Source organism: Sander lucioperca, chromosome 8 (assembly GCF_008315115.2).
Source record: "Sander lucioperca isolate FBNREF2018 chromosome 8, SLUC_FBN_1.2, whole genome shotgun sequence".
Classification (NCBI taxonomy): domain Eukaryota; kingdom Metazoa; phylum Chordata; class Actinopteri; order Perciformes; family Percidae; genus Sander; species Sander lucioperca.
The window spans coordinates 5,537,318-5,607,811 of NC_050180.1; the positions used below are offsets into that span (position 1 = coordinate 5,537,318).

Genomic DNA, 70,494 nt, shown 5'->3' on the forward strand with positions numbered 1-70,494 from the left:
GAAACTAAATAAAACTAAAAGCCTTCTTGGTAAGTCTCTCCACTGTTTCAACAATCACCACCCTGGTTTGGTGGAAATAAACCCTTAATTCACCAATTTACATCTACAAAAAGAAAAAAATACTGGCTCTAAAAGTATTGTTTATTAAAATGGAGTCTGGTGAGTTTGGCGATGGTGATTTCTGAGATGTTTCATGTTAAACAAAAAGGATCTTACTCTTTAACAAAAAGGTCTATTTCTGTAGGCATCCTTTCCATAATATAGTCAGACACTTAGAATAATAATAATAATAATAATCAGAGCCTGTCAGTGGTAAAAACAGCATTTCTAGTGGACGCAAACTGGTGGTGCACAAATGGCCCAAGTGGTAAGATTGCAGCCTTTATCGCTGTTTTGCTCAATACTGGACTCATTTAAAAACATTTTGTTCCCATCAGTCACTTCTATACGTGACAAAACTACATCCTGCCGTCATCACATACGTGAGCAGCGTCTCCAGATACTTCTAATTGATTGGTTTGTAGACAGGCTTCCCCGTCCTCTCGTCTCTTCTCTCTGTGTCGGAGTTTTTTCAACTGCCTGCTGCTCTCCCCTACTGCCGCGGCTCTTTTTGTTTTGTTGTGATGTTGAGAAGCAAGACACTGGAACTTTCTGGAGAATTTATTCAGAGACAAACGGTAAACTACACTGTACATTTACTACCACTTAACAAATAAACTGCTGATGTATTCTCTGCTCTGATAGCCGACAGCTGTCTGCTCTGAGCGCTGACACCGTTACCGTCTCTCACGTACACATAAGCACCGAGCTATTCCTTAAAGGAGCTATTCCCCGGTCTTGTAACACAAGGAGACCCTGCCAGAGCTTCTTGTATTTGGTCCGAAAGTCCGAACCATCCAAAAAATGCTTTCACACTATAAACGAACCGGACCACGGTTCAGTTTGGTCCGGACCGAGACCACCTCTTTTTATCGGACCAAAATAGTCTTTTGATCCGGACCATGGTCCGGGGGAGGTTTCACACCTGTAATTTTGGTTCGGATCAAACTGAAAAGTCCGAAAGTCCGGACCAAATGAGGTATGTGAAAACGCCCTTAGACACAAAAGCATGTAAATTGCGTACTGTTGGTTTCATATGAAGGTTTCGGACATACTAAAAAAAGCTCACTGTTTTAGCTACTAAATACTATGTTAGTATGGAATTTCGGACGCAGCCAAAGATTCATGGGACTTCTAGACTTCTAGAACCAGTGGCTCCTGGAATAGCTCCTCCCACTTCCCAACTGTATTTCTTTTGTTTCAAGACAGCGACCCCTGTCTGTGCCTTTATGCCTTTTACCAGCGAGAATTATGTTTTTTGTCCATGTAGAGAGAAAATATCTTTACATATGACCATCAAATAATTTCATTTGTAACTGTTTCTATAGTCCATCCATCCATCCATCTTCGTCCGCTTATCCGGTAACGGGTCGCGGGGGTAGCAGCTCCAGCAGGGGACCCCAAACTTCCCTTTCCCGAGCCACATTAACCAACTCCGACTGGGGGATCCCGAGGCGTTCCCAGGCCAGGTTGGAGATATAATCCCTCCACCTAGTCCTGGGTCTTCCCCGAGGCCTCCTCCCAGCTGGACGTGCCTGGAACACCTCCCTAGGGAGGCGCCCAGGGGGCATCCTTACCAGATGCCCGAACCACCTCAACTGGCTCCTTTCGACGCGAAGGAGCAGCGGCTCTACTCCGAGCTCCTCACGGATGACTGAGCTTCTCACCCTATCTCTAAGGGAGACGCCAGCCACCCTCCTGAGGAAACCCATTTCGGCCGCTTGTACCCTGGATCTCGTTCTTTCGGTCATGACCCAGCTTTCATGACCATAGGTGAGGGTAGGAACGAAAACTGACCGGTAGATCGAGAGCTTTGCCTTCTGGCTCAGCTCTCTTTTCGTCACAACGGTGCGATAAATTGAATGTAATACCGCACCCGCTGCGCCGATTCTCCGACCAATCTCCTGCTCCATTGTCCCCTCACTCGCAAACAAGACCCCAAGGTACTTGAACTCCTTCACTTGGGGTAAGGACTCATTCCCTACCTGGAGAAAGCACTCCATCGGTTTCCTGCTGAGAACCATGGCCTCCGATTTAGAGGTGCTGATCCTCATCCCAGCCGCTTCACACTCGGCTGCGAACCGATCCAGTGAGTGCTGAAGGTCACAGGCCGATGATGCCATCAGGACCACATCATCCGCAAAAAGCAGCGATGAGATCCCCAGCTCACCGAACTGCAACCCCTCTCCACCCCGACTACGCCTTGATATCCTGTCCATAAATACTACAAACAGGATTGGTGACAAAGCGCAGCCCTGGCGGAGGCCAACCCTCACCTGAAACGAGTCCGACTTACTGCCGAGAACCCGGACACAGCTCTCGCTTTGGTCGTACAGAGATTGGATGGCCCTGAGAAGGGACCCCCTCACCCCATACTCCCGCAGCACCTCCCACAGTATCTCCCGGGGGACCCGGTCATACGCCTTCTCCAGATCCACAAAACACATGTAGACCGGTTGGGCATACTCCCAGGCTCCCTCCAGGATCCTTGCAAGAGTAAAGACCTGGTCCGTTGTTCCACGACCAGGACGGAATCCGCATTGTTCCTCTTCAACCTGAGGTTCGACTATCGACCGAACCCTCCTTTCCAGCACCTTGGAGTAGACTTTACCGGGGAGGCTGAGAAGTGTAATACCCCTGTAATTGGCACACACCCTCTGGTCCCCCTTTTTGAAAAGGGGAACCACCACCCCGGTCTGCCACTCCTTAGGCACCGTCCCCGACTTCCACGCAATGTTGAAGAGGCGTGTCAACCAAGACAACCCCTCCACACCCAGAGCTTTAAGCATTTCTGGACGGATCTCATCAATCCCTGGGGCTTTGCCACTGTGGAGTTGTTTAACTACCTCAGCAACTTCCACCAGGGAAATTGACGACAATCCCCCATCATCCTCCAGCTCTGCCTCTACCATAGAGGGCGTATTAGTCGGATTTAGGAGTTCCTCAAAGTGCTCCTTCCACCGCCCTATTACCTCCTCAGTTGAGGTCAACAGCGTTCCATCCTTACTGTACACAGCTTGGATGTTTCCCCGCTTCCCCCTCCTGAGGTGGCGAACGGTTTTCCAGAAGCACCTTGGTGCCGACCGAAAGTCCTTCTCCATGTCTTCTCCGAACTTCTCCCACACCCGCTGCTTTGCCTCTTTCACGGCAGAGGCTGCAGCCCTTCGGGCCCTTCGGGCCCTTCGGTACCTTGCAACTGCCTCCGGAGTCCCCTGGGATAACATATCCCAGAAAGACTCCTTCTTCAGTCGGACGGCTTCCCTGACCACCGGTGTCCACCACGGTGTTCGTGGGTTGCCGCCCCTTGAGGCACCTAAGACCCTAAGACCACAGCTCCCCGCCGCAGCTTCAGCAATGGAAACTTTGAACATTGTCCACTCGGGTTCAATGCCCCCAGCCTCCACAGGGATGCACGAAAAGCTCCGCCGGAGGTGTGAGTTGAAAGTCTGTCGGACAGGGGCCTCCTCCAGACGTTCCCAGTTCACCCGCACTACCCGTTTGGGTTTACCAGGTCTGTCCAGAGTCTTCCCCCACCCTCTGACCCAACTCACCACCAGATGGTGATCAGTTGACAGCTCTGCCCCTCTCTTCACCCGAGTGTCCAAAACATACGGCCTCAGATCAGATGAAACGATTATAAAATCGATCATTGACCTTTGGCCTAGGGTGCTCTGGTACCAAGTACACTTATGAGCATCCCTATGTTCGAACATGGTGTTCGTTATAGACAATCCATGACTAGCACAGAAGTCCAACAACAAACAACCACTCTGGTTTAGATCAGGGAGGCCGTTCCTCCCAATCACGCCTCTCCATGTGTCTCCATCATTGCCCACGTGCGCGTTGAAGTCCCCCAGCAGAACTATGGAGTCCCCCACTGGAGCCCCATGCAGGACTCCATTCAAGGTCTCCAAGAAGGCCGAATACTCCGAGCTCTTGTTTGGTGCATACGCACAAACAATAGTCAGAGTTTTCCCCCCCACAACCCGCAGGCGTAGGGAGGCGACCCTCTCGTCCACCGGGGTAAACTCCAACGTAGCGGCGCTCAGCCGGGGGCTTGTGAGTATCCCCACACCCGCCCGGCGCCTCACACCCTGGGCAACTCCGGAGAAGAAAAGAGTCCAACCCCTATCCAGGAGTATGGTTCCAGAACCGAGACTGTGCGTAGAGGTAAGCCCCACCAGATCCAACTGGTAGCGCTCCACCTCCCGCACAAGTTCCGGTTCCTTCCCCCACTATATACTCTATAGTCCTCCCATTTATTTCAATGAGACTACTGCGTTGGCACGGCAAAGAAGTTGAACCAGGCTCAGCTTTTGTTACAACACAATGCACTGCACTGGCCAGTCACACCCATGTTTGTCCTCCTTTCAATATAGTACAAACATTTTGAAAATCTAAAAACCACTTTGACATGATTGTTAAGTACAAAATCACTAATGGGTATTTAAGTTAAACTTTAGATAATGAAACTGTGTAAAACAGAGTTGCAATTAATAAAGTATGTTCATTTGTATGAAAATGAATAGACATGAGGTTTATCAGCAGAATTGTCGAAAATCAGGAATTCTATGAGCTGGCTTTTCCCCATTATTCCACAGTAGATATGGACATGTTTGGCATCCCTAGAAACATGAGGAGCTGTAGTATGCGAGTCAGGTTTCAAATTCAACGGGAACCCATATTTGGCCGTTTGGGGGCAGCGCAAAGTCAGGAGGTTTAGCAACAGAATTGTCGAAAATCGAGAATTGTATGAACTGGCTTTTCTTTTTTTTCTCCATAATTCCACAGTAGATATGGACATGTTGGGCATCCCTAGAAATGTGAGTACCTGTAGTATGCAAATCAGGTTTCAAATTCAATGGGAACCCATATTTGGCTGTTTAGGGGCAGCGCAAAGTCAGAAGGTTTAGCAACAGAAATGTCAAAAATATAGATTTGTCTGAGCTGACATTTTTGGCTTTTCTCCATAATTCCACAGTACATATGGACATGTTGGGCATCGCTAGAAAGGTGAGGAGCTGTACTATGTGGATCAGATTTCAAATTCAACAGGAACCCATATTTTGCCGTTTGGGGTCAGCGCAAATTCAGGAGGTTTAGCAACAGAACTGTCAATAATTTGGATTTGTTTGAGCTGGCTTTTCTGGATTTTCTCCATAATTCCACAGTAGATATGGACATGTTGGGCATCACTAGAAAGGTGAGGAGCTGTAGTCTGCAGATCAGGTTTCAAAATCAACGGGAACCCATTTTGGCTGTTTAGGGGCAGTGCAAAGTCAGGAGGTTTATCAACAGAATTGTTGAAAATGTGGAATTTGAGAACAATTACACTGTTGAATACTGACTAAGTTACTCTCTGGAGTTGTTGCTACTAGGCTAAAGGGAGGTATGTCGACCATAATTGGTGAGACACAATCAGGGTTTCTGAAAGGAAGGTCAATTCAAAACAACATTAGACTTGTTTTAGATTTACTTGAGTACAGCGATATCATTCATGATAGGGGGTTAATTCTATTCTTAGATTTTTACAAAGTGTTTGATTCTGTTGAACATCCCTTTATCTCGAAAACTTTGCATCATTTTGGATTTGGGGAGAAATGTATGAATATAATTAGGATGCTATATAATGGAATCAATAGTTCTGTAGCTCTAGGGCATGGCACCAGTCCCCGATTTGAGATTATGAAGGGAATTCGTCAGGGTTGCAGCAGCTCTCCACTTTTATTTATAATGGTAGCAGAAATGTTGTCCATTTTGATTCAGAATAGTTAGTTGTAAGTGAGAGACAAATTATCATAAGTCAGTTGGCTGACACTACAAATTTGTTTCTAAAAAACGAAAATCAAATTCCCTTAGCCTTACAAATTATCGACCAGTTTTCTAAAGCTTCAGGCTTACAACTGAATTTAGATAAATGTGAAATTTTAACATTACATGATTATCCCTTGCAACCTCTGTATAACATAAAGGTCAAGTCAGAAGTTAAATATACGGGGATTGTTATTTCCAAGGATAAGACAATGTCAGACAAAATGAATGTATGGAACAATATAGACAAATGTAAATTAATCTTAAATAGGTGGCTGCAGAGAGATATCACAATTTAGAGTCTTATTATCCAAAATGGACAGCCTTCTCTTTACCCATCTCTACAAATATGATCAAAGCCATAAACAAGGTCAATTTTAATTTCATATGGAGAAACAAATGTCAGTACATAAGGAAAATTGACATGGTTAAAAACTATGAAGATGGAGGTGTGAATGCGATTGATTTTAATATAATGAATGGTGTCTTGAAATTGAAATGGTTAAAATCTTTTATTAATAATTTAATCATTATAATATATAAATATAATCATTTTGGTTTATTGTCCCCAATTTAATATTTTTCAAAAATGGGGGGTATAGACTTTCTTCCGCGATGTGATTTTGAATGCAATTCATTACCAGTCAAACTTTCTGCTTTCCATCAGCTATCTTCTCTATTGGAAGTTAATCTACAAACATAATTTTACACCTCATAATACTCCAGTGTGGAATAAAAGATACATACTGATGAGCAGAAAATCTGTGTACATGGGTGAATGGAAATCCAAGGGAATCTGGGCAATCGCTCATTTTATGGAATCTTGTTTCAGCACGAGGAGTTTTGTGAGAAATATCAACTTCAATGCAATGTTAAGTGTTACGATAGATGGTTGAAAGCTATACCAATGTCTCTGAAAGCAATGGTGAGAGAAGACATTAGGTACTCCAAAGTTTCTCCTGGTCTGAGGCACTCTGTATCGATTATAAATGTATCAAATAAAGTTATTAGAAATATTATATTAAAGGAATATTATCCTAATCCAGTAAGAAGAAAATATGTTGAAGGAATTTGGTGATGGAGAGGTTAAGAAAATAAGGAAAAGTTATATCTCATTTCCTCTTCTTCCGAAGGTTAAAGAGGTCAACTTTAAAATTTTAAATGAAATCTACCCAACAAACGCATTTTTAAGACTGAGATAACTGTGTTTTTTGTGAAAAGGAAATTGAGAATCTAGAACATGTATTTTTTCTGTGTGAGTTTCAGTGCAATCCTTCTGGAGAGATCTACAGGTTACAGACCAGGGAAATTGAGATACCACCTCTGACAGTGAATAATATAAAGTTTGGTGTTTTTGTTGAAGATAAGAAGGTAGATTTAGTTCTCAACAATTTGGTGTTTTTAGGAAAACATTTTATACATAAATGCAGATATGTTAAGACCAAACCCTCCCTGATCCATTGAAAGAGAGTTACATATTTTGTGTAAGTCATTGAAACGGGTTAAGGATAAAAAAAAAAAAAAAACATGATATCCTTATGAGTCACGTTGTAGCTGGTTAGCCTACCGGCATGGTCTAAAACTCTTTTTCTTTATATGGATTTTTCCCATAGACAGTGGATTTTTCCAGACGTCAATGGGAGAAATGAATGGGAAATTTACTTCCGGAGCTTAAGGTCTCTTGGAGGAGGGGCGGGACCAAGGGGCTAAGCTTCTCCTCGGTCCGCGAACCTCCTATGGCGCCATTTTGATGCTACAAAGCCATCACCTCCCGTTAGCATTCCATTGACTGCCATTCATTTTGGCGCCACTTTGACAGCAAATAACTTTACATCTGAAGAGTTTAAAGACTCTATTTGTCCGTTGTTTATTTCTAAAGAAACACGACAATGTATAAAAGGCTCCATTACCTTGTACCTCACGTTATGGCTCCGTAGCAGACGTTTTTATAAAAATAGACTAACGATTGTATCATAACCACGCGACTTACTGTCGCACAGTAGAGGAATTACCATATAGTACAGGAGAAGTGTGCAGGCAGTTTCGTCTCACATTAGCTGTTTAAGTGTAATTACTAATGTTAACTAGCATTTTAGTTAGCAATAATTAGCCTGTGTCTATGTTATCTCCTTACATATACCTACGCTCTCCGTCTCTGCTAGATTGGGAATGATTGAGATTTCTCTTGGCACAGCTACCAGAAGACTTACAACTTTCAGACACGTTGCTCACGTCACATCTACGTCGTCTCTCTCAGTTGGAGGCTGCGCAGTAACGCTCAGCCATCACCGGAAAAGTGCTTCTAACGGCCTTCACTGGTCTCCGTCCGGAGCAACGGGATCTGTTGGTCCATTCTTATATACTGTCTATGGGCGGGACGCGAGTTTTTTTTTTTTTTTTTGCAGGATGGTAGGGGAAGAGTCATGAATATTCATTAGGGAACTCATTCCTGATTGGCTAACCGTGACATTCTCTAACCATAACCAATCCCACTCCTCTTGCCTAAACATAACCAATCCCACCAGAGCAGGCAACGAGTACTAGCCATTCAGAGGGAGAGTAGGGCGGGTTCTTCCCCTACCATCCTGCAAAAAAAAAAATTTCGCGGGCGGGACTGTTGAGGTCATACAATTTCAGCTCTCCACGTCCTCCGGTGTGTCCAAACGTCAGAAGTTGCCACGAATGCACAGCAGCATGATGTGGAGGTTTGTGAGCTGCACACTGTGGCTCTTTGTCTCTTCACAGCTCAGTTTCTGGTGTGTTTGGGCGACAGCAGCTGAGCTGGACGGCGACGTCAGGATTGAAGTTTTGTTCAAGCCCGAGCAGTGCACTCCAAAGAGTAAAAGAGGAGATCTGATGAACGTCCATTACGATGGGTTCCTCGCCAAAGATGGTTCTCAGTTCTACTGCAGGTCGGTGGCTCGAGAAAAAACTTAGCTGCAGTTAATCGACGTCATCTTTGCAAATTGTGCAGGCTTTATTACTGTATTATTATGCTTTGTATTGTCTAAATGAAGATTGATCACTACAGAGGTTTCACATTGCACTCTACGGTCTCCTTTATGTGTGTTGTAAAATTGTATACCCTTTATTTCAATGTGACATAATTGACATAAACACACTAAATACTGGGAATCGTAGTTAATCCTGCTTTCAGATAGTTTCACATGGTTCAATGGAGTGTTTAGGGACAGCACGAAAATGAATTGGGTAGGAACCCCCTACTGTAATGGTACAGTCCCTGACCAAAATGAAGATATGTCCATATGTGCGCAGATGTGCTCTGCAAATTCTGTTGATGTGAATTCTGATTGACCTTTTTGTACTGTTTCTGTTAAGTCGATCAGACAAAGCTGGGCACCCTCAGTGGTTTGTGCTGGGCGTCGGACAAGTCATTAAGGGCCTTGATATTGGGATGGAAGATATGTGTCCTGGAGAGAAGCGAAAAATAACTGTTCCCCCTGGCCTGGCCTTTGGAGAAAAAGGCAAAGGTAAGTAATTGTAACAATGATTTTTTTTATCAGGAAAAGCTTTATATTGCCCACTGCGAAATCATAGATTTACACAATCTTACATTACTTTAAAGGGTTTTTAGTCCCTAGTATGGTTCAGACTCACTTAGGCCTGTCACGATAACACGACGATAAATTGCCCCAGGAAATTATTGCGATAAACGATAATATTGTCGTTCTGAGACCATTTTCATCTAATATAATGATAATGGCATAATAATGCAGGTACACCTTTTTCAAAGATCAATAGACTTTTATTTCTAAAGAATATTTAACACTGGAACTGGAAGACATTTTAAATATCCACAATAAATACCAAAACCAAACACAATAAATAAAATGGACTCTCAGTCTCTGTTAACAAAGAAATGCACTGGAATAAAAACCAAACGCAATCAAAAACAATAAATAAAATGGAAATGTTTCCGGCCGTGATAATTTCCATTTCAAAATTATCAAGCTCATTATTTTATTTATATTAGGGCTGTCAATCGATTAAAAAAATTAATCTAATTAATTACATACTCTGTAATGAATTAATCGAAATTAATCGCATACATAATTAACGGTGCCTGAACCGTTACTTTTTAAGAAAGTAAAAAAAGAAAAGAAAAAAAAGGGTACTAAACAACAGTTGGTGACATTAAAGAACAGCTTGTTTATTGCTAAGGCCATATGGTCAAAATTAAATGATTTAATAATAATGTATAACAATAACAATAACTTATTTCATTAGTAAATTGCTGTTGAACGACAAAAACAACCACCAGATGGGAAAAGGACATTTACAATAACTTAAAATGCACCACGAGTATGTAGTTTACCAGTTTCATTGAACGCACCATCTGTGTTGTTTTTCCGATGGCAGCTGCAGATTGTTACATACCGTGTTGAATCCTCTACAGTAAAACACAGTCAAACTTTACACCGTTTAGCGTTAGCTGTCAGCATTTTAACCGTTTTTAATCCAGTTACTAGCTAGCGGTAGGCTAATGTTAGCTGCTGTCGAGTATAGTGTTAACTAGCTAGCGGTAGGCTAACGTTAGCTGCTGTCGAGTATAGTGTTAACTAGCTAGCGGTAGGCTAATGTTAGCTGCTGTCGAGTATAGTGTTAACTAGCTAGCGGTAGGCTAACGTTAGCTGCTGTCGAGTATAGTGTTAACTAGCTAGCGGTAGGCTAACGTTAGCTGCTGTCGAGTATAGTGTTAACTAGCTAGTGGTAGGCTAACGTTAGCTGCTGTCGAGTATAGTGTTAACTAGCTAGCGGTAGGCTAACGTTAGCTGCTGTTGTGTATAGTGTTTGTTAACTAGCGTCACGTGCAGCGGTGTTTGTGTTTCCGGTATTGTCTGTTTCAGAGCATCAGAGAGAAGAGCAGACATATCAGTGGCACCAGATTTCGGTAGCCAGGGTTGGCAGGAAGAAGATTTTTACAAGTAAATGTTCCAATCTATGATACAGGCAGCACATTCTCGTCTCCCTCCTTCATTTTACAGTCCAATGGTGGCTAGAACGGCTCCAGGTCAAACGTCAATATGGAATGGATTAATCTGCGTTATTTTTTTTAACGCGTTATTTTTTCTCAGATTAGAGACGCGTTATTTTGACAGCCCTAATTTATATATAAATTTATTTTTATATATGATTAATTGATTTATTGCATATTGCGACAGGCCTAGACTCACTTCCCATAATGCAACTTGGTAGCATCATTTCATTCAACACATACACGTCTTCTAAACTACACAGCCCCCGTTTGTAACGTAAGGCTTTGTTATAAATTTGTAGTCTCCAACCCTGAGCTGACCTGAGCCAACCCTGATGACATCACTACGAAATCACCAGGGTTATTTACTCAGACTTGAGAAAGCTCCTCCAGAGCCACAGAGGACATTATACAACTGTTTCCACATGCTGAGTAGCATTATTATGAATCCCACGGCTTTCCTTGGCATAACCCGCCCTGTTTTGGGGTCATGATTCATCTCTTAGCTGATTGGCTTGGTTCCAGGCTTAAAACTCTTTATATAAGCATTTGATTAAAAGTGTCAATGGACATATTAAATGGGCAAAAATCACTTCTGAATCCAGAGCCGTTTAAAAAGTGGGCGCTCGCTGTTGAGCTCTATTAACCGAGTAAGCACGAGCATGGACCCCTGGCCAATCTTATTGCTTAAATTCTATGCAAAGCGTGTCTTGCCAAGGAAAGCAGTGGGATGAGTAAACTGATCATCATGTGTTAAAATCGGTTGAGTGCTTCTTTTATTATTTACCAAAAATGTAGATTACCACGCAATTTTTAAAAATGTTACAAACAATGTTCTTGTCCACATGTTCTCTGATCACTTGTTTCAAGCAAGTTTTATGTTTGCAAGTTGATGCCTTAGTGAAATGAATGTTTGTGAGTGGCGGAAGGGAACATAGGAAATGAAATGACAATGTGCAGGAGTAGTATTGATATGTTGTATGATTGAGTTTGTCACGGCATAACCACAACCCTGGGACAACTTGCTAATATCGTCTAGGATTTTCTAAGTTTGGCCACCTGTACATATGAAACTGCTACAGGATGGATACCCGAACCGAGCCCGTCGGGGCCCGTTGGGGCCCGTTGGGGCCCGAAGGTACCCGATGGGCCGGGCCGGGGTTTGGACAGATATTTAGAAATGATGTCCGGGTTCGGGTCGGGCTCGGTCACATCAGCGCGATAAGGCTGAACATTTTAAATAAATAAAAAGAAGCTTTTATAGGTGTGCGCCTGTGTTAACGTGCGCTTGTTAAACCGTGTGCGCTGATGCGCTCATCTGTTGACATTTCCGAATGCCTTCCTACAGTTGCTTAATAAAAGCTTTCCACACAAACAAACGTACATGTGTCATTAGTATGAGAAACAAATGAGATTTTAACTGTGTCGGGTCGGGCTTGGACATAAATATCTTAATAATAGTCGGGCTCGGGTTGGGTTCGGTTACTACTCTGTCGGACGCGGGCCGGGCTCGGACAGAAAAATGCGGCCTGATCCACACTCTAGAAACTACGCTGCCCCAGCAGCACTTTGTTCCGTCATTCGACTAGCTCACTGCGTTGTCCGGCTCAGGTTAGCGTCAGCGCTCTTTTGAAAGTTCATTTGTAGACATTTAAGAAGCAGACAATAATATTAACACAACCTGAATGGGGGAAGAAGATTCTCCTCCGCAACACTCAAACACTTGTCTTTCGTCCTGAACTCTGACTCCAGCTTCTTCTTCTTCTTCTTCTTCTTCCCTTTTTGTAAACTCCCCCAGTGTCTGCGACTAGGTAAGCCCCTCCTACCTCAGCCTGGCAACCAATAGGAAGATTGTGCTGTGACAAGTTAAAAACAATAAATCCTATTTATACAGGCTTTAAAACTGATTATTGTGTAGTATTGTTTCTGTGCTGGAAGAGCTACCTTCATGCTGTCTTGTCTTCTTTTACAGCACTTTAGTTGAAAGGGCATCACATCCCTCGCAGTGTTTGCTACTCATCCCCCCATGGCATGTACTGTAAGCATGCACAAAAGGTTTAAAGGTCTTTACTTCATCTCACTCTTTCTGCATGCATTGGAGCACTGTCCGAAAACTAACAGCTGATTATTAGCGTTTTATCTTTAACTACTGTTTCTTACTAACCTCTTCATGTTGGTGTTCATAAATGCACTTTGGTGTGATGTTCTGATGGTGGTGTTGCCCAGCCTGGGAGTCTGCATTTCATGTTTCATCACTTGATTTCACTATTTGGCTGTGGAGGAAATGGTTTTGCTGAGTGTACATGCTTTTGCTGTCTCTGCAACAGTTTGCATTGCAATTACGTGCATGTAAAGTTTAAACCTATCCTAGGCTGAGAGCTGCTGAGTGAAAACCCAGTGTTGTACAGCTGTAACGGAGGCTCCATGTTCTTGTTTTTCTCTCAGTAAAAAACTATCAACAACTTCAATTGCATGTTGCTCTCTTGAGTATATTTAGAATATTTTCTTTTCTTGCTGGATTAATGCCATGTCCTTATGGGCCTTTACGTTTTGTAGACGTTATCCATTCATTTACGTAGTTAGTAGCTGTTTTGTTCAGTTCATCACAAAGTCAGAACATGTAGCAGAACCACCAACCAGATAAACTCAGTAAAATGCAACTCCCCCTCCTTCCTGAAATGTCGTCACACCAACTTCACAACTCCACCCTGTACGGTAGTGCATGATAAAAAAAATGATCAGTAATTATGAGCTACGACTATAGCATTATAATTGCTTGTGGTGTTTTAAACTGGTCATGCGCTGCTGTTATTTCCCCCCTGATGAAATAGATCCAGTGCCACCCAATGCTACGGTGGTGTTTGAGGTGGAGGTCTACTCTGTGTCCAGGGGACCGCGCAGCATGGAGGCTTTCGGACAGATGGACCTTGATAGAGACAGAAGTCTCACAAAGGCTGAGGTAACTATCAGGCCCGTATATCAATTTGGGTTCACAATAAATTTTGGCCCTCCTAGTTGTGCGCCAAACCAAAAACACAGGAAAGTATTTTTTAAACTGCAATTACCTGACATTCAAAGCAGACATATGGCAGATTTGCTGACTCTGAGACTCAGAAATTCCCCCAGAAGCAGAGAGTTTTCATATTTAGGCTGTGAAACGGGTTGTTGTTAAAAAAAAAAAAAAAAAAGTATAATTGTTTTGCTTGATTTGCTAAATCCTATGGCTAAGGAACTCTTTTGATGACTTGTGTAGGGCTTCATGTCAACAAAAAGCGTACAAGAATGTCGGAAAAAGCAACAAATTTACAAAAAAGGTGACAAATGTCTGAGAAAGCCACAAAAACAAAACAACAATCGGAACAAAAACAAAAAAAAAAGAGGAAAAAAGCTACCAAAATGTTAAATAAAAAAGGTCACCTGCAATACCAAAAGCACGTCAATAAACTCTACATGTCTGGCCCTTGGTGTGATTCTCTTTTTCCAGTGTGGCCCTTAGTGAAAATGAGTTTGACACCCCTGATCTACAGGCTGGTAATTATCACAAAAGTAGCTCAGACAGAAAAGGTAATAATCATGGCTCGGAGGGGGGGCAAAAATGAGCTGCTAGCCCCTTTTTAAACACTGGTTACTCTTCCTGTGCAGTGTGTAAAGTCTTTCCATTCTGGATGATATCTGGTCACAGATGGTAATCTGATTTAACACATTAAATCAGGAATATGCATCATACAGGCACAAGTCAAGACATAATGAAGCTCTTAAAACAAGAGTTTGGTCTTTTAGTGGCATGCCGAGCTGGCTCAGCTCTCTTTTCGTCACAACGGTGCGATAAATTGAATGTAATACCGCACCCGCTGCGCCGATTCCCCGACCAATCTCCCGCTCCATTGTCCCCTCACTCGCGAACAAGACCCCAAGGTACTTGAACTCCTTCACTTGGGGTAAGGACTCATTCCCTACCTGGAGTAGGCACTCCATCGGTTTCCTGCTGAGAACCATGGCCTCCGATTTAGAGGTGCCGATCCTCATCCCAGCCGCTTCACACTCGAACCGATCCAGTGAGTGCTGAAGGTCACAGGCCGATGATGCCATCAGGACCACATCATCTGCAAAGAGCAGCGATGAGATCCCCAGCCCACCGAACTGGAAGCTCTCATTATCTCACATCATAAACATCCATTGATTGTACTAAAAAGTTGTCAGGCTATATATCACTTTACCTTTCATTTATATACTGCATTTGCTCGACGACTCTTTACAGCAGTGTCAAAACAAAATAAAGGGACTACAAACCACCAGGGAAACAAACCCATTTTAAAGAGATCAAAAATATTGGCTCGACCCCAGAATACCTGCATCCAAGAATTAAAGTTATTAACGTTATAATAAACAAATGTAAGGATTTGTTATCCCCTTGCCAGCAGGCTTATAGTCATAACGTTATCGGGATTGTTGATAGCTCTTTAAAGAAGAAGAAGTGAATGACCTGCTATTAATACCATTTATCTTGATTTAATACCAATGTGATATGTTGCCTGAAGAGACCAACAGGGGCCTATTATGTAATAGCAGTGTTGTAAAAGATATATAGAAAGAAATATGTCTGTTATGGATTCTGAAGTGTGAACAATGAAGTGTTCCTTTCATTTTCAGGTGAAAGAATACTTGAAACTGGAGTATGAAAAGGGCGGGAAGGCACGCGACGACCCTTTCTACGAGAAGATTATGGCTGATATATTCCGCAAGAGTGACCACGACAGAGACGGGCTGATCAGTGCCAAGGAGTATAATATTTATGAACACGATGAGCTCTAGTGTTGGAAGAAGTGGATCTCGGTAATTGTTTATGTAGTTTATGTACATTGATTAATTTGAGAGAAAACATAAATGGGGAAGGGAAAACTCCACCCTCAGATGTTCGTATATTGCCGATGTTCTTTTTGCTATAAATATGTTATGGCAGTGAATATTACAAGGTTTTGACCAGTTCTGCCCTAGCTGTTAAAAAAAGATTTGAACAGTTTCGGGCTGGATTTTTCCTTTTTAGAAGGAAGTAACTTCATTAAGGTATTTGGAGTCCCCAAGACATCTTTCCAAGCCAGCAAACTAGGCACTCAATTTGCATAGTTTAAAAGTATTAAACTATGCAAACTCGTCTCCAACACCTGTGAAAACCTTTGTGCAAATACCACTAAATGTAAGCATTTAAACTGTTTTTTTTTTCTGTCTTTAAGTTTTGTCTTTTGGTAAACATTGATTCAATTTGCGGCACAAAAAAAAGAAACCACAGGATTGCAATATGTTGTGGAATCCTTGTCTTTGAAACTGTAACCTGACTGCCCTGTCAAATGAGATTTGAGAGGAACCAGACACAAGAGAGAGAAAGACACAAGAGAGAGGAGCTTCAGTTGTCCCAACTTCCTGTGAGTTTTCTGCCCTCTAATCTGCAATATCCCACCAGTGTACATATTGAGAAGGTGACTGCAAAGACTTCTTTCCTTCCAGGAAAGGATGTCCAATTACAAGCAAGGTTAAAATAAATGACAGCACATGTGGATGTGATTGACAAGTTTGAATAACATTGATGATAAAATGCACGTTTTACAAGTTTTGTGTACATCTTTACGTGGTAAAAATCAGGATTTTCATTGTATCCAGTTGAACAATTGTATTTAGGAACAATCAATGAATAAACCATAGTGTATGTGGAAAACTACAGTATGTCATTAGTAATTCAGATTAATCTCAGTTGTGGAAACAATGGATTCATGTGATTTTTTTTTTTTGATTTTTTTTTTTACCAAGATAAGAAAAAGTTTAAAAGAGATGAATTTGCATTTCATGTCCAGCGTAGGTGGATGATCTACACTCACCTTGAAGATTATTAGGAACACCCTACTAATAGCGTGTTTGACCCCCTTTTTGCCTTCAGAACTGCCTTAATTCTTCGTGGCATTGATTCAACAAGGTGCTGGAAGCATTCTCTAGAAATGTTGGCCCATATTGAGAGGATAGCATCTTGCAGTTGATGGAGATTTGTGGGATGCACATCCAGGGCACGAAGCTCCCGTTCCACCACATCCCAAAGATGTTCTATTGGGTTGATATCTGGTGACTGTGGGGGCCATTTTAGTACGGTGAACTCATTGTCATGTTCAAGAAACCAATTTGAAATGATTTGAGCTTTGTGATATGGTGCATTATCCTGCTGGAAGTAGCCATCAAAGGATGGGTACATGGTGGTCATAAAGGGATGGACATGGTCAGAAACAATGCTCAGGTAGGCTGTGGCATTTAAACGATGCCCAATTGGTACTAAGAAGCCTAAAATGTGCCAAGAAAACATCCCCCACACCATTACACCACCACCGCCCAGTGGTAACGAGGCATGACGGATCCATGTTCTCATTCTGTTTACGCCAAATTCTGACTCTACCATCTGAATGTCTCAACAGAAACCGAGACTCATCAAACCAGGCAACATTTTTCCAGTCTTGAAAGGTCCAATTTTGGTGAGCTTGTGCCAATTGTGGCCTTATTTTCCTATTTTTAGTGGAGATGAGTGGTACCCAGTGGGGTCTTCTGCTGGTGTAGCCCATCCGCCTCAAGGTTGTTCGTGTTGCGGCTTCACAAATGCTTTGCTGCATACCTCGGTTGTAACGTGTGGTTATTTGAGTCAAAGTTGATCGTCTATCAGCTGGAATTAGTCGGCCAATTCTCCTCTGACCTCTAGCATCAACAAGGCGTTTTCGCCCCTCAGGACTGCAGCATACTGGATGTTTTTCCTTTTTCAGACCATTCTTTGTAAACCCTAGAAATGGTTGTGCATGAAAATCCCAGTAACTGAGCAGATTGGAAAATACTCAGACCAGCCCGTCTGACACCAACAACCATGCCTCGCTCAAGGTTGCTTAGATCACCTTTCTGTCCCATTCTGACATTCAGTTTGGAGTTCAGGAGATTGTCTAGACCTGGACAACACCCCTAAATGCATTGAAGCAGCTTCCAAGTGATTGGTTGATTAGATAATTGCATTAACGAAAAATTGAACAGGTGTTCCTAATAATCTTCAAGGTGAGTGTATGAGAGGACAGACGTGAGTTAGTGTGAAGTGTTCTTCTGAACCGGAAATGATCAGTTACTGAATAGTTGGCAAACTCTTGCACATTATGTTAGTGTTTTTTTTCTGTATGTTCTTGAATAAAAAACATTTTATTTTATCATCAGCAACTCCACTCTGTGTGTTGAGGTGCACATACATAAAGTAACCATTAGAGGGTGACGCTTAACCAATAACAAACAAGTCTGCACCTCAATGACACTTACATCTCCTGTACGGGGGTTAGACAGGATTTAATGGGGTACTGTATCATCAACAGCTGTATAACCTGTATATATAATAAGCTTTTATCTTAGCTTTCAGGTGGCAAACCCAGCTTTCAGTGTAACATACAATCAAATGGAAGTGCATGCATGTTCGGGAAAAAGGAGCCAACAAAGCTTAAGGTAAATCTTTTTATGCTGTACGTTTTAAAAGTTTTAACACTTCCATGCTGTTTATGGCCCTCAGATTGTTGCCTCAAGAGGCCTCAAGATAATAATAAACTTTATTTGTATAGCACCTTTCGTACACAGCACGCAGCTTAAAGTGCTTAATATTTAAAAGAGAATAAAAACGGGAAACATTTAAAAATAATACAGGGGTGGCTGAGAGAGCAAACCATTTAAAAGATATGCGGGCCAGATCAAAATGTGCGAGGGGCCGGATTTGGTCTGCGGGCCTTGAGTTGGACTCCTGTGACTAAGGAGTCGGGAAGGAACATAGGACAGGAAATCTGTGATGCAGGCCGGTCCTAAGCCTCTGAGAGCTTTGTAGACAAGGACTTTAAAATACATTCTAGAGGCTACAGGGAGCCAGAGCAGAGCAGCTTAGACTGGAGTGATGTGTTCTCTCTTCTTTGTTTTAGTCAGCAGTCTAACAGCAGAGTTCTGGATAAGTTTCAGCCTCTCGAGATGTTCAAATACTCTACTTGTTGTCCCACATAAATGTGATATGTATTTATTTATTTTTTTATAATTATTTTTATTATTTCCGTCAAAAAGTAATACATATATCAGCATACTGTGTAATTTCATACTCCAATCCGAGTACATCTCCTACTAGTAACAGTATTCCTCTACTCCACTTTTACACACAAACCCACCCGCACATACACACACACACACACACACACACACGGTTTCCAGCTCTCAGTCAACATACCTAGTCCTTATTTCTTAGCCATTTAATTTACAACGCTTCATATATGTCCTGCCACACTTTGTTGAATTGTTGCCTTTTGTTCCGGTCTTCAAACATTGATTTTTCTATACATAAAAAATATTTCATTAGTCCGTTCCATTGCTGTAGCGATGGGGCCTCTGTATCCTTCCAATACTGTAAAATTATTTTTTTATATACCAAAGAGGAGAAAAGGACCATCCATCCAATGGGGTACTTTAGCTGGTCTGTGTTTTGAAATATACTGCTCAAGACTGTGAATTCAATTTTGATTTTACAAGTGTTGGTCATCCATTTTTGGATCTCTAACCAACCCTTACGAACCTTCTCACATTCCCAGAAAGCGTGTATTATTGTCTCCTTGTGTATACCACATTTTACACAAACGGGAGGAAGAGGCATCAAATTAATTTGATTTAGTGTAGTATATTCTTGTCATGAGCTTGTGTGATATGTCTTATTCAAAAATGACTTGCTTGTCACAACACAAGGAAGTTATCATGCGGTGAAGACTAATCAATCACCCCCAGTTTATTGTTCGGACGGAAACTTATAATAAGCTAAACTAATTCTTTGTAATGATGGCTGTATTATTTAAAAAATCCAGTCATAGAAAAACTAAAAAGATTTCACTTTGATGACTTTTTAAGTATGAGTATTTTAATTAAATCAAGATGTATAAAAACACGTTTATTAATAAATAGATGTTTAATGTGCTTATATATACAGTATATACACAGTATATAGAGGAGTGACAAAATACTTTCTTCTGCGCAGAACAAAACCAACAGTGTGTCAGTTGGGGATCTTCATCCGGACTGAGGGCAACCTGATCGCTGCTGCCTTCACCTCTGCTGTCATGTCAACACCCAGCCGGGCCCTGGAATACACCATTAATGTCAGCTCATGGTAAAAAATTGGTATCTTGCACTGAAATAAGAAATGAAATCTTTGGTTTAGTGTGGACCTACTTTGGCTCATAGCTGACATCCACATTTGGAGGCAGTATCCCTTTCCCTTCTCTCAGGCGTTCAACACCGTTCCTGGTTTAAAAAAAAAAAAGAAGAAATAAGAAAGTTTGTCTCAGATGGATCCAATCAGATTCACTGTCAACGCTTTACTAAAGGTCAATATACACACCATGCAATCATCACTCCATTGTCAGTGCAGAATTTGGCTGGGGGACAGAGCAGGCGTAGTCCCGTCGTGTCAGTGATGAGAGTTAAAGCCTTGCGGATATACTGATTGCTTGCGACTCCTCCAGACAGCACCTGTCAAAAGAAGAGTTCATGATGAAATCTTCAAATCTATTATTATCACAGTCTTCTCTGATTCAAAGGATGGGGCTGGTGTTACTCTATAGTTGTCTTCTTCAAATCCCATGAAAAAAAGTTGGTTGGTGACACCTCTACCCTGTCTGTGGCTCTCAACTCCAAAAATCAAATTCAAAATAAGGGATATTTAATTTCCTAAAACAGCTGGGCAGTGCACTGTAGTTTTTAGCAAACAAACTACGAGTAAATATTAGTTGGAGACTATTTTCAGCTGTGAATTTACACATTTTTGAGTATTTATAAGATAAATATAGAATATTGATACCCTTATCGTTTTAGGTACAATTTTGATGTACATTTTATTTTTGTATTATTGTACACAGAATATGTTAATATAAGTACAGCATGCTGGGAGCGCAAATGAAATAAGATCAGTATAACGTCAGTAACAGTGTCAATATTCCTGTAAGCAACCTTCTAATTAAAGGCGTACTATGTAACTTTTCCCTCTTCGGTCTACAGCAGGGGTGTCAAACTCAATTTCACTAAGGGCCACACTAGAAAAAGAGAATCACATCAAGGGCCAGACATGTAGAGTTTATTGACATGCTTTTATTTCATCGAAAAAGTCAAATATCTTTGACTCAATTATACGTAATTTACACTTACAGTTTGGTCCACATAAAGCCCTGAAAAAGTGAGCAAAAAAGTTCCAAAGCCATCCTAGAATTTAGCAAATCGAGCAAAACAATGATTACATTTTCTAAGAGGGCTACTACACAGCTGACTCACAACAAGCTCTTTCACAGCCTGAATATGCAAACTCTCTGGTTCTGGGGGAATTTCTGAGTCTCAAAGTCGGCAAATTTGCGTGTCGTGTAATTGCAAGTTGAAAAACACTTTCCCATGTTTTTGCTTTGGCGCACAACTAGGTGGGCCAAAATGTATTGTGAACCTAAATTGATATGTGGGCCGGATCAGAATGTGCAAGGGGCCGGATTTGGCCCGCGGGCCTTGAGTTTGACACGTGCCCTACAGGTTGTCTCATTGGAACTACAGCCGCGCGAGCTGTAGTTCCAATGAGACAACCTGTAGGGGGACAGAAGAGGGAAAAGTTAAATAGTACGCCTTTAAGGAAGAAGAAATGTAAATGGATAACATGTAATTTACAATCACCTTTTCTCCAATGAGCACCCAGTAACTGCAATTCTAGACGTTGGCATTGTTGTTACATTGTTCTAAAAGGTCAACGCATGCATTCAATGAAAATACAAAGTGAAGTAACGCACTCACCAAGGTGGGACTGCTCGATGGCAGCAGGCCGATGGACTTGCAGAACAAGATGGCTCGATGTGTGCGCTTTGCAAGATGAGAGGCCACTGTGTGCTGTGTGGCAGCTGCAATGTCATTCACGCATGATAACAGTGTCCCCTGTTCGATACCTACACAGGGAGACAAAAAGTTACAATTCAATACAATTCATTTGCCGCGTGAAATCATATAAAAATACAATTTCAGGGAGATGTAATCTGCCAGTTCCTTCAATGTATTCATTAAAACAGTGGTAAGAACAACTACATGTGTGTATGTATGATTGGGGGGGGGGGGGATATCCTAGTGGCCTGAGGGTAAAAGCTTCCCCTGAGCCTCTCAGTGCTGGCCTGGTGTATCCGGTACCTTCTTCCCGACCTCAACAGGAAGAAAAGGCTGTTACCCGGGTGGTTTGGATCATTAATGATTCTCCTAGCCTTTTTCTCTTGCCGCGCCTGGTGTAAATATCCTCTAGGCAGGGTAGGGCCCCGTATGTTCAGCCAAACAAACAACTCTCTGCAGGGCTTAGCAGTGCTGTCCTGTGCGGTTTCTGTACCAGGGGGCGATGTTCCCCGTCAGGACACTCTCAATGATGCAGAAGCAGGAACTGCTCAGGATTTGAGTGCAAACCCAGAATTTCCTCAGGCGTCTGAAGTGAAACGGTCTCTGCCTTGCCTTTCTCACCACTGAGTCAGTATGCAGCGGCCAGGTCAGACCCTCTGCAATGTGGACACCACAGTACTTGAAGCTGTCCACCCTCTCCCCCGAGGACTCGTTGATTTGAACGAGGGCGTAGTTCCTTCCCTGCTTCTTCTCACCCAAAGTCCACTATCGTCTCTTTAGTCTTGCTGACATTCATGAGTATGTTGTTGTCCTGACACCAGCAGGTCAGGTCCTCTACCTCTTTCAGGTAGGCCTTTCCATTGTTGTCTGTGATCAATGATTTGTGATTTCATTTATTTAGATGTGAAGGTTGTGTCAACCTGTGACAATACTGGGGAACTAGTGACAAAAGCAAGTACAATTTTATTGAATAAAATTGATCAAGATTGTGTTTCTTTTTATGCATATTTCTCAATTGTTTCTGGTGTGCAAATGGAAATTTTTAATTTTCCCAAACTGACAGTTTTACACATAAACCTACCAAACCTCTATTCATCGTGTAATTTGTTCATCTGTGTACTTGATGAACACAGATGAACAATTTCCAAAATGATAATTTTTTTGTATGTGTTTTAAAAGCAGACATTTTGACTTACCAAAGCAGGAAGAGCACGGGTTAAACTAATGATCAATGATCCCGTGCATTGCTGCAATGCAGTATTTCATACGTTTTGAGTTACACACGTGTTGGACAAGTCAAACTGTCCAAAAATAAAAGGTCTATGCCTCTGATCACTTGGGTTATGGTTGTCATTTGCGAGACCCTGTGTGTGTCTTACCTTCCTCTGCTTCTTTTTTCATTATCAACATGTTAACTTGATTCCGTAGCCCAGCGAAAGAAAAGCAGCAGTCATATGTTTGTCCCATAGGTGTCCTGAAAGGGAACCTCATCCTGTCGCCATCCTTCGCTAGAAGCTCTATAGCTTGTCCTCCACTTAGCGTGGTACACTGTGGGTGTTTTATGAGGGACAAACGTCTTGCCACCTGAGAATCCACAAAAGACAATATTTGATTTGTTTGTAATCACAAATTGAACATCATGACCACTAACAACACTCATATTTTAGTGTTAACGTAAGACCTTACTTTATCCAGTGTATCCCCTGGAGCTTCATCCAAAGTGTGACCCAAAAGCAGAAAGTCGTCGACTCCTCGAGCCACAGCAAGAAGTGAGTGACCACCAGAAACGAGCAGGACCAGGAAGGGGAAGGCGACAGGTTGAAGCATCCTGACGGTCAGGGCGTGGGCTTCCATGTGGTGAATGGGGATGAAGGGCAAGTTGTGCTGCCTCACAAACCTCTGACTGAACTCAAGACCGATGCCCAAGCTCAGGCCCAAGCCGGGCTTCACAGTGGTGGCCACAGCTGAGAGCCGGCTCGGGTCCGTGTCGCTCCTCTCCAAAGCCTCCTGGACCACACGCTCTATGTTTTCGCTGTGGAGCTGTCGTGCCACTGTGGGGATGATGCCACCAGTCCTGCAGCAATCAAGAGGGAAGGACATATGCAAAAGCCCTAAAGCAATGACCCTGTTAACTGAACACAGCTTTGACACCCACTGTGGTGGCTTAAAATCCTTCCAGAGTCACTTACCAACATAGGGGTATGATTTCAACCCTCAAAAGACCGAAGGGAAAACCCATTTTAAGTCCATTTATTTCCATTTCAGGTACAGCGATAGAGGTGCAACGATGAATCGATTAATCGATTAGTTGTCAACTATTAAATTAATCGCCAACTATTTTGATAATCGATTAATCGTTTGAGTCATTTTTTTATTAAAAGAAATAAGATTTCTCTGATTCCAGCTTGTTAAATGTGAATATCTTCTAGTTTCTTCTCTCCTCTGTGACAGTAAACTGAATATCTTTGAGTTTTGGACAAAACAAGACATTTGAGGATGTTCTCTTAGGCTTTGGGAAACACTGATCCACATTTTTCACCATGTTTTGACATTTTTATATAAATAAATAAATAATCGACAGATTAATCGACTATGAAAATAATCGTTAGTTGCAGCCCTATACAGCGATGCAAAAAAAATGTGTACGTGTGAGTCTGAACTGGTATAGCTACCCCCGTCTCAAGCCAACTAACCTACTAGCAGACATGATAAATAGAAAATAAGAAACTAGGGTAAATGTAAATACAATACAAATGATAAACTCAGTAAATGGCTCCTACACCCACCTCAGGTGAACTTCTTTCTGTGAATGTAGAGACTCTCCCAGTATTTCACCTGTCTCGTCCAGCACAGCAGCTCCAGTGTCATCACAGCTTGTCTCAATGCCCAGAACCAGTCTGGAGCAAGGTGCTCTTCCAAGTGAAGGAGAGGACCAAAATGTATGTCTAAACTGTAGCAGCCTGTGCAGAATTTTTGCTTTTGTAGGGAACATGGCCATGACTCTAATCCTAGCCAACTGTGAGTTAAAATAGTCTAGGAACTGGTGGTGACCTCACCTCCTTTCCCATTGGATTCTAAACTCTTACATTAAGATGCTGAGACGAATATGGGAACGGCATCACATTAGTTCCCAGGGCAACGAACCAAAAACAGAAAATACACGAAGCCCATGGAGTTACGAGTAGAAAGTGTACTCAGAAGCATTAGTATTCTCTCTTTCGTTCTAGCCGTGTGGCTGCGTCACATGTAAATAATTCCGTGCACCGGCAAGTTTGTGACCTTTGATTAAGTACAGACATGAAGGCATTAACAAAAATATGAGCAACATATTCATATACACATATACAAATTCATATCTGTTAAACTAAACAAATAATAATAAAAAAAATAGGTTGGAAAATAAAGCATGGTTCTAAAAAGTAGATGCTTTTTGTAGGGGACATTTTAGTCAGTTGCACAAGCATGTGCATGAGTCGAGTGGGTGACTGGGCTTTCTGACCAAACGGTATTTTCATCAACGTTTTGATGTCGAAAGAGGTAAAGTTGATTTGGTTACACTTACAATGTCAAATGTGTCCGTTTTTAGGTTCCTGTAGGTAGCGGCGCGGTGCTGTGTGTTACAAACATGGCGCTTTTTCAGTATTTGAAATTGGAAATTACCCTTTTCCGTGTAACGTTATTGAGCTGTGCTGCCTTCACGGGTAACGTTACCAGGTCCAGAAATGCGGTGCTTCTGATAAAAACCGTCCAATAACTCAGGAACAAGAAAGTAGTGGTAGTAGTTGGGAGAGTTGGCAGATTGTTAATGCATTTCCTGAAACAGTCAGTGTTGTATGAAGGCATCTTATTAATATAATATGTGGTATAGCTGAATTAACACGATGAGTGTAAAACTCGTTTTACCAGTAGAAAGTTCCTAAGTACCACAACAATAAAGGCACCAATTACGTTCATTTGTACGGGATTTTTCTGTCGCAGACTGGCTAACTGCAGAAGAACAAACCAGTAACGTTACCCATTTCATGTCAGTGAACTTGTAATTTATCATACAATCTGTTTGACGCTCTGTCTGTAGTTTAGTTCTTGTGTTGTAGGCACAGAGTGTGTATGTAGCCAAAGGTTTGGAGGGAGATAACCGTTGCTAATGCTATCAACATAACTTAAACGGAAATGCCTCGGATCCCTAGACTGTATAAATCCCATCTACTGAGGTTGATGAGGGGCGTCCTGCTGCTAGCAGATATATGATATGTTATTATAAACTCGTTAATTAGATAACCTCTATGTTTCAATACACATTTTAGACGTTTCTGGTAGATTTCCAGTCAGTTTTTCTAGTAGTATACCTTAGTAGTTACTATTAAACATGGCTGTGGTACACTTTGTTACTCCCTGTTAGCCACCACCAGGAAGGTTAGCTTTAACAGCGTTAGCATTTTTTTGACTTAGGTTTTTTTTTAACAAGCATTTCATGTCAACTTTTCTAAAGGAGGTATGGAACACCCAGCTTGTATTTTGGAGGAATTGAAGCAGTTTGTCTTAAAGGATGCCCCACCAACAGTGTATTACATCCCAGATTTCATATCGGAAGATGAGGAGTCCTACCTTCAACAGCAGGTGTATAAATCTCCCAAAACTAAATGGACTCAGCTGTCAGGCAGACGGCTTCAGAACTGGGGAGGGTTACCACATCCCAAAGGCATGCTGGCAGAAAAGATTCCCGACTGGCTCCAGACGTACTGTGAGAAGATTTCCTCTCTAGGTGCATTCAGTGGAAAAACAGCCAACCATGTGTTGGTGAATGAGTATAAACAAGGGGAAGGGATTATGCCTCATGAAGACGGCCCTCTGTACCACCCAACTGTCACCACCATCAGTCTGGGCTCTCACACCTTCCTTGACTTCTACACACCCATCAGCAGCCAGGAGGCCGATGCACCGCAGACTGAGGAGAGCCGCTTCCTCTTCTCCCTGCTGGTGAGGCCGCGCAGTCTTCTCATCCTGCAGGATGAAATGTACCAGCGTCTCCTCCATGGCATCCGGCCCCGCGCCCAGGACACGCTGACAGACAAGGTGGTGAACCGGTCTGCTGCCGGGGCTGTGCCAGGAGAGACACTGACCCGAGGAACCAGGGTGTCACTGACCATACGACATGTGCCCAAAGTGATGAAGACAAAGCTTGTACTGGGGAGGAAATGAAGAAAGACTGCATGTTGACATGATAAGTTGTTATACTACTACATGCTGTGTTTGCCACTGACCCCATCAAGCATACGATCAATGGGACTGTGTCCTCCAGGCTGCTTTATTCACGTGTGTTTATAATGGATCACTTCTAGCTTTGCTAAATATCTGTGCTGCCTCAAGTGATCCCACTGCTGTGGTAACTTTCCTGGACATTATCAAAGGCAACAATACAAAGAGGCACAACTAGAAATTGTTTAAACTATGGATTCATCTCTTAAATATTTTAAGGGAATATGGGATCTGAGTAGCAAATATATGGAAGAAGAATGGTATCTTAAATTTGGTATTTTATTTGGTTTTGCTTTTTGTTGATTCATCATTCAACTGTTTCAGCATTACAGACATAAAATGGATATAAATCATTATTGGTTGTGCTTTGTGTATGCATTGTTTACTTTATGTATTTATTTAACAGCTACAAATAAGAGTCCAACCGATAAACAAGCATGGCCAATACAAGTGGTTGAAAATGTTCCGCTCCACTCCATATGTTGGTCACATCAGCAGAACAGCACCTTAAGGGTTGTTTATCAAAAAATGAATAATGGCCAATATGTTCAGAGATACATGTTGACACAGATAAAAAAATTTTTTGCGTTTTACTCTAATAAATTAAGAATGAGAATCAAAAAACTTCTCACTTATTAACCAGAGTTATATTTTTGAAGTTACAACTGCCTCGTTCATGTTTTGAGTTGGCAAACCTGCCTAATCTTGTTGGGACACAACAGCTGATCCCTGGAAATATAATGGCGCAAAGCTCTTTTGGGCTAAAGGTGTTGTATTATATACTGTAGAGTGGGCTTAGTTTCTGTCCAGCACAACTGAAAGACTCTGTCATCATGTGCTCTGTCCTGAAAAATGCACTGACTTTGGTGTGAAATCATATTTCACAGGAGGAAACCCAAACAATGGAGCCACAGACGAAACGCTGGAAAGGGTCCGTGTGCGACTCCGACACCTGGGTTGCTTATCCTGTCCTGTCAGATGAGCAGTCGCAAGACGTCGAGCTGATAAAGGCGTTTGCGGCACCCATTGTCAACAAGAAAGAGACATCTCGGCTTCTCCGGGAGCTGAGCAGCCTGTACCCGTTGAATGGCCTTCAGCACATCAAGAGGGTGCGGGCGGTCAGGGAGAAGGGCAGCCCTCATCCTCTGGAAGTCCTCGTGTGCCTCGTCAGCGACGCGCCAGACATTAAGGTGATAAACATTGACTCTCTGCTCCCCGCAGATGGAGTCAGACATGACGGATTAGGTGAGCCTTTTGTGGTAAAGGTCCCTGCACGCCCCCCTTTGACCCGGCCCCAGTTTGAGCTGGCGAGCAAACACTGGCCCACCTCCTTTCATGAGGACAAACAGGTGACCGTGGCCTTGAGAGGAGAGCTCTTCAGTCCGCCACAGAAAGCCAGGATGCACATGTACATGACGTCTGCTTTAACAGCTGCCAAAGCAGGAAATGAGCTGGGAATGGAGGCGGTGGGGGCTGTGGTGGTCGACCCAGCAACGGAGAGAATCATTGCAGTAGGCCATGACTGCCGAGGTGACCATCCTCTCCATCACGCAGCCATGGTCTGTATTGACCTGGTGGCTCAGAGCCAGGGCGGCGGACGTTATTCTTTTGACAGATACCCTGCATGCGGGTTTACCTCACCAACCTCAGACCCCTTTCAGAGCGTTCCTGGTGCAGAGGCGAGCTCACTGCCATACATATGCACCGGGTATGATCTTTATGTGACCCGAGAACCTTGTGTCATGTGCGCCATGGCGCTGGTACACTCCCGGATAGGTCGGGTCTTCTACGGGACTGCCTCTGCTGACGGGGCTGTAGGGACCAGATATAAAATCCACTCGCAGAAAGATTTGAACCATCACTTTGAGGTTTACAAAGGAGTGTTGGGCAAGCAGTGTGAGGATCTTAACGGTCTGGGCAACCACATCCAAAGAGAGAGTGTACAGCAAAGTAGATAATGTATCAACTTCAAAATATCAAACATGAATGGGCCTGGAGCTGGAATTTTAGTTTTTACATAGATTATATTATGTTACACAAGCATTTCTTTTAAATAAACTTTTTAATCATTTGGCCATTGTTGTATTAAGAGCATGTGTGTAGATGAAAACTAATAAGGCTCCTTCCCACCATAGTGCAGACTTTCCTTTAGGCTCGTTAGGATTAAAGAGCGAGTTGGTGACACTAAAGCCTGACTTTGGGTAAGCTGTTGGCACAATAAAAATGTTAATTCAGCGGGGACTTAGTCATTTTCTTTTGTAAGAGTCTCAGTGCATAGGTCCAGATGAGGGAGCACTTGTTTTGTTTTATAAACTCAGATGAAAAACAACTTAAACTGAATGTTAAATTCAGTATTTAGCTAGTGTTTTTGTGCTTATCTTTGAGGTATTCACATTTACAGCGGTTACAACCTACAGTGCTAACTAAAATAACATACCATTGTTTTGTCGCAATTCAGCTTGTGGCTGTAAAACAATAAATGCTAATTTGTGAAGATTTCGTAAAGTTTGTTTCAAGATTGGAGAGGCTTTTTTCCCCCATGTGGACTCTTGACGGTATGATCAACTTGAAATTAGTTTTCAAACTACGTTGTATACATATGATTAATTTCTCAGATGTGCATTTTGATGATTGCTTCCAAACTTCTTTGTTATTCCTGTGCAATCTGTTGTAATACTCTATCATGCATCTATTATATTGTGGATGTGTTATCACACTTCCCTGATAAGCCTAGGATTGTCTGTTGCTTCTCAGGTCAAATATGGTTTTCTAAAAAATAGCTTTTGAATTCACCTTTAGAGTAAACCTTGTGTAAAATCCTCTGATAATCTGAGAGAATCCTGAATTAACTGACTTTTCCTTTGTGGAAAGTACCCAACAGTTTCATTACATTCCTGATATTCCATAATTACTGGTAAACAATGCAATGCACAACCATTAGAGATGAAACAGTTTGAGGGCACAAACATTTTAATAAGATTAAGGACAAGAACTCTCAAGAGCTATGGGCAAACAAAGCAGGACTAGCTGCCTTGATGATAGCCAAAAAGTCATAATCTAAAGAGAGCGCCTACATGAATGTAAGTTGATCACAGAGCTACTGTAGACCTTCCTCAGTAAACACTTAACCAGACAACAATAATTTGTCTCATTTCTACACACAGGACTTTTTCTTTAGCATCCAGGACATAACATTCACAAAAAAAACTGTACAATGAAAAAAAGGTCTGCCCTGTCTTGATTGAGTTACAAACGAAGAAATGATTCACATAGCGAGGAAATCGTGCAAATAAAGAGTATTAGGATTCCATTCTTCACTCAGCATGAATACGTTTGACGCCCATTACAAAATGAGAGTGTACCAATAAACAACGAGCCACGGGCCCTAACCCTTAGGAAGTAAACATCTTTGAAAAATACATTTGGGACATATTTGTGGCTAGAAACAGACTCGTACTCACAATTTGTGTTGCTGTGTGAATTCAGGGCAAAGAAGAAACAAACTCAACCAAAAGCCTCACTGATGCCTGGGCCAGCCCAGGTCTATGCAGGCCAAAATACATCATTAAATATTCACATAAGTTAGTAATGCATATGGCATCCTGTCATCTACAAACCTACTCCTGCATTTTTTTTTTTTTTTTAACATTTCATCGTAAACCTGATACATCTAAACGACGACAGTGACGTTTACACAAACTGTACGACTTAGCACACACATTAGGCGGTATGGACTACACAGGAGTTAACATCTGTTGCTATGAGGCATAGCATTTACAATTACTTAATACTTGTTGATGCCGAAAATTCTCACTCTGTGTAGTTGTGGCAGCTTGGGGATCAGGACGCTCAAAAGTGAGGCAGTGTTTATGACGAAGTGTGTGGTGTCATACTTTGTGTAGAAACTTGCCAGGAAGTATCTGTGGAGCAAAACAGACAAAAAAAACCCATGAAGCATGAAAAAGGCAGTAAGACGAAACAAAATGATCTATAGAATTCCTACAAATGTCAGTTTCCATAACTGTCCCACAGACCTTTAATGCTGTTGTCATGATCAACAGTTTTAGAGATGATGATGAAATGCTTTCTTTTATGTCTGCTAGTATCAAATGTTCCCTATCTCGATGTCTAAATCAGTGTGAAGACAGAATCATGTGATCCCTAATACATACAGAATGATTGGGGAGATGGTGAAGAACTTTCTAGATGAAGTGAACTGCACGCCGTAGTCGAGCTGTTCCCAGTGTGTAAGAAGTCTGGCTTTTCCTTGGTCAGGGGTCTCAAAAGGTGTGCCTTTCACTGCATGCATAAAGACATACATTCCCTGTAGAGACAAAAACACAGCTAAGTGCAGTGCTTGCAGCCTGTAAAGAACAAGAACATAGCAGACTGATTACATGGGCTGTCCTTTCTGTTTTCATAACTTAATGTATGTTTTGAATAATGTTCGCGATATATGGAAATTAAAATGTAAAAGAGTAGTTAGGCCATTTCTCTAAGACTGGTTCAGAGATATTTGTATACAAATACAATGTCAAGCTTCTAACTGTACAAAACTGTGTTTACTTTATGTTCGCGATATATGGAAATTAAAATGTAAAAGAGTAGTTAGGCCATTTCTCTAAGACTGGTTCAGAGATATTTTTATACAAATACAATGTCAAGCTTCTAACTGTACAAAACTACGTTTACTTTAATGACAAGTATGTTGCTGCAGGAAGTTTGAGGAGGAAAAAGCCTAATGGAAACAATACCGCTCCTGTCTGGTGCTTGGGCCCTTGATGAAACTATGTTCTAGAGACACAAAAAAAAGCATAGGACGATGCCAAGTTATTGCTGAGTTAGCTATCTTGGGCATGCCACTTGTTTCCGATTACACGTCTCTATGTCAAAACACAAGAATGCAGCTTTAAATGGAAAACCTGCATTACAGAGGGAAAAGTTATACAACTGAAATGCTGACATACAGCTAAGCATTAATCAGCACACTGCAGTTGCATTGTGTGGAAAACAATAGCCCTTAGTTGACCTTAGCCGTTACTGTTAATAGCCTTCCATACTGGCTGTGACACACAATCCTTGTGAACTGCTTCGAGCTTGCACTACTTGATGATGTCACACACATCGACTTTGTTTCTTCATTTGAGGCCAGCCATGTAACAATGTAAGGTTAGTTTTGTCAACAGACATCATGTGGAGTGGGGGAATTATCATAATAGGCCACGCATTAGGTTGCCACAAGGACAGCCTCCCCAAAAGAGAGCATATTTTAACAAGCACAGGCAAGGCAGGAAGTAACAGACACCCGGCTAAGCTTGCATGCAAGATTCATTTGGCTTGAGAGGCTACAACGGACTGTGGTTTTCAAATTGTTATCTAAAACACCCATAAAGCAAAAATGGTTAATTGTTTTTGGAGAGCGATTTGACAATCTGAATGACCTAGTTGGTCGGTTTGGCGTGGTGAGCAGTACTGAAAGTGTGAGCATGTAACTTACAAAGTTGTGTATGACATTAGTGAGAGTCCACACCACTGGCACACTGAAGAAGGGAATGCTCAAGAGCACAATGTGAAGTATTCCGACACCCAGTGCATAGGTCAGCCAGATCCCTCGACTGTTCATGACCCGTGTATTTGGGTTCACCTCACTGTGTGCCACACCCACATTCATTCTGGTCTGTGAACAGAAAATATATATACATACATTCACAAATTATTATACACTTATTTACCACACTTTTTCTTTCATTTCCCCATAAGCTATTGCAAGAAGTTCCCACTTAATGTTTATAAAAAAAAAGGCTTTCTGCATTGGCTGTCTTGCTCATCAATAGGGTCCAAAAACAAACAACTATTTATGTATTTTTTACACTGACTTTGTTACTGTGCTAAAAGCCATTTGTGTCCTTTTGCAAGTACTTCAAAAGTTTAAAATGTCAGATCAATCAATGGTTGTGGCAATATCCAATAATCAGACTTTGACATAAGAACAATAACTATTATGTAAGCTCTAAATCCCACAATCATGCAACTCTTTTAAGGTATACCATTTGAAGAAGCAACGATTGCCAATATAGCAGCCCTTCATGCAAGTCTAAAATGTGATTAAAAAAAAAAACAAACTTGTGCAATCTTATTGAACTTCACCCTCTGGCACACTTTAAGCTGTCAGACTGGAGTAAAGAAAACAAACAGAGCTTAAGTTTGAAGTCATGTATTTCTTCCACATTCCCAACAAAGCCAGTTGCATGTCATTATTTTACCAGCAAGTTTACATTTTGACATCTGGTAATTGTTTAAAAAAAATGTATTTACCACTGTGAATGTAGAGAATATATGTTAATGACTTTGGACCAAATGTCAAAGTATCAGGCTAACATTACACAAGCCCCAACATTTAGCCTAAGGACTGTCCTCAATTACCCTAGTGTAACATGAAGCTATCTGCTACATTCTGGTATACTGGTGCTCTTATCAGTCCACAACAGATTCAAAGTTGATACATTCGGTCTGATAACAAAACTGATGACAATGCCAATTACTTGTAGAGAGTATCTGCACCGATGGGAATGACGGAAAGAATGATGAGACAAGATTTGACTAAAGTTGTACAAATAATACCAGATTTGGTGCTAAACCACTATCACTGAGTCTATTCGCTCATAGCAATAGCAAACCGTACGACTGTCAAAATACCTTTAGTTAAACGATTACATAAAACATCAAACTGATTACACTCATCAGTGACTTAATGTAAACTGATGGTATCTATACTTTATTGCCTTGTCAAGTTACGTTAGATGTGTAAACATGAGACGTCCCTAGCCTTTGACTTGTTTTCGTCTCCAGTACATAGCCCGGACCAAATCACCACTATTCTAAACTAAGTTGTTCAGCGTCATTTCGTTAATAAGAAACAGTTAGAAACATTTGGTGGTTAAAAGTGTTAACATTAAACACCCAGACAGCCAACTGTTGCAAACTTACAGGTAGTAGCGAGCAGTGGAGGTATTTATAGAAACAAACTGCTATGGAGAGAAATGGTTTATCTCCTTGTTGATGTGTCTTTGCTGTTCACGAGCGCAGCCGCATAACACACGTCGTAGACTGACCTGAGCGGAAGTAGTCGTGGTTTTGAAGGACAACGAGGTACTGAAGCCCTACGTTTTACTTCTCAGGCTGTGTCCCGCCCTCTATGGTACCGCCGCCAACAAGTTCTACGAACCAGGTTGTTATGTCAAGGTTGAGATTGCCTGTGATGGGTTAGTTAGGGTTAAAGTTAGGGTTAGTTAGAGGCTGATTGTGTTTTGGTATGGCAATCCTACCAAACGCGTAAGTAGCCTGACAAAGGTTTCACCTGCTAGTTTGTCTTCAGGGTAGAATATTAGCAGGGCTTACCGAACCCGCCCTCGTGTCACTTCTAACCAATCAAAGTGTAATGAAGGGGGCGGGAATCAGTTCACTTCCGCCGTGTGGCTCGTGTGTCTGTTGTTTATGATTTAGCTAGGTGGGCTCGCGGTCTGCAGTCGAAAGGACTCAACCAAGTCAGTATCTAATCTGCTTATTTATTATTATTATTTATATATTAACGTTACCATTAGGCTTAATATGAGTTTGTAATGTCGCCACGTAAGTTTACACGGAATTGGGGAGAGCAGTTCAGTTATTGCAGCTAACGTTAACCAACCTGACGTTTACAGTTACTGTAAAGCGACTTTCAACTAATTTATTAAGGTGTTCCGCGTGACATGACGTTTATCTATTATATAAAATAGTCTAAATTGTGTCTTGACTGAAAGAAAATAACTTCAATGTTTTCATCTCCCTAGCAGTAAAAACTGGCATATGCACTGCCTTTCCCTCTCTTGACAGGGTTAACAAGTGTGTAGCGTTATAACGTTATGGTGACTAACGTTAGCGTTAATCCAATATTACTAGTACTAATTGTAATTGGAAATGGGTAAGATAAACCCCCAAACAAAATTTGAATTCCCGTTTCAATCAAGATCAAGCTTGCTAATTAACGCAAATGGACAATAAGACACATTTGTTTGCCTCACATGATATTTTCAGGCTATTAATGTCAATTTTTAATGAAGTGTGCTGCAAATGCTAAAAAAGTCACACGCTCACTGTATTGTATTGTCGATATCACAGGCTTGCACTCATGCCCATGCCTAAAATGAATATTTCATTATTTCAATATTTCTTTGGTGTTTGGGTGGAGCCATTGGGTTCAGAGACACTGTTGGACTCATCTGAAGACATTAACAATAACAGCTATGTGCAGTATTACATTGCTTTTTCTTATCAATGTATGTGTGTACTCTTAAGTAGGAGACATCAATGTGTTTAAATGTGTTTTCTTTCTATTTTTATCGTATCATTTCTACATGAAATGTTGCTTCATGGAAGTGTGTTGTCGTGTGTAAAGCCACTGATCTCACTAAAATCTTTTCTCTAGGTACGCTCCACCCCTATGTCATACTGTTGTTGTGACTCAACCACACTCAGAAGTACCAAACTCAAACCAGACTTTTCTTCAACAGGTACCTTCAGTCATGAAGCAGCTGCCTCCCGATACTGTGCGGCTGCTTTCCAGCTCCCAGGTCATCACATCTGTGGTGAACGTTGTGAAAGAATTGATGGAAAATTCCCTGGATGCTGGGGCTTCAAGCATTGACGTTAAACTGGTACAGTGTCTAAATAACAGACTTTAGAACAAGGAGAAATTTTGAAAAATGTGATTGATTAGTAAATGATAGAGCTGTGCAATATATCAATATATCGTTATCTTGATATGAGACTAGATATCGTCTTAGATTTTGGATATCGTAATATGGCATAAGTGTAGTCTTTTCCTGGTTTTAAAGGCTGCATTACAGTAAAGTGATGTCATTTTCTGGACTGTTGTATCTGTTCTATTATTTGCCTTTACCCACTTAGTCATTATATCCACATTACTGATGATTATTTATCAAAAATCTCATTGTGTAAATATTTTGTGAGAGCACCAATAGTCAACACTACAATATCGTTGCAGTATTGCTATCAAGCTATTTGGTCAAAAATATCGTGATTTTTAATTTTCTCCATATCGCCCATTCCTAGTAAATGATAAATTATAAGTGGAATTGTCTATAGGTGGATTTGTCTCAATAAAGCTTAAACAATATGGATAGCATTAGTAGGCTTTAATCATACAGGTGGGGATGCCTCTTATATGCATGAGACTATATATGCTATACTATATATTTTTTTGCATCTCAGGACAACTATAACTATATTATATATCTATATATATAACTATATTAAGTGATCTTTTAAAACTAATCTAGGTGTAGCAAGTTAATCCTCAGGCTTTGAGATCTGTGTTTCTTTGATACTGCAGACTAGAGCCCGACCGATAAAGGATTTTTAAGGCCGATGTGGATACAAATATTTGGTGATTTAAAAGTCCGATATTCCGATATATCAGCCAATATATATATTTTTTAAAATCCAGAAACGCGTAACAAAACATAAACTAATTTCCGTAATTAATTATTTGTAGTTATTTATGAGTCCTCACTAAAATAATGTGATAATGCAGTTTAAAAATAAACTTGTTTGTTTTATTGTCACAACAGAACAGAGGGACATCAAAATATATTAAAGTTCTGATAAATAAAAAGGATAAAAATACAAACTTAAGATATGAAACTTAAAGTCCTTTGAACAAAAACACAATAACAACAAACAAAAAACAAAGAGTGTTGCCAACAGGGACGTTGTAGAGCGCCCTCTGGTGGAAAAACTGTGCAACATAACATGGTTGAAGGGTGTTTCGTCCGTTTTTATTTAATTTTTTAAATATTCATTTTTCGGCCATTATAAATGCCAATACCGATAGTTTGGACAATGCCTAATATCGGCCCGCCGATATATCGGTCGGGCTCTACTGCAGACCTCTTAACTAATCAGATTTGCATTTTGGAAAGTATAACCACCTTGTCATTGGTGTTTTCCTGGATATTTAGCAGCACCATGTTTGCATGCTATTATTAGTGCATGCATGATATTAGTAAAATATCCAAATAAAGCATGGTTTGAAACAACACATTGCTATGAAGATATTAATGGATAGTTATAGTTTTCCTGCAGTTAAACGTGTGCTGAGTAGTCACAGTACTGATTTTGATTTCCCTTCAGGCAGTCTACAGCATCATTTCATTTGACATTGCAGGAGAACTACGGTTTGGACCGGATAGAAGTGCGCGATAACGGCCATGGGATCAAAGCCGAAGACACTCGTGTGATGGCCGTGACACATTTCACCTCAAAGATCTGCAGCCACGAGGACCTGGAGCGACTGGAGACATACGGCTTCAGAGGAGAGGCACTGGGCTCCATCTGTGCCGTGGCCGAGGTGAGAAGTGATTAACATCCAAAGATCCAAAGTAGGGCTGAACGATTTGGGATCTAATGAATCTGAATCTAATTGCGATTTTTCTGCCAAATATTAGGATTACGATTCGATTTGCAATTTTTGTTTAGCTAAAGTTCAATATTCACTGTAACAGATAAAACATGTCACGGAGCACTATAACATGAGACACCATCAAAACTGCTCTTTATTCTTATGCAAGGATGAGAACATACAGTAGCTAAGAGTTGCCAGCAATACGTGTTTCTCTTTTAATAAGCATGGAACATTGAACAGGCAAACACAGAACATTTATCACAAAAGTTAAAGTTATAATTAAAAAAAAAAAAGAAATCAAAATCATAAAGGAAAAAGTCAAATGGGACAGAATTATCAGAAGTTATACATATTGATCTATGAGTTGTATACATGAACTGAACTAATAAAGTTAATGAAAAAGAAAACAATTCTGACTTGCACACATTTATTATATTTTACAGATGGCATGGCTCTTTGATTTATCAGTTTATTTTAGGATTGAAATATGCACCCTGGTTTATTACAGCGTATAAACTGGGTTGGTTGGCAACTGGATGTTTTATTGTACTCTTTCCTTTTGTAGGTGTCTGTCATCACGAAGACAGAGGAGGATGACATCAGCACCCAGTACACCCTTGACTTCACAGGGGAGATTGTTTCTCAGAAGCCGTCTCACTTAGGTCAAGGCAAGGCACCATTCATTGAATCAGTCCTGTAGTGAGACACAGAAACCAAGGATTAAAAGTGGAAGATTGGAGTTGTAGGTACAGATCGAGACATTGTAAACAATCGAAAAGCAGATTTAATTTTGTATAACAATGCTTAACTGGAAATGCATCGTCATGTCACTGACACATTCAGCCACCCATGTGCATCATGTTTGGCTCCACCAGCAGTCACATTATCTCCTGTGCTACAAAGTACCATAAAACAAGACTAATTAAAAGCTCTGGAAAAGAGAACCGTCTTTAACATAGTTTTAAAAATGGCTAAAGTTGGGGATGTCTTAGTTAGAGTAGCGATGACGTAACGAGTAACGACATCACCTCCCTAAGGGGAGGTGATGACGTTACTCATTTATTCCATGACTGCATTGTACTCGTTATTAATATTTTGGAATAAAAACAGTAGAAAGACATACAAGTATTTAAGGGATCATGTACAATTCTTGATGATAGCAGTAACATTGGTGTTTATTGGTAAAAGTATCGGAATAACACACAGCGTGACCAGTGTCCCATTAGATATAGTGAGTCCTTTAGCCTTGTTGCAGGAAAAGTACATTTTAGGTCAAAAGCTGTTGCACACCTCTGCTCTTTGTGTCTTACAGGTACAACAGTGAGTGTACTGAAGCTCTTCAAGAATCTTCCAGTGAGACGGCAGTACTATTCCTCTACCAAGAAGTGCAAGGAGGAACTGAAGAAAATGCAGGACCTGCTGATGGCCTACGCCATTATAAAACCTGACTTGAGGCTCACACTCATTCACAATAAGGTCAGTAACTCCCCCCCTCCCCCTTTTTCAGTTTTAAATTAGAGAAGGAAAAACTGTTTTGACAACATTCACTGGTGACTAATCTGAAGGTAATGCCAGATGTAAGTGGCAGCATACAAATATATGCATAACATTAGGGGTGACCCCGAATAGTCGAAGATTCGATGCATCGATATGCGGAGCCTGATTCGACCACCAATCTCACAGTCGAATCTTCGCGGGTGTTATTATGAAACGAGGATCATACCAGTTTGGCAATATGGGGGTGCTCAATGTCTAATTTCACACAGAACTACTGGTTTTGTACGGTTATATTAAGTTATATACAGCCTTTAATTATGATAATGCTGTAAAAAAAAAAACGTGAAAAGAAAGAAGCGTTCAATAAATATTTTTTACGTGTGTGTGTGTAAATCAAACACCCCTGTGACAGATTTAAGTTTCACTTTCCCCGATCCGTGACAGACGAGGGATTAACGTTACTTAACAATGTCTGGAAAAAGAAAATCTAAAGTGTGGATGCACTTTGAAATGGTAAAAGATGATCCAAAAAAGGTAAAATGCAAGTTGTGCCAACAGCTCATGTCCTACCGCTCGTCAACAACAAACATGGCTTTCCACTTAAAACGGGTAAGTTTATTACCAATAAAAACGGTTCACTCTTTCATATGTAATGGCGCTTTTAATTTACGAATAGCAATATCATACGTTGGGACTTAAAATATGTTCGTCTTTTTTCTAGATCCACCCACAGTATCAGACTGACGACGGCAGTTCATCTACTAGATGAACTGCCGTCGTCAGTCTGATTGTTTTACCCTCCTGCTGACTAGTGTCGTGCCCCTCCCAACCCATTCTCACACACACACACACACACACACACACACAGATGATTCGACTATCAGTCGACTATAGAAAGATTCGACAATTCTGATTTGAATGTGTAAATCCTTAGTCGGGGACACCCCTACATAATATACAGTATATTATTTACAATCAACAATGGAGACTGATGACATGTTTAAATGTAGACAAAGCTTAAATTAATATAAAGCCATCATGTTTTCACAAAATGTCTGTTTTAAAGTGGTACGCAACCCAAAACTGAGTATCAAACACTAATCTCCTGTGGGCTTGAAAGGTGATTTTAAAAGGTTTGTAGTTTGGTACATAACCGATAAAGGCAGTTGTGGTCATATTGGTTTAATTTCAGTTACAATGAAGATTTTACTGTAGAAAAAAAAATCTATCAAAATGTCCTTAGAGTAGTTTCTACCCAGTCCTGCAGCATAAATCACTTCTTAGCTGTCAATCTGCATGATCAGTGTGATTCAAGCAGTGATCACTTCATCAAAATATGACATCACAATAATTCAATTCAATTCAATTTTATTTATAGTATCAAATCATAACAAGAGTTATCTCGAGACACTTTACAGATAGAGTAGGTCTAGACCAAACTCTGTAGTTTACGAAGCCCCAACTATTACAGTGGTTGCCTCAAGAGCAAGCATTAGCAGTAGCTATTGCGACAGTGGCAAGGAAAAACTCCCTTTTTTGTTAGGAAGAAACCTCGGACAGACCCAGACTCTTGGTAGGCGGTGTCTGACGGCACCAGTTGGGGGAGTGGTGAATGGTGGCAATAATAGTCATAATAAAGATAGTGAAGCAGTGATCACAATGGTAGTCGTAGTAGTTCATGTCATAGTAGGGCACAGCAGGGCGTTACGGGGTGTAGTGTGGCACAGCAGCCTGGGTGGACGCGGTTGGACGCGGCAGGACGCAGTCGGCCACTGCGGGGAATCGCAGAGCGTAGCAGGGTGTAGTAAGTCCATAGTGTCAGCTGCACCCAGGACCCCGGTGTAGGTGCCACCCAATTCCAAGGCGATGTTCTGAGTGAAGAAGAAGCAAAGGGACTCCGGGGAGAAAACTCCCCAGAGCTAGGTTAGTAACAAGCATTTCTGGGACTAAGATGCACACAAAAGGAGACAAGTGAAAAGAGAGAAGAGGGAGCGGCTCATTGTGTCCTTGGAAGGAGCTTCCCACAGCAGTCTAGAGTTATAATAGCATAACTAAGAGAGGCAGGCTAAAGAGAGGGGCCCTGGACTGGGCTCGTATTCTCCCCTGCCGGAACGGGCTTGTACTTCCTGCCTCCCTCTACTCTACTATGCTGCAACTCCTCACTCCCTAGCTATAAGCTTAATAATGCACTGCTGTGTCACACTATGGTCCTTCCAAGAGTTAAGCCTGGTTCATGGTACTGCATTGAATCTATGTCAGGTACGTACCTAGGTACACATAGATTTGAACCCTACACTGTACCCTACGCTGTAGCCTGGCGTGCACCTTCCCAGAAATGTAACTACATGTCGCAGCGACGCAGACAGCAACAACTGTGATTGGTCCGCTTGGCAGTGTCGCATTTCCATAAAATCGAGGAGAGGGTTAACCTTTCCTGCTGCAGCTTTCCGACCGTGGTCAGAAAACACAGAGGAGAAACTTTGTTTTTCCGTCTCCACCGCCGAGTCGGTACTCGCTCCGGAGCTAATCCCCGTCAGTGGACTTTCACACCAAAACAGTGATCCGGCAATTTGCCGCAGGGTGGTGCCAATAAAATGTCCCATTTGTGTGACATCCTGTTGTGTTCTTAAATCCCCACAACAAAGCACAAGTAGACTTTATATTTCACAATTACTGTTTTCCGTCAATCGTTTATAGATTTTGACGTTTCCGACTGCACTTGAAGGCAGCTTATTTCACAGGGGGATAGAGAAAGAAAAGAGATGAGCGAGACATAGCGAGTGCTTTGTTGTTGCAGGAAACAACACTTACTCCCGGGCAGTTCAGTGCTTGAGTTTCATTTTTTTTGAACCCTCATAGTGTTTTAAAACGTTCTCATGGCAGCAATAGAGGCAGTGATGTTTCCTGTTTCCTGTACGGGATTCTCACACCGCCTCAAACCACAGCTCAAAACACACCGACAAGTCTGATCTCCGGTTACATGATTGGCCACCGCAGCGTGACGTCTGGTTGCGTTTCTCCAAAAGTTGAGTCAGTCTCAACTTTTCGCCACAGGCCTGCTGCGTAGTTTTTGCGTATCCCCCCCTGCGGCATCCGCAGCCTAAACGCCCTACCCCCATTCAGAATGAATGGAAAGAGCTGCGTTTTTGCCGGACCGTCTGATGGCCGACGCAGGCAGTGTGAACGCAGCCTCACTCTTTCACTCGCTCTACCTCATGCTGCCCACACATACGCACATACCGGCTCTGCTGTTCTCTTAAGAAATACGCTAGAACGACGCAGACACACCAGCGAAGAAGTATAAATCCTCACAACGGCGTAGGCCACTTACGTAGGCCAAGGCGTAAGCTCTGCGTAGAGCCTACATACTACTGTAAATCAGCCTTTGTACGCTGCCAGCTGTGTCTTTGATCTGAGCGTAGAGGTGGACAGGTGTAGTGGAATAGGAGAGGTGTGAGAAGTTTCGGTGTGCCCGTTGCAGTGCTTCTTGTCTGCAGTGAAAACTTGTCACCTTTTGGAATCCATTGTAACAGACATAATTCAAGCTGATAAAGGCACAAGTCTAACTGCTGTTCTTTATGCTGGACGAAATGACAAACTTGTCACCTTTTCAAGTCGGCAGTAAAGTATATAATGGGCCAATGGTAAAAAAAGAACACATAATGAAGTGTGTCTGCCCATACCGCGTGTAGTCCTCCATGCACAGCAACCACTAGATGTCCTTATTAGTCTTCAAATGACTGTCCCAACATCACTGGCTCAAAATCCCCCTCGCTTTTTGTTAATATGCCATGTTTTCACAGTGTAGTGTTATATGTGTGGCGAACTTAATTAATGGCATTGACATGTAAGATTACATAATATGTAAAATTAGTGCTTGCACACAGGAACGTCCAGGGAAAAGTAGGTCCGCTGATTCCATGAAGTTCATTGGTCCTCGACATTTTGACACTACTGCTACTACATCTGGAGCTACTACCTTTGATAATAACACATGATATTTATAAAGCACTTTCAAAAAAATAGTTGCTTCTAGCAAATGAATGTATAAAGACAACAACAATAATAAAGTGCAGTGAGTAACTATTAACTACATGAAATAAAAATGCTCTGCATAGAGGTAGTGCTGCATGTTTTTTGTTTTGTTTTCAAATATATTTGCATTGATCAGTTAATTTAACACATGAGAATTACATGTTTCACAATTGTATTGAACCAAAGGATAGTTAGTATCCATCGACATTCAATCAATAAATAAATAAATAAATCTCAAAATAATAACAAGTAAGATAAATTAATGGAGAGGAAAAATTACAAGTAGCCTAGATAATCCCAGCCACACATACAGAGTTTCCCTGTCTAAATTTCACTCATTTTGATAATGTAATATGTTGCAAAAGTAAATAGTCTTCTTCTACAGTAGAGCTTGGTGTTTGTGCCACTCTTAAGATTTTGTGTCAAACGTGTCAAAGCCCTTAAACAGGACGTTACTAAAGGATATTCATTAGCTTGTCAGGTAAATTATTAATCAAACACCTTCTTGAAGACAGTAATTGTCCCCAGTCTCCTGTTGTTTTGTTGTCAGTGCTAATGCGAGTCAGTGAGCTATGAAATCGTTACGTGTAATGGAAAGTATTTATTTGGCTTGTAGAAACATTTTAGAATCACACAGACTAAAGCTTTTATTGAGCCACGCGAAAACTGCACAGAAAGAGGCTTCTGTGCAGGTTAGTAAGTCTGTGCTGTCTCGGCTTGATAACAATTCAAGTCATAAAAACATGTCTCCAAATGACATGCATGCAACAGAAGGTACCTGTAGCTATTAAGAAACAATTACAAGTCGGAGGACTTTTTTTTAATTACCCTCAACGTTAGCTGTACACAGTTCAGTACATTCAGTATTTATTATGGCTCCAACTAACAAAATATGTTCATTACTGATCAATCCAATCTGTTTAATTTTTTTTCTTCTTCTTTTATTCGGTCAGTCTATACAATGTCAAATAATTGTTTAAAAGCCCCATCACAGTTTTCCCAGAGCTCAACCCGACATCTACAAATAGCTTGTTGTGTCCGACCCATATTCCAAAACCCAAACATATTTAAATAATAATGATATAAAACTTGATGAAAGCAGTAAGTCCTCAAATTGGAGAAGCTGGAACCTGAAAATGTTTGGCATTTGTACTTGATAAATGATTAATTGATTATTAAAATCGATCAGCTTGTCGTTTCTGCCCGAGTATTTATTTAAGGGCACTTAAGTATGTTAACCTCTAGGATAATGACCTGTTTGAAAGGGGCTAGTAGGTATTTAACCAATGTACTGAAAGGACAGTCAAGTGTGGCTTAAAGGTCCCCTGTTCTTTTGAAATATGTTGTTGAGATCTGCTAAGGTGACATTTGCTGTCATCAAAAGAGTTTATATCAATAAATATAAATAGGCTATGTAATGGTATAATAGAAATATATAGGGATAGAGAGAACTACAAACGCTCTCTGAAGACTAGTGATGTAACAACGTGTCAGATAGTGCTTAAATGGAAGCAATAAGCACAACAAGAAAAACATTAGACAATGGACTTAGAGGAGAAAAAGTTAGAGGAAAAAAATCAGTATGTACTCTGAAACCTTACACTAATGATGACCCCACACAAGAGTCTAAATTTACAATATATTGTCTTAAATGTTTGACTTGTGGCCAAGTCAGAGCTTTTAACATGTCTGCCCTGTATCATTCCAACCACTCACCTTGACGCCACAAAGAATAGTAATTATACTCAGGATTTTGCCCTTCATAATAAAAAATGTGACTCTTGCAGTTTAGACAGTTTGCATTTATGGTGTCTGCAAAGTAATGTGTAAATTGCTAAAAAAGCGTGTTTCTTAATGTCCATTAGCAATGGGAACAGTCAAACAACTACTTGATTGTTGGCTGAGGTAGTTGACAATAGACACTTAACTAAATATAAGCAACACACGCACCAAAGCAATGCATCATATTCTACAATGTCCAGTTTTATTGACATAATTTATCATTCAGCCATTAATTATCATCAGAGTTATATTGAGGTTGCATATTTTTGGTATGTATGACAAAAATAACTGCATGTTTTTAAACTGGTTGTGTTCGGTTACTTTGTATCACCCGTCCCCTGGGTTATACAGGGTTGCAGACTTTTGGTGTGCAAAATAAAAATGCCAGTTATTTTGGGTTGTTCCATTACATAACATTAGATGAATCAGTGGTGGAACTATTGAGCAATTAGACATTTCCATCCCTTATGCTCTTTCCCACCACAGCTAAGCGTAACTATCAGGTGCTCCAAACACAAATATAGCTGACTGAACTCTGATTTGGCTGATTGTAATGCCTGAGTAAGTTGCTGAACACAGCTGCGGACTTCACCCCAGATTCAGTTTCAGGCTGCTGTAGCCAGTTTGTACACAGAAGTGTTAGGTGGTGGTGTGGGTCACAGAGGAGCCACACGACCACCGTATAACTTTCATATAAATCAGTTTCGAGGTGGTCGGATGAAGGTAGTGAACCCATTTCGTACAATCAGCACTCAGTTGCCCCTATCCGTTATCTCCAACTCTGCTCTTCGGCCCGTGTCGTGTTTCATAGCTTCTTCAAGAACTGTTTACAGGAGTGATCTGTTTGCATGTGCCAAATTGCGTATTTAATAGCCAAGACATGCCCTGCAACGCTTTTAGAAATCAACACCCGGGAAATAAATTCGCTGGTGGACACAAACTACAAACCCACTTGTGGGTGTCAACATATTTTACACCGAAAATATTTTCTCATCTGACATCATTCCAAAAATGATATAAGGTAATTGTTAGGAAAATAATTATGACCTTTAATGTATCATAATTTGTTGACATTGTGTGTCATCGGTCCCTGAACAAAGTCATAATATAAACTTAAGTGTTTTTGAGCCTGTGTTGTAATTGCAAAGTCCCTCAGATTTAATATTGAATTATGCCAACCTTAACTGTTTTCACAGCAACATATCTATAAGGATTAGTTGCATGTAGCATCTTAGACTTAGACTTCTCTTTATTGATCCTTTTGGGATGACTCCCGCAAGGAAATTAGATATCCAGCAGCAGGTTTTTAGCAGCTTACAAAACACTCTTGAAATAAAGAGGTATAAAATAGTACAGTATAGTATAGAGTACAGTATAGAAAAAATACAGTATAAGAATAACAATAATAATAAACTTTTAGCTAAATATTTTTTACAAAAAGTAAACAAACAGTAAACAACAATAAACTACAGATAAATAAAGATAAATATATAGATATATAGGACTGTGTATGGTATCTCGGGTTTGGTGTTTAAATAATGCCAACAGTTGTTGTTGATTTGAAATGAATGGCTAATGTTAATTTAAAAACCCATTCATTTTTACTTTGGCAACGAAGACTCTTCCATATCTTTTATGTTTTGCCCTAAATTGTGAGGTAGGCTGATATGGCTATACGTTTTAAACGTGATGATTTTTGTCCATCTCTTGCTGATCTCTTGACACAAAGAAACAAAATGTACAAACTCCAGTTATGTTCGATGCTCCGTGGCCCAGTTCCTATCTTTAGGGGTGTTTGTGCAGTGTGATTCGCCCTGATGTGGACTCATGGAAGTTGACTGGTGTCATATTGTTGCAGGTGGTGGTCTGGCAGAAGGCCAAGGTGGCAGATCACAGAAGTGCCCTCCTTGCGACACTGGGGGCCAGCGCCGTTGCCAACCTGCTCCCTTGCCACCATCACCAAGAGCAACCAGAGGTTAGTTGAGGGGAAATATGAAGAAATGAGAGAGAAATGTAGCAAATAAAGTTTGTTAGTTTTCTTTTGGTTTTCATAACATTGCATGCATGTGCATTAGTAGAAAACCAGTTTGATATAGTTAACCCTGTCTGTCTGTCACATGGACCATTGCCCAGCTGGACAAAGTCACCTTTGAACATTGTAACAAAAGGATGTCGTGAATGTGAAGAGACTACATGGAGTGCATTCCACTCTGATGGAGGCGCGCCACGGGCACAGAGCTGCATGCTACCCCTCCCACCTCGTGTGCACAACTTGTACTCTTTGCTCTCATACTGTGGCTCCCATGCCCCTTTGGCCTTCAGTGTGCAGCCATTATGGCAGTTCATCTTCACAAGACACACACTTTCCCCCCTAAAAAGCTCATTCATCCAGTCCATCCTAAAATTACATGTCATTTACCTCATTTTCAGTCAAAATTAAAATGCAATAAAATATTGTGACATTTCAATTTTCAATTTTATTTATAGCGTCAAATCATAACGGACGTTATCTCAGGACACTTTACAGATAGAGTAGGTCTAGATCACACTCCATAGTTTACAAAGACCCAGCAATTCCCCCCAAGAGCAAACATTTGGTGCGACAGCGGCGAGGAACAACTTCCTTTAAACAGGCAGAAACCTCGGACAGAACCTGACTCTTGGTGGGCGGCCGTCTGCCGAATACAGAAATATGATATGTGGTTGAAAGTCAGTGTCTTTGAAATTGTGTGACACTAGTGCTTAAAAACTTAATAAGTAAAGAACTAACTACTAACCCTAAACTAGATTTGAAACAAGTTAATTTGCCTTGGGAATAAATGATGATGACTCAATGTCTTATTTGTTTTACTTCCTTCAGAAAGGTCTAATTGTAACTGTCAATATTACATGAAATGCCTGGTTAAGATGGATACTTTTTGCAGAGCAAATGAGAGCATGCACGTTATACTTGATGTGAGCTAATAACCTCATCATGAACACCTGGTCTGAAGCCAGCAAATGTGGTCAGTTGGTGGCTCGCCAACTATTCCCTTGTCCTTTTCTCTTGAGTTCTTTCCTGATGAAGAGTGAGGGATTTTTGTTAGCTAAGCTTTGCTTTGCTGATCGTAATTGAATTATTGTCGAGCGGTAACTTTCTGCTTGGTCACGGTAGGTGTCATGTGGCTCGTACCTGCTGCCGCCCTGCCCACTAATCTAGTCTGACAGATATGGAGCAGCCCTTTTCACCCCGTTTCTCTCTCATTTTCCTCTTTTGTTGTTGTTATTTTGCTGCTGCACTTTGGTACCCAGTTATGGGAACGACCTTTCACCTTTTCCTCTTACTCCCTGTAGCAATAAAAGAGAACTTTTCTCTCCTCTTTGTCCCCATCACCAAAGCTTCGTGATCAAGGGAACCAGGTTGACAATTTCACCGGGGCCTCGCTCCGGGAAGTCGTAAGAGCTGTTCTTCTGTGGAACAAAATGTGACCCTCGTTTTTGGCAGCATGGCTACACATAGCCGCGGCCCTTTGGGGCCAGAGGTGCCATTCGTGCTCTCATAAAGTGACCCTAATGAGCAGAAATGGAGAGAAGCACATGTGCCCCGACCTGAAACAGCAGTTCATTCATTAACTTCATTGGTTTGCGTTGCTGCTAATAATGAGCCCTAGGCCAAAAAAGCATAGCTATATCGCTTGCAATCTGTGGAACATTAATAGCATTCCATAATTTCTTACTAGCTTACATTCATGATGAAGTTTTAAGTGCAATTGTTCAGATGTGTATGTTGGGTCGTCAATTTTAGCTCATGAGAACTGCCTCTGGCATGATTCTAGGTGAAAGGTGATCATGTACGACATGCTATGTTCCTCTATAGGCCACTATGTTCATAATGGAGTATGTTGATGCCAATAAACTCAGACGTCTCTCTGCCTGTCTTTCTTGATTGTTTCCAAATTTCCTGTGAAATTAAGTTTGTAATAAGACATCAAAAATGTAAAGTGAGTCGATGAGATGAGTGTAGTGGACTTCTTAGGGAATGTAGCGCTACAACTCGTCCTCATTATGCCGTGTATGCACGGTATGCAATGACCGGTGCTGAGTGCCTGTTTTGCTTGCGCACAAGCAGAATTAATGGCTTCATTCCCAGCTGTGCAGCTGTGCTGTCAGCGGAATGGATCAACCGTGACGTCCTAATTGAAAATGTAATGATGGTAAAGTTTATGTAATGTCCAGGTTTCAAAACCAGTAGTTACTCTGTTACGCCCCCGTGGCAGCCAGCTGCTGAGCATGTCAATTTGAAAATGTTTGCAAAAGCATGAAGGTCTTGTTACAGAATAAACGTCCTTGTCAAATTCAGCCCTTTATTAAAACCATTATTTGCATATGTAGTGTAAATGTTTCCATACTGTATTTTATTCTGACAAGTTTATGTATGATGCCTACTTTGTGCTTATCTGTTAGATCATAAATATTATCAATGTTTCAGATTGTTTTAGATGGCTTTTTTCCAAAGCCTGGAGCGGATTACTCTTCTACAAGCTCATCTAACCCTGACAAAACATTTATATTTGTCAACAACCGGCCTGTCCACCAAAAAGATGTAACGAAGGTAGAGTCATTTTGGATTACTCGGTACAACACAATTCATACAATGAATAGTTTCTTTGTGTCTAATAACGTTCTTTTATTTCATGTTGGCATTGCTGGCTGGATTGTGTGATCGATCATCAGTTGTTGCGTCAACACTACACTGCTCAGTATCGGGATGATCCGGCCCGGAACCGTTATCCCACCGCCATGCTTAAAATTACGGTTCCACCATCCTCAGTCGACGTCAATCTGACACCGGACAAGACCCAGGTTCTTCTTCATAACAAGGTAGCTATGAAATTCAGTATATTCGCATTGAAGTTGATCAGACAACATTTCTGTCATGATTAGGGCTGGGTTTAACAAAATTGATTTTCCGATTTTAAATCGATTTTCATTTGAATGAGCCAATATCGATTCATGAAATCCGGAATCAATTGGGACCAACTATGTCATGCTAGCTTGTCGGGAAGGGGGTTAAATAACGCTCCAAAGTTAGGCTACATTCTGGCGAGGGAAACGCTGGAATGGGGTCCCTTGACCTCGCACCACAATACTGTATATCTGAATGAAATGCCACTCAAAACTCACTACTACTACTACTGTCTGTAGAGCTGCACTTTATTGTGTGTTCATGTTTTATAAAAAGGACATTAATGGGGCCGTAGGTAGGATTGTGAAGATTCAGGACTTAGCCAAAACATTTGAACATCAACAACTTCTCAGTCCCTCCCCCCTTTCCACTAAAGCCCAAAACGGTCTCCTAAGCCCCTCCCCCCACAAGAGAGAATGAATGCGTGTGCATATGCAGTGAATGGCACACTAGACATTAAATTAACATAATAATTAATAGAAATTAACCAAAACCCCAGCCAACCAGATGTGATTTGGAATTAAACTCTGTGTAATGTCAATTTTTTTTTTTTTTTTTTTTACCGTCTGTGATCTGTCTGAAATTTAGGAGGCTTTGCTGACCGCATTAGAGGTATTTCTGGTTTCTCTCTATGGCTATCGGCCCAATGGTGACCCCCCAGCTGAGAAGCAGCTTGGCCATGAAACGTCCCCCTCACCGTCTAGTCCTTTGCAGACTGATGTTTCACAAACGGAAAATGAAGAAAGCGTAGAGAGGGATGGCAGTCTCGCCAACCACCACGGTAACTTCCCCAAAGGTGCATCTAAACACGGTGACACAGCTCTGTCAACAGCAATAAGCACTGCTGCTTCACTGGACCGCCAGACCTCAAATGGCAGCTCTTCATCCTCTGTAGCAGAGGACTGGTTTGTCAACCAGATCCCAGCTGGACTTTTGTCTAACTTTTCTCTCTATGATGATGAAACCTCTCAGAGCTGCACTCAGACAGAAGAAACCGGTTCAGCAAGCAAGTCCCCTGACAGACTGGAGGACAATGCTGCGTCAAGCGCAGACACAAGCAAAGACCAGATATCGGCTGAAGACTGGAGCCGGGGGACGGCTTTGACCGACCCCGTATCACGGGAGCCCCTGCAGCCCGTCAAAATCCATCAACCCGCAAGGAACAATCACTCTGACGAGATCAAGAGTCAGAGCAGCTCAGACAAAAAGATGTTCAACGCCATAACAGAGAAGCGGGCTGCTCTGACGGCCTACGACCTGATCAGTAACCGCGCCCTGAGGGCACCGCTGTCTCCCGCCGCCCTATTCGAGAAGGAGGCCAGGCTAGAGGTCCTCAGGGAGAAGCCTACAGCCAGCCTGCAGGAAGTCGGCGTCACCGTTCACGAGAGGTGGAAAAATCTGAGGGAGGAAGATCGTAAGAAGTGAGTTTCCAGACCTTCACCTTTCCAAGCAGTTGTTTCCATTTCTTGTTATTTGCAAGGCAGAGAGGGGGGGGGGTCTGACCTGTCATTTGCATGTGTAAAAGCTCAGTCTGGAAACTTTGTTGATATGAGCTGTGTTTCTAATTTCCAGACAACTGTGTCTACTAGGGGCTCAGGTCGATGACATTTTCCGCAGTACAGCAGGTATCACTACTAGTGAAATGTCCTCTATTTCCAAAGTATGCCATCTATCCAGAGTATTCACATGTCCCACATTTGTGGCATGTTTTATTGAACATTTATTTAATAATAAATCCCTAAAGTCTTTATTTTTCCATACCTACAATAGAGCTTAAATCGGGCCCAAAAAAATGAAGCCTGACCCTACCCGTGCACATTGTGTCTGAGCCCGGCCCGGCCCGGCCCGACACATTAACTTTTATTATTAGCCTGAGCCCGATTTAAACCCGACAATTTTAATTGTAATTTTAATACGTGGGCTGTTATAACTGACGTTCTCAACTACAATTCTGAATTGTTTGAACTACAGAAATCTGTTTAGAATGATCTTAATAAATACCGGTAATGCAACAAGGACGAAGCGTGTAAACTGCGCTGTTTGTTTATTCAGAATGGAATGAATCGCAAATGGATCCGAATGAAGAAACGTAAAAAAAAAAAAAACCTCGACCCATAGCTCCCTCAGCTGAATATTGTGGGTAACAGATCAATGCAGCAACATAATCAAAGCCCTGGAACCATATAGGAGACTTTCTTGTCTCGATCACCTAATTGGCCGACAACAGTGCTGCAGATGGGGGAGACGCGATGTAGCCCAGTTTACCTCACACTCAAGTCAGTGCAGGACATATACCCAGAGCTACGGGAGAAGCTGGAGAGGCATAGCTTTCTCCCCACCGAATAAGGCTAATAAAGTAATGATTAAAAAAACACAAATGCTTGTTTAAGGTCCCAGCCCGATCATAGCGGCGTAAAAAATGTCGGGTCGGGTCGGGCCTGGTTCGGGCTCGTGCAGAGAATCTAAACTCTAACCTACAATAGTCCCTAAACATAGGCATTCATAGAGACACAAAGACAAGATTTAAGATATGAAATAATGCTTCCCTTTTATATACAGTCAATGATAATTCCTGATTTCCAATTAGAAACCACAACATAAATGTAATATCTACAGGTCCTGTTACCAGGTTCCAGTCCATTTGTCCATTTAAAATCTCACCTAAACTTCACAAGTGGTATGAGGAGAGACACATAGTTGGCTAGTCAAGAACCGATTTGGCACAGAACAGATGGAGGTAATGAGTGTTTGTGTTTGACCCCTTGCTCCCTCCCAAGTCAAAGGATTTACATTAATGAAGGTAAGACAGGGATGAAAACAAACACAACAAAAGAAACGTGGTGATCACATAAATGTAAATGTACTTCACAGTACACAAAACATTTACAAAATGGTGCGATTAGCAGGTCAGGCAGCACAGCGCAGTTCACAGGCCATGGACAACTTTTTTTTTTTTTTTTTTTCTTTTTTCTCATGGGCAAGCTTTCTATCGATTTGATTGTATCAAAACCACTTATGAAATAGGAAGAGAGGTGAATCTTGTCACACACTCATTAGTAGCTTCTTGAATGGTCCAGTTGCACAGGCATGTCAGTAAAAAGTGCAAACTGTGCTACCTACTGATCTCTATCCACTGAGCTACTCAGCAAGTGGCATCATGGAATAACACCATTATACTGCGCTGAAGGCGCCAATTATGTTAGATTACAGCATACCAATTTAAAGTAATTGCAAAGTTGGAAAATGTGCATCAGCAGTAGTTGGGGCCTTATATAAGGTATGGAAGAGTGTATGGAAAAAGACATCTGTTTAGAATCCTGCCTTGACGTAGTGCTGTCTTAAACATGAAATAGGATGTGGCGAGGACTTGGCTCCTTTCACCGCCACTGTTAAGTGGCACACCACTTCTAGGAATTACACTTGCACAAGTTCACGAAACAGGTTATTTGAATAATGGGGTGCTGAAGTGTAAGCCCTAATGCTTAACATATGATAAGATCTATGGAAACAGGAGTTGGCAAAAATAAATATATATATATATATACAGTGCTGCTCATAAGCATTCATACCCATGCTAACGTTGACTAAAAAAAGGAATAAAAAAATCATCTTTTGGAAATTGATCTTAATGCCTTAATTAAAAAAATGAGGACAAATCCGACCTTTTAAGGACACCAATTTGTTTTGTGAATGAATAGTGTATTGTAAATAAATAAATGTTCTTCCTTAAAATACAGGGGCCATAATTATACATACCCCTATGTTAAATTCCCATAGAGGAAGGCAGATTTTTATTTTTAAAGGCCAGTTATTTCATGGATCCAGGATACTATGCATCCTGATAAAGTTCCCTTGGCCTTTGGAATTAAAATAGCCCCACATCATCACATACCCTTCACCATACCTAGAGATTGGCATGGTTTGATTTCAGTTAGCCTAATAGCTAACTGAGATAAGATCCGTATCAATGCAAATCAAACCAGCTATTAGGCTAACTGAAATAAAACCATGCCAATGTCTAGGTATGGTGAAGGGTATGTGATGATGTGGGGGTATTTTAATTCCAAAGGCCAAGGGAACTTTATCAGGATGCATAGTATCCTGGATCCATGAAATAACTGGCCTTTAAAAATAAAAATCTGCCTGCCTCTATGGGAATTTAACATAGGGGTATGTATAATTATGGCCCCTGTATTCTAAGTAAGAACATTTATTTATTTACAATACATTATTCATTCACAAAACAAATTGGTGTCCTTAAAAGGTCTGATTTTTCCTCATTTTTTTAATTAAGGCATTAAGATCAATTTCCAAAAGATGATTTTTTATTCCTCTTTTTAGTCAACTTGACCATGGGTATGAATACTTATGAGCAGCACTGTATATATATATATATATATATATAATCAAATTCTCAACATGTTCTTTGCATGTACAGTGGAAACAAGGTGGTACTCCTTATCTTCTATTATTTTAGAATCTAAATTCTTATTTTAAACATATTGTAGTATGTTCTAAGTAGGCAACAACAGATGACAGCTTAGCAACTGTGCCACACAGAAGAAATTAAGTTATCAACAGGCACAACATTGTATGTAAAGCCAGATATGCCAGACGTGTTAAAGGTCTGTGTCACTTATTTAGTGATGAAGGCATGTAGGTGGACTTGGATGCCTAGGCTACATAATACTGCTGAATTAACAGCATTTTAAAATGGCTAATTTGAGTGTGAATTAGGTCTTAACTACATTTTGAAATGTAGTCATTTAAATGCTGTTGAAACAAATACAATACATAATCTAGACATTGAATTAAATGTTGCACTTCCATAAAGTTGGGGGACTGACAAGAGACAGATTAATTAAAGATTGCTCACAGTCAGGCGCCTGGTCAGCTCACCTGGTAGAGCGGGCCCCCATATATAGAGGTTTACTCTTCAACGCCGTGGTTTCGACTCCGACCTGCGGCCCTTTGCTGCATGTCATTCCCCCTCTCTCTCCCCTTTCAAGTCTAAGCTGTCCTATACAAATACAGGCCTAAAATGCCCAAAACATAATCCTAAAAAAAGCAGCAGAGACAGAGATACCCTGACTTTTAGTTCCTATATGTGTCAAGCTCCAAAAACACTGGCTTTTTGTTAAAAAATGTTAAGTGTGCCCAATCCAAGATAACCCTGATCACATCATAAGGGTTATTTTCACTCAAACATTGGAGATCTGGGCATGTTTTTGTTCTACAAATTTGTGCATGCTGGGATGGCAACAGGGAATAGATTTCAAAGAGGATTGTCACTACTGTTGTAACTCTGAAAGACTTGGTTGAACTCTGCAGGTATGAGGAGAAGGCAAAGAAACACCTGGAACACCACGAGCAAAGGACCAAGATGGCCTCTGCCGAAGGCCCCAGAGAGACGAGCAGGACCCCCCAAAGGGGCCAGAAGCGCAAGACCCCACTGTCCAACCAGCAGCTGCTGGACCAGCTCTTCTCTGCACAGCCCCAAAAGAAGATGAGGAGCCCTGCACCCAAGCCCTCGCAGCCCCTCCCCTGCAGCCTAGCTGCCCTTCGGCTGCAGCTTCAGCGCCTTTCATCCCAGAGCAGCGCAGTGCCACGGGGCCTCTGTCTTGTAAACCGGCTGGCCTCTCAGAGCGCCTGGGTCATTTTATGTGGTCAGAGGCTCATGTTGTTAAACCCATTTCGAGTGGAGGAAGCCTTGCTGTTTAAGAGACTCCTAGAGAATAATATACTTCCAGCAGTGAGTCTGCAGAACCCTATACAGCTAACAGATGGGTAAGGTATCACACACTGCTCACCAGCAACATGCCAACCCTGACAGTCATTTTCCTTGTGGAAAACTGTCCACTCATCAAATTTCTTTACATACATATATGTTTGAGACAATTCTTTTAAGACAAACAAATCCTTGGTTTCTAAGGCTTTTCTAATGTCCGAAAATACCCTGTTGTTGTATGTTAAACATCTCCTTGTCTGTCTTTTATAGTGTTCTAGGGGGAGCTGACTATACTGAGGCTTTGTGCAACATGGAGAAACAAAGCCCTGAGCTAAACGGAGGGGCCCTCTTCTCTGATCCCAGGCTTGTGGCTAATGGGTTTAAAATCCAACTCACTCCAGGTACATTGTAAATAAAAATTCAGACCGTAACGCGGTTGTATGATTGAACGTTAATTTGCCAGTCCTGTCCCTCTGAACCTGATTACAAAATAGTACAGTCCTCACACAGTCTACAACACACCCAATCGAATTTGTTTTGAGTCACGCAGTTTAAAGGTCTCACGGATCGTCCCGTTTATTTAACAAATGTTGGAGCCATTTGTCTTCATTTAATGTCATAGTTCACCAGCCACTTAGAAATGTCAACAGTCCTGAGTAACTGGATTACAGGCAAATTTTTCCGACAGAGTTTTCTGTGTATCGGATTAGTTGTGGATAATATTTCCATTCTTTTAACAAATTTGTCAAACAATGAATTATGAAATAGAGAGATGAAGTGAGAGAACTGACCTATAGGACCAAACAACCTGGTATATATATATATATTTTTTTTTTTTGTAATTAAAAGCTTTGTCTTTTATAATGGATCATGACAAGTGTAATAATAACTTTGACACATTAGGACAACTTAATCATACAGTATATTATGTCCATTGCCCGCAGCATCTCTATTCACACACATGTACAAGGAGTAAAGTTTGTGAAAAGTTATCTTTGCACTACGCACATATTTTAATAATGAACACTAAGAAATGAGTTATATTAACCAATAATCTGGTAACTTTTAACAACCTGTTACAGCTGCTAGTATAGGATATGTAAATAATAATAATATATAATAATTGAAACCTCATTTAAAAAAAAAAGTAATTGAAAAATCTCATTGTTGTATATTTACTTAGCATAGTTTTTCAGTCTAGATTTACTGATTGTTCTGATGATAACAGTATACATCGGTGTAGTTTAATCATGTATATACTGTGATAAATTCATTTAAAAGTAAGGGTAATGTAAATTATAAATATAATGTAAGAGTAAACAACTGAAATTAAACTGTTTTTTGTCACACTGTGACATTATTTCTCTGTTCGCTTGCAAGGGCTGTACAGTGTCCTGTGAATCAGTGTTGGTTGTTTTTGTTGCTGGAATGGTTCACCTCAGTTGACATTGGCTCTCTGCCTGACAGAGTGGGCTCACAGTGGGTTTGTACCCCAGTGTGCAGGTGATGAGAATGGTTGCCCTTTAAGAAATTCCAGGAATTTCCATCTGGCACTGCCAACCTCGGTGGGTGTGCATTGGACTGAAGGTAGCGGCATATATAAGATGGTTTCATTGCACAATCTCTGCTGCATATCTTATCCTTTTGTTAGAATTGTCTAAAATGTGTCGTGTTCATTTCCCAAAAACTTGTGTACAATGTGATTCTGCTGATACTGGCATTTTGAAATGGATTTCAAAATTAAAAAAAAAAAAAAAAAAAAAAACAGCAAATATCTGTATGGAGTAAAATATGCTGCTGCTATTATTATTATTATTATTCTTATTATTATTATTCTTATTATTGTAAGTTAATTTGTTGGTGTCAGTTATTGCTGTCTAAATACATATTTAAAAGCAAATGTACTGGACTATGCGGTCTTGCACAGGCAACACAACCAGCACAGAAATATTTGAGAAATAATTCTACCTGCCTCTACTTCTCCAGGTTTTTAAGAATCTTTCTGAGTTCATTTTGCATCCAAAGTTGTGTATCAGAAATATAAATTGTGCATGATTTGCAGTATTTCCTCATGAAATGAGAAGCTATCATTCTTCCACCCTACAAGTCAACTTCCTTCCAGTCTGCTGGGGCTTCTATTAGCCATTTAACACTCCATTTGGCCCTTCGCTTGTTTGACTTGGTCATCAGTCCTGCCGTAAACCACAATATTTATTTATTATTCTTTCCTGGAGATAGTAGTAGCGTCTGGAGTATATTAATCCTTGTTTTCTGCTTGTTTTGGCCAGGCCTCACGTCAGCCGAGAGACATCTGGAAGTGACAGCAATGGCAGACTGCGTGCCTTTCCTCGGTGTGGAGGACCTCAGGGAGATCCTGACTGCAGTTGTTCACGGGAAGGCTACGACTGTGCAAGAGTGCCGGCCACTTAAAGTCACAAACTACCTACAAGTGAGAGATGCTATGAATTAGGATTAACAGTGTTATTACTGTAGCTTTTTGTTTGTTTTATTAAATATCTGAATTGTGACTTTTCCCTCACAGGGTGAAGCAGTACGACTTGCCCGTCAGTTACCTACAAATTTATCCAGATGTGATGTGGAGGAAACCCTTCTACGGATGGATCAGCAGCTCGGTGAGAGCAACCAGACCTGCATCCATGGACGAGCATTTCTCCAGCACCTATGTGACATCCCTTCTACAGACCAGGAAGCCAAAGCTCTGCTGAGGCCTTTAGAGCTATAAGAAGTAGACACTATAATAAAAAATCACAGCAGTGCAATGTCTATGTCAGTCTCATTTTAATGCAGCTGATTAATATCAATGTAAGATACCTGATTTGTTTCTATTCTGCTTAAATGATGTCCAACTTTGTCACAAACAGAACATTAAATAAATGTATTTTTCCACATTTTGTGTTTCAATCAAGCATGTAACTCGTGTGAACCTTGAATTGTTCATTTCCATTTTGTTCATTTATTTCACAATATGTTACATAACATTTAATTTAACACAGAATTACTAAAGGCAAACTAGTAGTACTTTTGTTCTGTGATCAACAAATAATCACAGTGAAAAATGTGATTTCTGATTTTCACAGAGCACCAAAAGAAAGGGGTTAGCTGCACTGTGGAAGGATGCAGGTTAGAATCTCAACTCACTCAGAAAGTCTAACTAACAGGTAATGTTCTCTTAGCATATGCTGTTTGAGCAATTCACTTAATACATTGTAGATAGTGACCAATAGTTGGCTTCAGTGTTTTTTACTCTAACAATGAATGTACAGTGTGATGGTGCTGAAATAGCCAAACTTTTCCATAGAGATATTTTTTATATATATATCTCACTCAATATTATTTTTGGGCATTTGATGCCTTATTTAACAGGACAGCTGAAGACAGGAAAGGGGAGAAAGAGGGGGAATGACATGCAGCAAAGGGCTGTGAGTCGAAATCGAACCCGCAGCCACTGCGGAAAGTACTGAGCCTTTGTACATAGGACCCATAGATATATACTTTTGGGAAAGCTTGCCCCTGGAGTATGAGGAATTTGCAGGTGTAGAGAAAAGACAATACTTTGGTCACACTTAGTGGTGCAACTACAGTAAATCCAATGGCCTTTGTAAGCTGATTCCTTGCATTTCAGCCCCAGTACAGTCACTTAAATCTGAGACATTGGTCTAATTCATATGCAGATTTGCTCTTTGCAACTGTTTTATTTAACTAAATTATATGCTTTGGTTTTGTAGATTTGTTGTGTGCATTATCTTGGATAAACAACAGCAATCTTTGACCAGCAGAGTGACATCTGACTTCCTAACTTCATTTCTGTCCCAAAGCCAGAGTATCTTACTACCCCTAAGCCTCATTGTGGCACCATTGGAATGGGTATTGGCAAGCTCCAAGCCAGAGATCTCCACTGTGCCAGCTACTCCCCATAATTCTTTTCCCATAATGAGTGCCAGCTGCTCGGCCTTTAGTATTGACAGATAGTTATATATTATCCCTGGCTGCACTAAATGCTTCAGAGATTTGCACTGTAATTTCAACCACAAAGTTTAGCAAATCCTTGACACTGCGCTAACTTGTGGTAGTGCCACTTCCTAAAGACATTAGTCTATTGCGCCATCATTCTGGTGTTCAGTGTTGCTTGAGGGTTCCTGTGGGGCAATAAGTTGAATTAGACAACTACAACTCTTGACTCTACAACTTAAAAAAAGGAGAGGACTGGCATGGGAATTTTTATTATTCATATATATTTCTTAATCATTTTAGATAGGCCTAGTGGTACATCAACAAGTGATTTCATTAGAGAACATTTGGTTTTGTTATTACATAAACATTGACTGGGATTTGACCAACGCTTGGATACCAGGAATACATATAGCCACGAAAGGTTTTCACTCATAGCCATTTCATATGGACACTGTATCCCACCCCAGGGAAAAGTGCAATCTGATCGCTCGTCTTATGATAATATTATAGTTAGGACCATGAAAGGTCAAACCACAGCGCACGTGGTCTCTGCTGAGGCAACCCACAGATGGCTTCAACATTGCTGCAGGGCCAACACTCAGCAAAGCGCCTCTGGGAAGGGGATAAATGCCAGTGAGGACCCCTGTCCCTCTTTTCACCCTTCTCCCATCAGCTTTTTGCCCCCCACTCCTGCACGGACTCTTGTTTGAAGCTTCTCACTGTGGAATAAGTGCTCCTCAGTTGCTTGTGTCCAGAAATGCGTGCAGCAGCAGAATCTACTCCGTGCATGCTGCCTTCGGCACCCAAGGGGCATATTAGAGTAATTAGGGAGGATTAACTGATGATCATCTTTTGACCATGTGACCACACAGTTTAAAAGGTCAGCAGCAGTTCATTTTGCCAGCTGTCTTTTAAACCACCTGTTTGACTGGTTTTGACATTTTCTGCAACCAATTCGAGGCATTTCTAATGTTTCACCTAACCTGAAGAATGGAAAAAAAGGAACCGTTTTTGAATGCATGCAAAATGTTTAATGTCCAAACCTTGATACAAAAATACTCATTTCACATACAGCGTCATCTAGATAGTTATCTGTTCTCCTGTTACTGCCCTAATGTGCAGAGCTACTGCTTCTCAAGTTGTATTCAGCAGCCAGGGCAACTGTACACCACTCTCACAACCCATAAGTAACGGTGCACTTAAACAGAGTCATCAAATCCAAAATAAAATGACATGAACTATATTTAACCTCTTCCCCGCTCTATTTTTGGAACTGTTATGAGAAGTAGTCACGTAAAGTACCTTGCCCAGCACTGGGTACAAGCAGCACCTGTTTCTGTTTAGAAATGTGAAAATATATGGAGAGAAGGATGGACATGTAGTCATCAAATGAGAAAAGAATACAGTTTTAAAACATTTTTGACATATTCAAGACATGGTCCACAATAATAATCACTGACCAAGTCATCCCTTAAAATTTAGCTTTTTTATATTGCCAGAAATGCCCATGAAGAGACTAAAGGCCCGCTTCAACTGAAGTGCTTGTCAGGTGTCACACACTGTCTCCCTCCCTCCCTCCCTCCCTCCAGAATTTGAAGGAGTTGACGTCAATTGGACAAGTAAACCAAATTCATGCAGCAATTACCCAGGTGTACTGGGGTGACAAAGTAGGCAGGACGACTGATCACGTCTTGCCCCTATGACAGCAGGCTTTTCACCCTTTGTACTAGTGTGGAGGTTTAAAACAGCTAAACACTTTTTCGTACACTTGATACAAACTACTTTGTATCAAGCATTCCTTGGCCTTAAAGGGACAGTTCACCCCAAAATCAAAACCTCTCTAAGCTTCCTTCTGTGCAGTAATATGGTTGAAAATAGTTCCTACGTGAAACTGCCACAACCAGGTCTGTGGATTATCATGAGCAACTGAGTCATGATTTCTGAAAAGAGACATTGCTGTTGAGTTTTTCAAATGTATTTTTGAAGATTGCAAAAGCCGGTGGGAAGATTATTTAAGTGCTGGTACCGAAATAATGCTTTGAATTTCACTCGAAGCCGAACAAAGACAAGTCTGCAGCCACCCTATGGCAGCCACACTAACAGCTTTGTCAGGTGCTGCAGTGGTTAAAGTTAGTTAAATGCTCACAGTGACTGCTAATATTCTTTTTACCATGTTCACTTTCATAATTTAGTGCATGAAAATGTCTAGTGTTGCATGTCTTCTGGTCATAAACCGAAGTTTTGGACAAATTGAAATTTTGACCTGATGATGGCGCTAGTAGTCAGGGGGTCACCAACATTATTACAATTCATACTGGGGGTGGGGGTTTGTATAGGAATAATCTTGCATTGCCAGACCTTCCTCCACAGCTCTGCGGAGGAAGGTATGGCCCTTCCACACAACATTCCTGGGTAGGAGAATAATGTTCTCTGGTTTATTGGCATTTCTTTAAACCAATCACAATCGTCTTGGGTGGCGCTAAGCGCCGGATGCAGCAACGGTGCTTCTGCAAAATAGTCTCAGGAAGGAACTTGTTTTGGTGGAACATGCACGTTCAAAAGTTGTTTTAGTCGTGCAACAGAAAACTCAGATTGGACAGATAGTCTTTTTGGCCACCTGGGGGCAGAAGAACTCTGTTAGCAAGTGCGGAGCAACATTAGCATTCATTTGGAGTGGCTTTTCTGGTCATCTGATAAATGTAAGTCTCACGCCTTTTTACCTCTGTTTTGGTATTTACTAGCTATGCGCTTAACTTTGTATTCTGTTAGGTGCTAAATAAATGCAGTACACACAATATGCTTTTTATATCCCATTCTTTGAAGAAACTAAATTAACGTTTCTGTTTTACTGTTACCTAGCTAGTTGCAACAGTAGTAGGAACTTTGGCTGTCACCTTTTATTTGCAATTCAAAAAATGTAATACTAAACCTGTAAGAATCTGTTTGAATTCAAAATGAATGTGTATGATCAAAAAAGACTGGGAGTTGGTCAGTATGCACTGTTGCCATAATCAGTAAATTGGCTATTTTTCTCTTTGAACGCAAAATAGAGAAAGCTAGCAAACTGTACCGAATGGAAAATCTTGACACCAAATTGTTTAAAAATGATATAAGGAGTAATTTTAGATTCAACACCATCGACAGAAAAATTGTGGTTAAAGGCTGTTTCCTTACTTTGTGTAATGTGCCTTACATTACCGTTAGCTTGTCACTTGTTTTTGACAGCCCTAGTAAGGAGGGGTGTAATGATGCATCGATCTGGATCCATATATTGGTTCAATGATCAACGAGACAATATCGTGCAAAGTAAAAATATCGATACATATCATCTTTAGGATGCGCTTTTCTTTTGAAATTCCAACTTTTATATATTGCTTTGATTAAAAAGAATAGTATGTTTTTCATTTAAATGTCTGGAAGAGCTTAGTAATAAAATTGTCAAATCATATTTCAGTTAGTTGATATAAATCTAACTGATTGTTTTAAATTGGTACATGATATCGTCTCAAAAAATCGATAATTGGCCCCTGAATTGAATCGAAACACAATCGTATTGTGATCTACACCCCTACTAGTAAGACCACAGCACAGATCGAGTAGCTGAGCATGAACTCATGCTTTCCGTTGAGTGTTTGTCACAACGTAATGAGAAAAGCAGCGTAGACACACCACGCCAAGATCAATGTAATTACTATTTATTTTATTGTATTTTTTAAAATGTGTTTACACATGCAGAAAAATAGCAATTGTTATGTAGCCTACATAGACAACAGAAAATGTGATGGAGAGGTGCACAAAACCCTCAGAGGGACTTGATCACGGCATCCTCCAGTCTATCTTAATCCATTATAGAGGGAAAAAACATGTATTAAAATGATGAGAAAGAAAGACAAATGATAAGATTGCACGCTCTAGCAGACATCCATATATACAAGTACAACAACTACTCGGCCTACACAAATACCCCGTTTAACTTTTTTGCCAAATCATAGTCTGTTTTCCAAAAAAGACGTCTTCTTCAAACCCTCATTAGTGGCATTAATGAGGGTTTGAAGAAGACGTCTTTTACAATACAACACTTGGACGAATTAAAACTGACAACAGGAAATTCTTCAAAAAACAGGATCAAACGATTCTGTATGTATGGTATTGTATTTTTCTTAAGATAAACTACATTGTTCTACTAAAAATAGCATACTATATAGAAAGAATAGCATCTGAAGATTTGAATGAAAACATTTTATGTTATTCACTGCAAGTGACCCCGTCACGCTACATGTAGCTAAACATTTGAATTATTAGTTATTATGAATATAATAAAAATGCCATTAAAAAAATCTTTGAATCAGATGCAAACAAAGGGCTTTTAACCTGTCACCAAACCCCAAAACTCTCCATCAACACCAAACTTTCCCAGAAGGACTTAATCAAGCGTCTTAAACCGTTAACCATACCTTGGTCCATATGGGACCAACTATAAAATCTTTGCTGCATCTAAGTTTGTGTTTTTCAGCTGGTAATTGGTGGTGGTGCCGTGCTGTGACTGTGCACTTTTCTGCCAACCACAGAAGAGCCACTTAGTTCTTTTTATGGGCTTCAGGCACACACTAATGTGATGGGTGTTAAAAAGCCACAGGTTCTCAACTGTTGGAGAATTTACAGCCACACCACATTCAATTTCATGGGTCAAGGGCATCCACAGTGGGGCCATCAAGTCTACTCCTTTTAATTTTTAATCACTTGTCAACAATTCCCACAGCAAGTTTTGAAGTTATATTCCAAGACATGCTACTTGGAGGGATACATTTTAGGGAATGAAAGAAAAGTGTGTAATTAGTGTGTAAAACTGTGAAATTCACAGGGCAAATCGCTTAGGATGCCCAGCTCAAGGAATATCTGCTTCTGCTACAAGCCTGTAGAATATTTTTTTAGGCTTCGAGAGAACTAGGGCTGCACGATATGAGGAAAATATCTAATTGCGATTATGTTGACTGATATTGCGATTGCGATATGATTCACGATATTGGAGGGGATGATCGTTCATCATTATTCTCATTCTCATTTTCATTGAAAATTATTAACATTGAAATAAATTAAAATGATTAGAGTGTTATTTTTTAAGGATCTGTACCAAACAAAGATATTTTTCTTTAGTCTGTAGGATAGGATTTGTAGGCTGGGACGTCTCTGCAGCACCACAATACTTGATTCAGAATGGTTTGACACATATTTTGCCATTAACAAATATTACACCCCCCCTGCGATTTGGATATTACACTTGTCCATATTGCGATTTCGATACAATTGCGATTAATTATGCAGTCCTAGAGAGAACCAAACTTAGAAATAAACACTGTGGGTTTTTCAAATAAATATGCCATGAGCATATTGAAACATTTTTGAAAGTTGGATTTCCCTCCATATCAATAAATTCAAACCTGACAGTCTCCTGGATTTATCTACCGAGGCCTAATTCTGGAAAGTCCTGCTTGACGCATGAATGTCAATCAACTGAGCTTCTTGTAAAATTAATTGTGTGCAGTAATCTAAAAAAATGTACCATAAATGTTATTTCTGAGATGTCAAAATCTATCCAGGCCTCTTGACACATACCTGATACTTCTCTACATCCGTCTGTGTTAAGAGCATAGGCATATCATCGGGAGACAGGAGGTTTCCATAATCTGCTCTCCCTTAGTCTCCTTGGAGGGACATCTATTCTTCATCACTGTCAACCCTCCATCCCCAGAGAGACGATGCTTCGCTGCCTTGGACCTTGGATGGCTTAGGGCCACATTTTTTGCCCGTCACCTAACCCCTCCTCGCAAACAAACACTGACACTGAGGAATTTGTAAACATATCTGGAGTGAACACCAAATTTGTCCTGTCTCCAAACTTCCAGTAGCTTTACAAAGTCATTAATCATATGATAGCTTCCCAGAGGTGACTGTCAGTTTTTAGGTAGGAATAGTGATTCCTCATCCCTAAGTGAAAAAGCAAGCGGAGTGCAGACGGAAAGGATAAATCACTCGAGAAGTGAAGACAGCTAGCATTCAGCAGCTGGCCATTTGGCCCTTATCGTGTCCCAGACTGGTTTATTTTATAGCTTTTCATTGCTTTCCGTAGACCCAAGAGGGATTTTCATAAACAACCTGTCAATCTGGCCTGAGGTGATCATCCTCTGCTGGTTTTTTTAAGTGATTACAATGTGCATTTTAAATATCATGCCCTCATAAGATAAGGCTTCCCAGGGACGCAGTGTTTAAGTCAGTTGGACATTGGAGGCTGTGTACTATTACCCTGATCAATGTATTTTACATGGAATAAGACATGCACTGATAGTAATGCAATTTCAGTGACTGATTGTATTGCCTAATCTCACATCAGTGGCAAAAATGAACTTAATTGTTTTTTTCTCTAAGTTGTTACATGAAACTGTTTTTAACAAATTACTTAACAAACTTAATGAATTGACCTCCCCTTGTAACACATGGGGAAAATCTGATGTTGGTTTAAATGGTTGTTTCCTAAACTATAATTCTGGATCTAAGTTACTGTATACATACAGTATATTGTAATTTATTCCCATGCATGCTGAGCAATCACAGTCCTCGGCTCTCTCCCTCTCCCCTAGAGCCGTGAGCAGCAGGCAGTTAGCCGACAGCCACTAAGCTTTATGCAAATGATACATAATGACGTTACCAATATGCAAATGGGCGTATGACATCATCAGGCAACTTATAGCCACTTTTGGAGCTAGTGCTATTTACTTTCATTGGATAAGAGTTGGCAACACTGGTTTCCCCATACTTCATTTTCTACATATCTTTCAAAGGAATTGGGTATTTTGTGTTCACGTCACATTTTTGTTTTAATGCCCAGAGGGTTTTTAGGTCATTTTTAACAGGCACATTTACAGTAACCTACTTCGACTGACAGGACCCTCCCACTCCCAGCAGAGTGCATGTGTGACTCACATCGTTGACATTAATGTTGACTCAGATTGCCCAGCGACCGAGTCGGCAGGTTTCTGCGTCTGATGTTTGAAACGGTACATAATAATAATAAATATATGAATTGTTACTTGGGGCCATCAGATGGGCAGCTTAAATTGTTTGATCACTTAATTAGCCCCACCAATGTAATCTTCAGTCAGCACAGAAGCTGGGGTAGCATTTGCAGGTTAAAGTTTTTTGCGACGATCGAAGCAATATGCATATTTAGGAGTTTCTTTAAATCCACTTACAACATGGTTGACACCATTTTTGTGGCCATTTTTCAGTTGCAATTTTCATGAATGTAGCCAACTGTATTTAGCTAGCTATGTAGGAAGGTGACATCCTCATTCCTAATCTCGCCCACAAAGCTCTGATTGGATTAGTTTTTGATTTCTTACCAGGTAAAAAACCGTCAGTGGGCAAACCTCTAGTGATGAGAAGACCAGTTCTTTTAACTAACCTGGTTCGTGTCAATACAGGACTTTTGGTAACACTTTACTTGAAGGTATCTACATAAGAGTGACATGACACTGTCATGAACACATGACACTGTCATGACACATGAACCCTAACCCTACAATGTTCAGGGGTGTCGGACTGGCGGTGGAAATGGGACCCAGGGTCCTCATGTGAGATCGAGGGCCCAAAAAGATGCTAGAATGATTGTGGATGTGGATGCGAGGAGGGGCCCATAGAGAATGCCTTTCTACAGGGCCCAGAATTTTGTGCTACGTGTCACACATACTGTCACCTACAGATGTTATTTAAACTTTAAACTATTCACAAAAACCTTCAGCTATTAGAAAATGATTCAGCTTTTTTGATATCTTTTACAGTTTTTGTGTTATCACTGTTTAAGTTTAGTGCTTCTTTCAGGTTTTTTCTGCATTTATAATGTGTGTGTGGAGTTTGCATGTTCTTGCAGATATATTTACATACTATGACTTTTTATCACTTTTTTCGACATAATACTATGAATATTTTTGACATGCTATACTATGACTTTTTTATCACTTTTTTCGACATACCATACTATGACTGTTTTCAACGTATTTTAATTGCTAGCGCGGTGGCTCAGTGGTAAGCAGTGCAGTAAATAGATGATGCATACTCTGACCCTTGGTTCAATCCCCAGTCTGGGTTTAGGAGGTTGCATGTTCCTCCAGGCTTTCTATGACATACTATACTATGGCTTTTTCCGACATACTATACTATGACTTTTTAATGGCTTTTTCCGACATAACATACTATGACTTTTTAATGGCTTTTTCCGGCATAACATACTATGACTTTTTTCGACATACTATACTTTGACTTTTTTTTTCGACATAGTATGCTATGATTGTTTTTAACTTATGTTGTTTGGTAGCACGGTGGCTCAGTGGTAACTACTGCAGCAAATAACCATTACAGACTCTGACCCTTGGTTTGATCACCAGTCCGGGCTGAAAAGTATGCATGTTCTTCCAGACTTTCTTTGACATACTATATTATGTCTTTTTCCGACATACTATACTATGACTTTATTCAATATATTATACCATGACTTTTTATCACTGTTTTCAACATGCTGTAGTATGACTTTTTTTAAATCAATTTCTAGGACATTGAATACTGTGGCTTTTTCGACATGCTATAATATGACTTTTTATAACTGTTATGCCCAGCTCGTTTAAGAGCATAACAAAGAAGGGAGGCCCACACAACGAGTTAAATACACAGGTAAATTTATTAAATACAACTGAACTGAAGTAAACTATTGTCTGTGATGTCAGTAATCAATAGTGTATTGTGGGTGTTGAAAGATATGGAAGACATCTTACATAAACAAGGGTTCAACTAAACACAATGAAACCAAACAAATACCCAAGTTGAGGTGCCAGTTTGGCAGACCTCATGGAATCACCCAGCTTTATAGACTCCCAGCAGGTGAGGCCAATCCCCCAAGGAGGTGGGAGGAGCTAGTCAATCAGGTACCAACTGAAAGAGACACAAGCCAAAACACGTAGTCATACGGCTCATTGCTGAACTAATAGGCTACAGGATTATTTTTTTCTCTGGTATGATTGTTGACTATGTATTGTTGTATGTTGTGTCTGAAAAAAGTGATATAAAAGTAATTGTGTAGCATGTCGAAAAAAGTGATAGTATAGTATGTCGAAAAAAGTGATAAAAAAGTCATAGTATAGCAAGTCAAAAAAAGTGATATAAAAAAGTCAGAATCAGAATCAGATTTATTGGCCAAGTATACTTACATACACAAGGAATTTGATTTTGACTGCATGTCGAAAAAGGTCATGGTATACTGTGTCAAAAAAGTGATAAAAAAAAGTCATAGTATAACATGTCAAAAGAATTTATAAAAAAGTGATAGTATAGTATGTCGAAAAAAGTCATAGTATAGTATACTGTGTACTGTGTCTGTATTTGGTTACTAACAACCTGATGTGTTTGTAATCATATCGCTGAACTAATAGGCTACAGGATTATTTATTCTCTGGTATGATTGTTGACTATGTATTTTTGTATGTTGTGTCTGAATGTGCCTGACCACAAATGAAGTTCCCTCACGGAACAAATAAAGTTCTTTTGATTGTGATTTTGATTGACTATGTCAAAAAAAGTGAGAAAATAATCATGGTATAGCATGTCGAAAAAAGTCATAGTATAGCATGTCGAAAAAAGTGATAAAAAAGTCATAGTATAGCATGTCGAAAAAAGTGATAAAAAAGTCATAGTATAGCATGTCGAAAAAAGTGATAATAAAGTCAATATATAGTATGTCGAAAAAAGTCATAGTACAGTATGTCAAAAAAAGTGATAAAGTCAAAGTATAGCATGTCAAAAAAAGTGATAAAAAAAGGCATAGTATAGCATGTCGAAAAATGTGATAAAAAGTCATAGTGTATAGTATGTCAACAAAATGATACAAAAATGTCATAGTATAGCATGTCGAAAAAAACGATAAACAAGCCATAGTGTAGCATGTCTAAAAAGTGATAAAAAAGGCATAGTATAGTATAACGAAAAAAGACAGTGTAGTATGTCTAAAAAGGTGATAAAAAGTCATAGTATAGTATTTCGGTAAAAAAAGTGATTAAAAAAGTCATACTATTATATGTTGAAATAAGTCATAATATAGTATGTCTAAAAAGTGCTAAAAAGTCATAGTATGGTATGTCAAAAAAAGTGCTAAAAAAGTGCTAAAAAAAGTCATAGTATAGCATGTCAACAAAATGATTAAAAAAAAGTCATAGTATAGCATGTCGAAAAAGTGATAAAAAGTCATAGTATGGTATGTCAAAAAAGTGATAAAAAAGTCATAGTACATCGAACAAAATCATAATATAGTATGTCGAAAAAAGTTATAATATAGTATGTCTTAGTGCAGTATGTCGAAAAAAAGTCATAAAAAGTCATAGTATAGTATGTTGAAAAAACGTCGTAGTATAGTATGTCATAGAAAGCCTGGAAGAACATGCAAACTCTACAGCCTGGACTGGATACCTGGACTGGGGATTGAACCAAGTCTATTTGCTGCAGTACTTACCACTGAACCATCGTGCTACCAAACAAAATACATTGAAAACAGTCATAGCATAGTATGTCGAAAAAAAATCACAGTTTAGTATGTCAAAACCAGTCATAGTATAGTATGTCAAAGTAGTCGGGAAGAACACGCAAACTCCACAGCCCGGACAAGGATCGAACCTAGGGTCAGAGAGTCTGCAATGTGTATTTGCCGCAGTGCTAAGGCCACTGAACTACCGTGCTACCAAATAAAATATGTTGAAAACAGTCATAGTAGGCCTCTATAGTATGTCAAAAACGTTATAGTATAGTATGACAAAGAAAGTCTGGAAGAACATGCAAACTCTCCAGCCTGGACTGGGGATCAAAACAGGGGTCAAATTCTGCAGTGTCTATTTGCTGCAGTGCTAAGTATAGTATAGTATAAATAGTATGGTATATCGTTAAAAGTCAGA

The 70,494-nt window shown here is 40.6% G+C and overlaps 6 protein-coding genes across 12 annotated transcripts; 4 read left to right on the top strand and 2 right to left on the bottom strand.

The window, feature by feature from the left end:
* The first annotated feature begins 8,539 nt into the window (after positions 1–8,539).
* Positions 8,540–16,619, top strand: fkbp7 (FKBP prolyl isomerase 7). Its single transcript, XM_031304638.2, has 4 exons — positions 8,540–8,822; positions 9,250–9,401; positions 13,738–13,865; positions 15,557–16,619. Exons 1-4 carry the CDS (start codon positions 8,593–8,595, stop codon positions 15,716–15,718), a joined length of 672 nt encoding a protein of 223 aa, XP_031160498.1. The 5' UTR covers positions 8,540–8,592; the 3' UTR covers positions 15,719–16,619.
* Positions 16,620–19,951: 3,332 nt separating this feature from the next.
* On the bottom strand, positions 19,952–25,106 carry osgepl1 (O-sialoglycoprotein endopeptidase-like 1). Its single transcript, XM_031304598.2, has 7 exons — positions 24,619–25,106; positions 23,519–23,906; positions 23,212–23,416; positions 21,752–21,900; positions 20,325–20,455; positions 20,156–20,227; positions 19,952–20,064 (listed from the first exon to the last, which is right to left on the bottom strand). The coding sequence occupies exons 1-7, from the start codon at positions 24,828–24,830 to the stop codon at positions 19,980–19,982; spliced, it is 1,242 nt and encodes a 413-aa protein (XP_031160458.1). The 5' UTR covers positions 24,831–25,106; the 3' UTR covers positions 19,952–19,979.
* adat3 (adenosine deaminase tRNA specific 3) lies at positions 19,989–30,305 on the top strand. 2 transcript variants are annotated; one of them, XM_031304600.1, is made up of 2 exons: positions 19,989–20,082; positions 27,976–30,305. In XM_031304600.1, the coding sequence occupies exons 1-2, from the start codon at positions 20,044–20,046 to the stop codon at positions 29,044–29,046; spliced, it is 1,110 nt and encodes a 369-aa protein (XP_031160460.1). In that variant the 5' UTR covers positions 19,989–20,043; the 3' UTR covers positions 29,047–30,305. The 2 variants fall into 2 exon arrangements, with proteins under 2 accessions (XP_031160460.1, XP_031160461.1); XM_031304601.2 differs by lacking the exon at positions 19,989–20,082 and adding an exon at positions 25,270–25,369.
* Positions 25,273–27,529, top strand: alkbh6 (alkB homolog 6). 4 transcript variants are annotated; one of them, XM_031304602.1, is made up of 2 exons: positions 25,273–25,369; positions 26,322–27,529. In XM_031304602.1, the coding sequence occupies exon 2, from the start codon at positions 26,327–26,329 to the stop codon at positions 27,029–27,031; it is 705 nt and encodes a 234-aa protein (XP_031160462.1). In that variant the 5' UTR covers positions 25,273–25,369; positions 26,322–26,326; the 3' UTR covers positions 27,032–27,529. The 4 variants fall into 4 exon arrangements, with proteins under 4 accessions (XP_031160462.1, XP_035859912.1, XP_035859913.1 ...); XM_036004019.1 differs by having other exon boundaries at positions 25,284–25,369; positions 26,325–27,529; XM_036004020.1 differs by lacking the exon at positions 25,273–25,369 and adding an exon at positions 25,397–25,856 and having other exon boundaries at positions 26,298–27,529.
* A 428-nt stretch (positions 30,306–30,733) lies between the features above and the next one.
* ormdl1 (ORMDL sphingolipid biosynthesis regulator 1) lies at positions 30,734–34,207 on the bottom strand. 2 transcript variants are annotated; one of them, XM_031304604.2, is made up of 4 exons: positions 34,076–34,207; positions 32,586–32,765; positions 31,261–31,412; positions 30,734–31,008 (listed from the first exon to the last, which is right to left on the bottom strand). In XM_031304604.2, exons 2-4 carry the CDS (start codon positions 32,757–32,759, stop codon positions 30,873–30,875), a joined length of 462 nt encoding a protein of 153 aa, XP_031160464.1. In that variant the 5' UTR covers positions 32,760–32,765; positions 34,076–34,207; the 3' UTR covers positions 30,734–30,872. The 2 variants fall into 2 exon arrangements, with proteins under 2 accessions (XP_031160464.1, XP_031160465.1); XM_031304605.2 differs by lacking the exon at positions 34,076–34,207 and adding an exon at positions 33,915–34,063.
* An 84-nt stretch (positions 34,208–34,291) lies between these two features.
* pms1 (PMS1 homolog 1, mismatch repair system component) lies at positions 34,292–58,446 on the top strand. Of its 2 annotated transcripts, none has more exons than XM_031304597.2 (13): positions 34,292–34,316; positions 35,638–35,781; positions 37,314–37,496; positions 38,116–38,218; positions 38,863–39,026; positions 46,723–46,839; positions 49,333–49,455; positions 49,578–49,724; positions 50,398–51,230; positions 55,141–55,596; positions 55,808–55,938; positions 57,826–57,986; positions 58,080–58,446. In XM_031304597.2, exons 2-13 carry the CDS (start codon positions 35,650–35,652, stop codon positions 58,278–58,280), a joined length of 2,751 nt encoding a protein of 916 aa, XP_031160457.2. In that variant the 5' UTR covers positions 34,292–34,316; positions 35,638–35,649; the 3' UTR covers positions 58,281–58,446. The 2 variants fall into 2 exon arrangements, with proteins under 2 accessions (XP_031160457.2, XP_035859911.1); XM_036004018.1 differs by lacking the exon at positions 34,292–34,316 and adding an exon at positions 34,506–34,632.
* The last annotated feature ends 12,048 nt before the right edge of the window (positions 58,447–70,494 follow it).

Bases quoted from the DNA above. Each gene is read 5' to 3' on its own strand.
- fkbp7 (XM_031304638.2), top strand. From the start codon at position 8,593: ATGCACAGCAGCATGATGTGGAGGTTTGTGAGCTGCACACTGTGGCTC. The intron at 8,823-9,249 runs GTCGGTGGCTCG...GTTTCTGTTAAG, and splicing joins GGTTCTCAGTTCTACTGCAG to TCGATCAGACAAAGCTGGGC. The intron at 13,866-15,556 runs GTAACTATCAGG...TTTCATTTTCAG, and splicing joins GAAGTCTCACAAAGGCTGAG to GTGAAAGAATACTTGAAACT.
- adat3 (XM_031304600.1), top strand. From the start codon at position 20,044: ATGTCAACACCCAGCCGGGCCCTGGAATACACCATTAAT. The intron at 20,083-27,975 runs GTCAGCTCATGG...CATATTTCACAG, and splicing joins CCCTGGAATACACCATTAAT to GAGGAAACCCAAACAATGGA.
- osgepl1 (XM_031304598.2), bottom strand. From the start codon at position 24,830: ATGGCCATGTTCCCTACAAAAGCAAAAATTCTGCACAGGCTGCTACAG. The intron at 23,907-24,618 runs GTGGGTGTAGGA...TGATTGCTGCAG, and splicing joins CAGAAAGAAGTTCACCTGAG to GACTGGTGGCATCATCCCCA. The intron at 20,228-20,324 runs GTGTGTATATTG...TTTTTAAACCAG, and splicing joins AATGGAGTGATGATTGCATG to GAACGGTGTTGAACGCCTGA.
- alkbh6 (XM_031304602.1), top strand. From the start codon at position 26,327: ATGGAACACCCAGCTTGTATTTTGGAGGAATTGAAGCAGTTTGTCTTA.
- ormdl1 (XM_031304604.2), bottom strand. From the start codon at position 32,759: ATGAATGTGGGTGTGGCACACAGTGAGGTGAACCCAAATACACGGGTC. The intron at 31,413-32,585 runs GTAAGTTACATG...TTGTCTCTACAG, and splicing joins CTAATGTCATACACAACTTT to GGAATGTATGTCTTTATGCA. The intron at 31,009-31,260 runs GTATGTATTAGG...TTTGCTCCACAG, and splicing joins ACCATCTCCCCAATCATTCT to ATACTTCCTGGCAAGTTTCT.
- pms1 (XM_031304597.2), top strand. From the start codon at position 35,650: ATGAAGCAGCTGCCTCCCGATACTGTGCGGCTGCTTTCCAGCTCCCAG. The intron at 38,219-38,862 runs GCAAGGCACCAT...TGTGTCTTACAG, and splicing joins GCCGTCTCACTTAGGTCAAG to GTACAACAGTGAGTGTACTG. The intron at 46,840-49,332 runs GTTAGTTGAGGG...TCAATGTTTCAG, and splicing joins ATCACCAAGAGCAACCAGAG to ATTGTTTTAGATGGCTTTTT.